The sequence below is a fragment of the Motacilla alba genome, chromosome 1A (genome assembly GCF_015832195.1).
Source record: "Motacilla alba alba isolate MOTALB_02 chromosome 1A, Motacilla_alba_V1.0_pri, whole genome shotgun sequence".
In the NCBI taxonomy this organism is placed as follows: Eukaryota; Metazoa; Chordata; class Aves; order Passeriformes; family Motacillidae; genus Motacilla; species Motacilla alba.
Genome location: NC_052031.1, coordinates 62,580,146 through 62,648,216, shown reverse-complemented (window position 1 = coordinate 62,648,216; position 68,071 = coordinate 62,580,146). Strand labels below are relative to the sequence as shown.

At 42.3% G+C, this 68,071-nt stretch overlaps 2 protein-coding genes across 2 annotated transcripts; both read left to right on the top strand.

The window, feature by feature from the left end:
* The first annotated feature begins 271 nt into the window (after positions 1–271).
* Positions 272–34,884, top strand: PAH (phenylalanine hydroxylase). The gene is made up of 13 exons (XM_038155019.1): positions 272–398; positions 4,485–4,592; positions 14,468–14,651; positions 19,964–20,052; positions 22,347–22,414; positions 24,642–24,838; positions 25,778–25,913; positions 26,899–26,968; positions 28,403–28,459; positions 29,461–29,556; positions 29,873–30,006; positions 32,149–32,264; positions 32,826–34,884. Exons 1-13 carry the CDS (start codon positions 357–359, stop codon positions 32,867–32,869), a joined length of 1,341 nt encoding a protein of 446 aa, XP_038010947.1. The 5' UTR covers positions 272–356; the 3' UTR covers positions 32,870–34,884.
* A 2,445-nt stretch (positions 34,885–37,329) lies between these two features.
* Positions 37,330–67,470, top strand: LOC119708230 (tyrosine 3-monooxygenase-like). Its single transcript, XM_038154369.1, has 12 exons — positions 37,330–37,507; positions 38,394–38,568; positions 40,490–40,578; positions 42,707–42,774; positions 43,915–43,965; positions 47,607–47,752; positions 52,723–52,858; positions 53,503–53,572; positions 55,238–55,294; positions 58,239–58,334; positions 63,510–63,643; positions 65,245–67,470. Exons 1-12 carry the CDS (start codon positions 37,331–37,333, stop codon positions 65,402–65,404), a joined length of 1,359 nt encoding a protein of 452 aa, XP_038010297.1. The 5' UTR covers position 37,330; the 3' UTR covers positions 65,405–67,470.
* Positions 67,471–68,071: the final 601 nt, after the last annotated feature.

Sequence of the window (68,071 nt, the reverse complement as noted above, 5' to 3'; positions counted from 1 at the left end):
AGCTGATGTTGATCAGGAGGAGGAAGGCTGTTAATTCAGAGCATGCTGCTCCTCCACGTTGGGTGCAGACAGAAACAATCTGCTGGAGAGCTGCTCCATGCAGGCGGGGGACTCACAGGGGATGGCTGGCGTGGAGCGGCCGCTTGGTGTGCCAGCGGTGGGTGGGGTGGGCGTGCATGGAGAACGCCCCCTTGGCGTGCTGTCCAGGGGAGGGAGCTGGGGAAGGGAATGGCTTTGCCTTGGCTGCTCCACTTTAAATACCTTTGCACAGATCTCTGGCTGCTGCAGTTAAGTCAGAAAGCTTCACCTGCTGTAGTGGAGGGGCCTCCCTGGGTGGGCATTGCTGCCTTTGCAACATGGACTCACAGCACTGCAAAATGAATGGTGACTCTTTCCAGGTGAGTGATGGGGTCTGTGCCTGCTTTTGCAGAGGTGGAGGGGTGTCCTGCCTCACTCCTGAACTCCTGTGCTTGTCCTCCACTCTCTGAGAGGCAGTGTGACCCAAGAGGAGAAGAATCAAGGTGGCCTGCCGTGATGCTTTGCAGTACCTGAGCAATTTTGGCAGCTCCCGTATTTGTCTGCTGTTAATTGTGCTCGCAAAAACGCAGCGAGAATGCAAACAAACATTGCAACAGTATCCTTGTGTGCATGGTGAAAAGACAAAGAATCAGAAAAGACCAGAAGCTAATTGGAGGTCTTAAATGTGTGTGATGAAAAAAAGCTGTCTTCTTTTGTTAAAGGAAAACAGATGAAATTATGTGCTCTTCTGTGTAAATTTTGTTACACTTGCGGCTCTCTTGTCCTCTTTTTAAATGTTTACTGACTGACTTTGAACTCTTTGCTTTGGGAAATACAGGAAAAGACCTGAAGTTCATACCTTTTAAATACAGGCACTGATGTTACTGCAGGGGCAAGTGATGTAACCTGAGGCCAGCATGGTTAATTATTAGGACAAAATTCTGCACTTATCTGTCCTATGCAATGCTGCTGAAGCCAGAGACAAGCTGCATCAGATGGGCAAAAAAAGGTCTTCTCTTTTTTATAAGAGCAGAGATGCCAAGGAAGCCTCTATTCCTACTTCTTTGTGTGCTGAGGCTGAACTCCCACAGTATTTCTCTAGAGTCTCACCTTGCTGCTTATCCAAGTGTGCAATTGCTTGGTTCCAATGACAGCTGCAATGATGAGCATTTAAATGCCTTAAGAAAACTGCCTTGGAAACTAATTCCATTTTCACAAGTAACTTGGAAATCTTTTAATTTGAAATATTTTTTCCCTTCCCCCCCATTTTGCATATCCAGTAAATTTGAACTTTACAGCCATGAGGTGAAAATTTTATATCCCTGAAATTGCAAGAAAAACCTTCTCTGGCTTTATCAGTGTTGGAATTCACTCTGAAGGGCTTTTAGCTAAATGTCTCAGCAATGGATTAGAAGTCAGGATGGATTAGACAGGATTGTGTTATTGACCCCTAATGCTGCCACCTGTGTCAGAATGGCAATACCAATCTGTGTGCAATGTGGCTAACTAAAAAGGCAGGTTTGTGCTCAGGTAAACCTATCCTTGCCATTTTTTTTTTCTTTTTTTACATAACACTTTGTTTGAGATTGTCTTAGGTCCAGGGATGGTTGTTCATGTTCTTCAACTGGTTCTCATTCTATTTCCTGGAAAAAACAGAACTGGAAGAAAATTAGAGCTGAATTTATGCACACTATAAATCACATATACATATCACAGAGACAATACTTCAATACAATAAAATTGGTTTTTTTGACTCTGAATCATAATCACAACAGTAATAAAACAGTAGAACTACCCCAAAGCTGCAATTCCTCTGTGTATATTGAGGGACGAGAAGTTAAAGTCCAAAATGAGAATGGAAAAACTGATGAACAGTTAAAGCTATGCATAAGTACTACAAAAAGCTCAAAAATGATGTGAGTGCCTCTGTTTTTGCTGCTATCACCTCCAGTGCACGTGTTGAGGTTTATTATCTGCGGTGTGTATTGATGCAGACTGTCTCCATATATCCTGATAAGAACTGGGTACCAGGAAAACTATCATTTTAGTCTTTTCCTCCTTTGCAATTAAAGATCTCACCCCTGTGACAGGCTCAGGCATGGACTGATGCTTGTTAAAAGACCTTCCAGGGAACTGAGTGCATATGCAGATGTGCAAGATGTTAAGCAAGTATGAGGCTGTTTACAGCATTAGTGCCTACTCCCTACTGCAATGTGTCTTTCTCTTAAGCACCAATATAAATCAACTTAAAAAGTGGGAAAATGACTGAGGACAGATTGAAAGCAGCTGATCTCAACAAATCAAAGCTAGTGACCAATGAGTTTGGAAAGGTTTTTTTAAGGCTTTTTTTTGTCTCATCTCATTGTACAAAAAGATCAATTATTATCACCAGGATTACCTTGCAGGACTTCAACTTTGCATCGTATCCCCTGCAAGTATGCAAACTGTGAATTCTTTATTTGTCACACACATTCGAGTCAATCTGTCATATAAGTTGGTTCTCACAGCATGACTTGGCAAGGATATTTCAAATATATAACTGCATGTCTTTTAGAGAAGTTTCATTGCAGACAGTAAAAACCAAAATCTGGATCCATTGGACAGACAATGGTGGAGCCAGTTCTGTCCTTGAGATCAGTTTTGGCTGTGGTGGGTGAAAACAGAAGGAAAAAGCAGTGCATGGACAGAATTTGAGATGACAGTTTTGGTCACGCTACCATAAAGTTTGCAGTACTAGAGACATTTGTTGTGGCTTTTGCCAGACTCCTGTCATCATTTTCCCTTGTGGTTGCTTGAGGTGTAAATGGGGATCATTAGCCAGCTGACACATCATTTCCAGCTGCTTTTCCTCTTGGTCCTCCCCATGTAAGAGCTGGGCTGCCTCCCTGGCTGCATGGGGACTCAGGAGACACAGCGATGCTGCAGGAAGTGTCACAACTGAACAGGTGGCAGTCTTCCTTCTGGTGCAGCATTTCTACTACAGTTCCTACTAGGGGTCCCTTGTAAAGCTGAAAGACATTTGGAAAACCTTTGCAGCCTCTGGAAACAAAGCCAGATAGAAAAATGTGTGGCCAGTCTGTTAGCAACAACCTTGGAGGCAGCCTTGGAGATGGCTTGAGGAATCAGCAATTATTTACTTTACAAAAGAAGGCAGCTCTTCATAGCTCTGCCTCAGGAAATGTAGGGCCACCAAGAGCTTTGTGGCTTCAGGGCAGCTGGCTTTGATTGTTAATTTGTCTTCTACAAAGGCTATCTTTACTGAGGACAATATTTGGGAACTGGGAGTCTTTTTACTCTGATTTATATGTTCAATTGAGCAATAGCCATAATGAGAGCAAGCTCTGCCCAAAAATACAGATCTTTATAAGGAATATTTGAATGGGTACCTTGAATCAAACTTTAGCCCAGGTCTTGTTGCACCAGGACTCCTCTGTGTTGCAGATGTCTGGTGTGATCTTTGAAATAACAACCACAGGCAATTTGTCCAAGGTCAGTAGATGTTAAAAAAATGAAATAAACACACAAATAAGACATTAATGTGGTCTCCAAAAGTTTGTGATGGTTGTACATCCAATTTACTCTGATATCAGAAAAATTAGGTGATGTCAGTAGTACCTGCCATGCCAAGTACCCAGCTTTCAAGATCTGCCTCCACTCCAGGGCTCAGTTTCCTCTTTCTGAAGCGGTGAAATAGCTCTTCCCTTCTTAAGAGGGCTTTTGTGAAAAGAAACACATGTAGAGACATGCAAAGATGTTCTAGTAATGAGAACTGTGAAAATAATGAAAACAAACCTTTGGGAGTACTGGAAATTGAGTTATGAATTTGCAGAGTAGAAAATCAATAAGAGAAAGGGAACAAACATAAATGAAAACATGTCTTGCCCTGAGTCTTTACTCATTATGGGATTTAGGGAAGATCTAAATGTTTGCTCCAACATTTTTCCTTTTTTTTTTTATTTCTTTGATTTTTCTTTGCTTGATGTTGTTATTTTGTTTTAAAATCCATATCCTTCCTGTGAATACTACCTCTCTCCTGGGAATACCTGGAAGGTACAAGCAGAACTGAAGGGAAACACAGATCATGGTCTGCATCTCTGCACAGAGCTCATCTGCATTGTTCTGCTTAACCCTGAGTGCTGATGGAAAGGAAGCCTGAGGGAAGGACTTTGCACTGGAGCTGAAACCCAAGTGCAGTAATGTTTCCAGTCATCCCTGAGGGGTGAGGTGAGGCAAGGATGGTATTAGGTTTATTTGCATGTCCTTTTTGACTACCTTGCTCTCACAAGGGCTCTGGTTTGAGAGAAGGGATTTGTGTCTCACCTGTCATAACTCAGAGCAGCCCCAGAGCTGTTTTATACCTTCTTTACATTGCTGGTGCTGTGCAAAAGGCACATGGAGAAAGGCAAAACTGACTCCTAGGGTGAATGATTGTAACTTCTGTTTGTGTGTTTTTTCTTTCCTTTCAGGAATCTAGCTACATTGAAGACTCCCCCAGTAAAAATGGTGTGATTTCTTTGATTTTCTCTCTGAAAGAAGAAGTTGGGGCATTGGCTAAAGTCCTGCGTACATTTGAGGTAAATATTTTTCTTCAAGTCTTTACAATTTTGTCTTGCAGCCACATTTCTCAGGGTCTTAGAAGTTGTGTTTGTGATTCTATTTCATTGCTATTACAGGGCAAAGCAGCCTCCACTTATTTTCTGTGCTTAAAATCCCCTAAAGTCTCAGGCAGAAGTAGCTTTTTTAATCTAAAACCGTTACCTTTAACTGACATGAGGGTGGGAAAATTGCATTTTTCCCACTTAAGAGGGAAATATTTAATCATAACTGCTGTAGTAAGAGGTTGGGGTGAGTTGGGCTGTGACCTAAGATTGACTTATAAGGCAAATTATTTGGTTATAGCTTGTAAGGCAAATATAACCTGCATGTGAGCCATGTGACTCACAATGCACATTGCACGAGGTGCTTCTGCTGGGGGCGGCTCTTAGCTCTTGTCCACTCAAAAAAATCTGATATAAAAGATTCTACCATCTCCCATCTGCAGTACTTCTACAGAGTGGGTAGAGGGTGCCCACAGAACAGCATTAAAATGACAGCATTTTTTTTTTAACACCAAAGGGACTCAGTAACTTATGCTGAATGATTTGGAAAATTTTTGGGGATACAAGAAGCCATTTACCTTTCAGGACATTCTGTCCCTATTTATTCTTGCAGAAATATTTCCCAGATGTCATGAATGTTGTTTGAAAAGCACGAAATCCTTGTGGTTCAGGATGGTTGTGTTGCAACACACAGCTGTGTACTCTGTGCTCCCAAGCAAATACACTTTTATATTGGTTCTGTGGCTTGCTTTTTTTTTTTTTTTTTATGTCATAGTTGTGCCTGAAAACAGCAATTTCTTTAGAACACTCTAAGAAGTTGTGGCCTGCATATTTTCCGTTCGTAAATTGAATTTACTAGGAAATGAGAGTTTGTATGTTATGGGTACAAAAGAAAAATAATCACGAGTTTTAGGACATATTTGATTCATTAAGATAAAAGGAAATTCGCCAACAACAGAAGAGCAAGTCTAAATCTGTGAATTGACTAGTAAAATCCTGCAAAATGCCCATATGTCAGTAATGTAAATGAATTAATGAGACTGTTGATATTCTCTTATTAAATGCATTGATGTCTACTAACTAAATTGCTGTCAGCTCTAAAGAAAAATTTGTAGAGGAGCTAGTATGGGAAAGAAGAGAGAGAAGTAACCATTTCTTGGATGGGACTTTTCTTGCCACAAAGCAGATACCTAAACTAGACCAACAGAGTCACTTTTTCCCAGTGGCCCTGATTGCTGCTGAGAGGTTGAGACTCAGTTGGTTTTCCACCCAACAAAGCCAATTCTTTCTGTGCTGACTCTTGGCCTCCTCCAGCACCAAGGCTTGACACGAGACCTGGCATAGGTGCTCATATCAGTTTTACATTTGGCATTGTACTGGATGGATGGATGGATGGATGGATGGATGGATGGATGGATGGATGGGATTTAATGGTACAAGGACAGCTCCCCAGGGCTGTTGTTAGTGAATTCCTGGTGTAAACCAGAGCAGCCTTTGGGCTGTTGTAACTCCGTTCCAAGAACTGCACAGAGGTGTAAGTTTTACTTCCATGCACAGCTGGGAAAACCTTTCCCCTTTTCCATCTGGGTCATACCTATGGTACCTCAGGGAAACAGACTGTGTGCTCACTGACATCCACAGCACAGACAGGGAAAGTGGTGATAGGCAGGAAAAGAGTGGAAACAAACAGGAAGAACTTGAGGAAATGTTTTTGTCTTGTACTCCTTCACTGCTTAATAGCATTAGCTGAGAGATGCTACTGGAGTTAGCTCAGACTCTCTGTGGGTGGGCTCCTTGGGCAGGGAGACACCCAGCCTTGTCCCCTGGTTTGTGTCACCAGCTTGTTGCTGGCTTGTGGAAATGTGGTGGATTTGTCTCAGAGGGGCCTCCCAAGAGGAGATATGAGGGTGGCTGCTCCAGCTGTCATTGCCTCATGCAGCCACATGCAGTTGGAAAAGAGAAAACTGACAAGCCACAAATAGGATCAGGATGTTTCCAGGAGCAGATGTGGTGCTGCAATTGTTCACTTCATGGAGGGGGTCCACACCTTGTGCAGCTGCTGGTGCTGCTGGCCATGTGTTCCATGTCTGTAAACCTTCTGCTCCTTGCTGAGGTGGGGGTTGCCCAGACTGCTGGCATCTCTCTGGGCACTCCTGCATGGGAACGCAGGCAGAGAGCACAGCTCAACCCCCTCCTCCCAGCTCGGTTTTGGGAGTAATTAAGGGACAGTGCCTCCAGCACTGGCTTTGAGGATTTTGCCTCTTTTCTAGACAGTCTGTAAAAGTAATCCAGGACATGAAAGGGAGAGGAGGAGGGTTGAATGAGAATGAGCTGTAAATATGAAAGACTTGAAAATTTGCCCTCTCTGCCAGGGAAGGAAGCATGGAAGCAAGATCCAGACTGAGCTATAGGGAATTGAGGGGATACCTAAAGAAAGGAGAAATCTTGAGGAGCCATCAGCACACAGGATGTCTTTCTGTAGAGGAGGTTTCTGTATGGACCTGGGAAGGCCCATCCTCTCCTTGGTTTAAGAACTGGAAAAAATATTTTTACTCTGTGGGAGTAAATACAGCCATACTTGAGTCCCTTCCTGGGATGCACTCCCAGGTTCACACCCTGCCCATGTCCCATTCCTGTGCTGGGTGAAACTGTCCGGACTTTAGCCCCTGTCACAGCTTGTTCTCCATGGGCAGCAAGACAAAAGGACACCTGCCCCTGGATATCATGAGGTCCAAGACTTCTGACTTATCAAGCATCATGACAGGTAGAATCTCTAGTCACCCACAGAGCAAACCACCGAGGAAAGGAATTAGTGTCCAAACACAGCCCAGATGGAAGGGGTAAGCCCCCAGTGTGGGAGCCAGGATGGACTGAAGGTAGGGGAGACTCCTCCAGGGAGGGAAGGCTCAAGGCTAAGGGCTACAGAGTGCTCGTGGCACAGAATTATGTCCTTTGAGACCCCAGGTTTAAGAGAATTTCAATGTGTTTTGTGGAAAAAGTAATGTTTGTCCTACTCAAACATCCCTCAGTACCGCTCATGCGGTTGGCAGAGTACTGCATTTGTTTTTTTGCTCAAAGACTCAAACGCTAGTTTTCTGTTCAGGTCCCAGTTGCACACAAGTATGTGGTTACAGTGACAACTCTTGTTTTTCCTATGTAGCTTGAAGGGTTTTTTCCTGAGCAATATTCTCAATGAACTCAGCTTTTTTTGTCTGCCAGCTTTAGGTCCAAAACATACTTGATTATTTCCACTTTTTTTCTTATCTTTGCTCAGGAAGACCAATCTAAACACCTGACCTCAGCAGGGTTCTAAGCTTTTCTGATCGCTGGCTCTTGTCCCTTCTCTCTGGTTTGCAAAGCCTTGCCTGACTGCATGAATCTGTTCCTCCTGGACTAGCATAGCATAGAGCTATGCCACTGCTGGCAGTACAGCCCCTGCAGCCCCTTCTTCACCTGTCCTGTGGAGAGATGTGTCTGCAGGGCCAGATTCACACTCTGATGTGCTGTGAAGTGTTAGCAGCTCAGTCATGCTCAGCAATAAGCAGATTGCTAAAGCTGAATCCACTTTGCTTCCACACTAGCTGCTCTGTTTGTGTGTTAGGGATGTGGCAGACATTCACTTTTAGCTTGTCAAACCCAATTGTTTTGCACTTGAAAAGCCCCTTTGTCACCTCTCTCCTCATTGCAGGCTTGAGGATGGCTGTAGGGACAGCACAAATCCACCAGCAGGGTCTTTACACCGACTTAATTTTAATGGGATCTGCTGTACGCTGAGGTGCTCTTTGGTGTAGCCCTGTGCTGTTTATTTGTGCTGTAGAAGATGACAGCTAGGCAGCCCAAACTTGAATAAATACCTTCATCTGAAACTGAACAGCACACATGAGTAAGGTATCATGCTTAAAATCAGGAAGACAGAACAGTCATCATGAAATAGTGTTCCTTTTTTGATTCACTGGATACATCCAAAATGTTCAGAGTATAAGTTGAGGCCAAATAAAAGAGAAATCTTCCAGGTTTCTTATCAAAACTGAAAAAGCAAAACTGAGCACTTTGTGTTGACCCCAGTGTTACACTTGGTAGAAATATTTAAATATTTGTTTCTCTGTAGCGATAAAAACCTATTGAAATCGAGGAAGTTTTTTTTTTTTAAAAACAAAGTTCATTCTGAAAAAAAAAAAGTGAAGAAAAACCCACATTGTTTCCCCTCAAAGATTGCCTTTTCTGTAATTAAATTCATCATTAAAAATATCAGAAATAGGAATTTCCATATGCAAAAAGGATTGCCTTCAGTTTCAGTTGCAGATTCTCCACATGAATTTGTGAATACATGAATCTTCTCTGGCAATCTTTTCCTGATGCATTTACAAGCAGTAGATCATCAGCTGTTTTAAGTGGCAAACGTTGGAATACATCACAAGTTTGCTCAACCCACTGTGAGAGAAGAACCTTCTATCTTTTCCTCAGTGATAGGACCATCTCAAATACAGAGCAGGACTGCAGTGCAGGCTTACCCATCAGTGGGTAAGGCTCTAGCTCAAAAGCAAAAAAAAGAAAAAAAAATGATTTGCACCAAGTACTCCTGCTCCCAGAGTAAGTTACTGTCCCATGGGGGTAAGTAGCTGTTCCATAGAAGGATGGGATGCGGGTAACAAGCTGTACTAAATGAGATCTGCCACTTTCAGAGTCAGCAGAGGTAGCTCTGCTCTGTTTCTATTTAGGAACTTCATTCCACAGAAAGTCCTACGTGACTGCTACCTCTTTGTGCCCTGGGAAAGCACTGGCTCCGCAGTGGTTGGGATTGTTTCCAAATCGAGGGAAGAAAACAGTCACTTTGGTCAGGGGGTGTGCTGGAAGTGTCTGCAGTGATAGGTGAACTGGCTTGCCTCTACCACAAGGTCATTTTTTCATTATACTGTACATATGCACAGCAATGATCATTTCATTACACTGCTCCAAATCCACATCCTTGGTCTCATTCCTCCTCTTTCTCTGGCCACAAGAGCTGGACTGCTGGATCTAATTGATCACCGCGGGTTTAAAGAGAGGAGTGCTCTCTTCACAGGTGCTTATGCAATGCCATATGCTGTCACGTTTTTGGTTTGTCCTGCTCCACGTGTTTTGCAGCCAGATTCTGCTGCAAGCCTTGTACCAAATTTCAGGGTTGGAGCAAAGTGATGGACACCAGGGGCTGCTCCAGGGCCAGCTGCCCCCTGGCACTCTTTGTTGGCAGGGACCTGCTCTGAGGTGCTTTTCCTCCATAAGTTTGGAAGGAAAACCCTAGCAGTTGTGAAGGAGCAGATTCTCTCTGTCTCCAGCTGAGAAGCAGGCCCTTGGACAGTAGAGCGGAATCAGATGGCTGCCTTTGCCTTTGCTTTGGGAATCCATGGCTGAAAGCATCTCTGTAACATCTGAAGTCCTCTGATCTATGAAAATTAAGCACTGAACTTGTTCAGGAGACCCTGAACTATACCATGGCAAGGGTTAAAAGAACATCTCATCTCTTTTTTCTTTCTCTCTCTCTTTTTTTTTTTTTGGTTTTTTTTCTTTTTTTTTTTGGTTTTTTTGTTTTGTTACCAGAAAGTGCAAGTAAAATCCTTCTTTTGGGAGATTTTACCCAAATTCTCACTTAGTGTTGATTACTGTGGCACCATGGTGGTGTTGAAACTTCTTCATCTGGTGACAATGTGGGGTGTCCTGATGAAGCCAAACTTCATTAATGACAACAGTCATGAAAACAAGCTGCAGCTGGATTTCACAGCTCTACTTAGTTTTAGAGCCAGATATAGGAGCATTTAGTAATTAGTGAACAGAAGGATGTGTGAGTCTCACGGGAAGTAGTAACCCATAACATTTTCAGAAAGGATCCATCCCTACTGAAAGCTTCCCTGTGTAGCTATGAAGACACAAGTTTCCTTTCCCAGTGACCAGGCCATTAAACAGAGGCTGGGACTAAATTCTCTTGGTAGTGACCTTAGCAAGACTGCTGGTGTAGTGCAACACCAGTCTGGCTTTCTCCTGCTGGTGTGGGGCAGCAGAGGTGGTGCTCATTTAGGATGGAAAACCTGGAATAACCTGGGCAAGGGGCTGGAGCTGCTTCACAGACTCTGAGAGGGAGCCAAGGCTGAGATCCAGCATTGTGAGGTAAGCAGGGAAAGACATGGGCAATCTCCCCCTGCATCCACCATTGTCTCTGTTTTAAAATGATAGTTGTATTGCTACCCCCTTCAAACTCATCAGAACTAATCCCACCTTAATCTTTGAGCTCTGAGAATGTGTCTTGAGACTTCCTTCTCTAATGGGCACTGATAGAGGTACCGTTGACTTGGATATTAAAATAACAAAAGCTGAGTTTTTCCACCCCTCGGAGTGGGGGTTTTAAGAAAGGTTTAAGGAAAAAGAAAAAACAACAAAAACTACAGCAGGCACATGGTTTTATGACAGGATGTGTCTATGGGGGAGGGACTCAACCTCTCCCCTGGTCATAAACTTGAAGAGAAGGAGAAGTACCAACCTGGTCACCAAGTTCCTTGCAGCTGCAGTGGTGGTGGGATGAATTCAGCAAAGACACATCTAATCTCACTCCATGGGCTCATCTGATCCCTACCAGCTCTAAAATAGGAAGGGCAGAAGAGATCCATGTTAATAGCTCAGATGGGAGCCCAGCCACAAGTTGAGATCTTCTAAAGGTGTTACATTAGCAGTTAAGTTCCATCAACAAAAAATAGGTCATAAAACTGGAATACTTTTATTAGCTGACTTTTGAAGGCATACATTGTCAAGATGTCAATCTCTACTAAAATACAGATAGAGATTGAAAACTGCTTAAAATGTACAACTAAACGAAAAAAGAAATGTCCCCATTCTCCTTTCTCAGGCAACTATTTGTCTCCAGAAGTTGTAGCTTTAAAGAAATCATCTATTGGGAGAAATGTGATTAACAGCAAGATTTGGCAACATCAAGGATACAAAAAAATTCCGAACAATGTGAAACTATGAAGATTAAACGCTAGATGGAGTAGTTGTACTAGAATGAAATTGAGATTTATAAAGCAACTCTAGTAACAGAGCCACTGTAAATATTTTGAAATCAAGGGCTTAGTAGCAAGGCACAGCACATGAGAACACACTTCTCCAGGAGTGCCAGTTCAGGGAGTTGGACATATGCTGCTGGATTCTTGCTCTATAAACAGTGGCCAGAAGGGTTCTCCCTTCAGCTTCTCTCTTGTGAGGTCCTGAAATCTCAGCAGAAAAAGGTAACAGGTTGGCTCGGGACGCTGCTGGGTGGCAGATATCCCTCAAATAAACAGCAAAGCAGTTTGACAGTCTGTGGGAAGGTGTTCTGCTTCTCTCAAGTGTAAGAAAGGAGGTAACTCTCTCCATGGGCTCTTTCCTCCATCTTTTTTTTCCCCTCTTTTTCTCACTGTCTTGGGTTGTGATAGTTTGAGGAGTATTGATACTCCTGCTACCTTAAACATGTCTTGTGCCCACCCTGCAGCTTATCTCTTCATTCCCAACCCTTGCATCCTCCTGTTTATTTTTGGGGCACTGCTGTCTGTCCAGCTGCTCACTGAGCCTGACTGGAGAGCTGGTACAGTAGAAGAGTCACCTGATCAAAAAACAAAGGGGTGCAGTTTAAGGAGCCTTCAGGCAAAGAAGAGGTGCCGGGGTGATCTTATTGTGGCCCTCCAGTACTCAGAGGGGTCCTATAAGAAAGAAAGATGGGGACAGAGTTTTTAGCAAGGCTGTTTGTGATGGCACATGGGCTGATAGTTTTTAAGCTAAAAGAGTGTAGATCCAGAGTATGCATAAGGAAGAAAACTTTTAGGATGAGGATGGTGAGACACAGCAAAGGCACAGCAGCTCCCTGTGCCTGCTCTCTGTCAGGAGCTCCCAGTGCCTCACCACATGGACAGGACAATGGGCAGTCTGTTTGGGAAGCAGGGCTTTGGAGGCCCAAAACAAACTGTCCCCAGGGCCAAGGACAGTGCTGGCCATTCTCTCCCTGGGCAGACTGCCCTGTTAGGACAGCATCTCTTGAGAGCAGCAGTTGGTGAATGAGCTTTTGACCTTTTCAACTTATTGTATTGGTATCTAGCCAAACAATTTGAGTTCATCTGTAGTGTGCAATGCTCAGGAAACAGAGCAATGACATACATGTTTCCTACCAAGGAATAAACTGCCTTTTGTGGAGGAATAAATCAGGCCCTTGCTGCTGATGGCCAGATGCCCTCCTGTGCTATGTAAGCACTGAGAGGAGCAAAGAAAACCCTAAAGAGGCTCAGAAAGGGGGATGTAGAGTTAAAAAATCTTCCCTTATTCTTCTTTGTAGGTCAAAAGTAGATCCTAACAGCATTGCTTCATGGATGAAATCCTAACCCCACTGTAGCAGGGGGTTTGACATTGACACCAGCAGGGCCAGCACTTCACCCCGTGCAGTTTGGAGTCTTCAGCTTGAAAGACAAAAATCAAAAGTTTCTCCAGAGATGCTGATCACCACGTGTCAGCCCCTCAGACTCTTCTGAGGGTAATGCTTCTATGATCTTCAGGCCCAGATTTCCTCCAGGGATTTGTGTATTTGTCCCAGAGGACAGAAGCCCAGACCTGGCCATGGCATGCTGTGTCTGCAGCACCAGTGTGAGCCTGACAAGATGGTCAGGGGCAAAGTCAATGTCCATGGGTACCTGTTTAAAAGATTTTCTCAAAAAAAGAAAAAAAAGGAAAGAAAACAGTATTTTCATATTCAAGTTATAGTGCTCAAGAAAACATTTGAGTTCAGGTAACAGGGGTAGATGTTCCTGGACTTTTCTTTTGGACTTTCTGTTTTTTTTTTTTTTCCTAAACATTTTTTGTTTTTCTGGACTTTTTGTTTCCTTTTTGTTGGAAAAATAGGATTTTTAGCTACTTGTTGCTTACACATCAACATGGCAGCATGTCTGAGGTCAGGTTCCCACCTGCTATAGTCGTCAATGCTACAGCTGCCAATGATCTCTTTTTTCAGAGCTAGGAGACACTGCTGATGGTCAGCAAAGATATTTGGTGAGACAGAACTTGAATTTCTGTGCTAAAGAAAATAATCCTTCTCTGTGAGGGTGACTAGACTTGGGAGCTTCCCAGAGAAACTGATGAGTCTCCAAACTTGACTGGACATAGCCCTGGGCAATCTGCTCAGGTGACCTTGCTGATCTCCACAAGTCCTATTCAACCTCACCAACTCCATGATCCTGTGATTTAAAACACCCATCTTTTTATTTGCACAAACCTGGGCTGCCTTTTTTAGTGCAGATCCATGTTTCCCTTTGGATCTTTGCCCAACAGCTGCTCACAGCCCTGGAAACTGTGCAGGTGGCTTTGCAGGTGACTGCACAGAGGTTTGGCAGAAGCTTCTCTCACAGGGTGCCCAGCTGCCTGCTCATCCAATTTTCTCTCAAGATGCTCATCAAGACAGCATTCAGTTTCCCATGAGAGGGTACTCTACAGGTGGAATGTCTTCTTCCTATGTTGATGCTGGAGAAATGTCTCTGTCAACACAGACAGGCTCTCATGATGTGCTTGAGGGACTGGAGTTGCCATTTACAGTACAAAGCCTGTTTACAACTCATATCCTGCTTCCACCTTTCTCTAAGCCTTCAGGAGTGCCTAGTCCTTGTGATGGAGCTCTGTACAAGGGTGAATCCCACATATTTCTCATTCTTCCTTTCTGTTTCTGTTGTGAAAGTCCTCAAGTCCAGTGGCTGCTTTTTAAGTTATTTGGATGGTACAGTAGGGGCTTTTGACTGACATGTATTTATCCAGTCTTTATGTCACATTCCTTCCCCCAAAAATGGTGGGATCAAAATTTCTCTTTCTCATAGGAAAAAGGTATAAACTTGACCCACATTGAGTCCCGACCTTCCCGTCTCAACAAAGATGAGTATGAATTCTTCATTAACTTGGAAGGCAAAAATGTCCCAGCACTGGACAAGATCATCAAATCCTTGAGAAGTGATATTGGAGCAACAGTCCATGAGCTCTCACGAACAAAGAAGAAGGACACTGGTAAGGATATGCTGACAAGGTTAACGTTGACATGCACTATTTATGTCACTTACTGAAATTACTTATTTTTCCTGTAGTAAAGGAGATCCTTTTGGATATTTATGGCTACTTTTTTTTTCCCTCTCTCTCTCTCTCTCTATTTTTCCTGTACTGTAAACTTTTTCATTTGGAGGTTTTCTGTCAGTGTAAATTTTTGCCATGATTCTGACTAGGTCTCCTGGAAAACTAGCGAGGCTCTGCCACCCACTTTGGTGGGAGCAGGACTAACTCTCCATTGCTGTAAGAAATCCCAAGGAGGTCAGTTGCAGTTCTGCCTTTCAGAGTGAAATAAGAAAAGATTTTTTTGAGTTGTTCCTGCTCCTAATTCTCAGAGATTTGTTGGAGTTGGGGCTGCTTGGTGTAGTGGTGGCTGCCTAGCAGATAGTCTGAGACAGACTTAAATGCCTCTTCAGATAACAGATGTGATTTTAATAGGATTTCAGACTTTAAATACGTTAGGCCTGGATCTTCCTCTTCCTTCCTAGGAACAACATGAAAGGACATTAATACCTTCTTGAGATCAGTACTGGTAATCCTTTTACCATTTCCTTTGTGTCCTACCCATGACATTACATTTGGAGATGAAAAAGAAGAAGGCAGATTCTCTTTGGAGTCAGTTTTCTCCATTCATAGACAAAGGGACAAAAGGTTGATTAGGTGATTTATGATCATGTCAGATCGAGGAGGTTCACTTTTGGGGGCTTTTTTATTTCCAGAAGAAAGCTACAGGACCTACCAGGGCTTAACATTCGTTTTTCTAGTTACTACGAAGAAGGTAATAAGAAGTTTATGAAATAATGAAGTTGCCTATAAACATATGCCAGAGTCAGACAGAGATACAGCTCTAAATATCATCCAGGAAAGTCTTGCATGTGAAATTCTGACCTCACAGAAGTCAAAACTCCTGTGGTCAGCTGTAGGATTAGGATTTCACTGCATGTTACTGTGTTGATCAAAGGAGTTTTTGAGCTAGATTATCCTGTCAGTGCTTCAAAAAGGGACTTGATCCTCTTCTGTCTGAGAGGATAACTTGTGTTTGTTAGTTTCGGCAATTCAGAAATATTATAAAATGGGAACAATTTATTGTTGGGGAGAGAGAGGAAGATTGATATTTCTTCTTGCCCTTTCTCTTTTTTTTTTTTTTTTCCAATTTCAACTCCTCTCATGAGCAATAAGGGCCCAGTCAAATTGAAATCCTCCAAGGACTGTATTTTGAAAGGTCAAACGAGCCCTGCTTAGGGGATGAACTGTGGGTGGCAAATCCTGGGCGGAGGCACTGCAAGGGCAGAGTGAGATGGGAACAGCCCGAGCTGTAGGAAGTGTGGTGAGACGCTGTCCTTTATCAGTGATGGCATTAACAATAACAGGCCTTGTGGTGCCTTTTAGTCCAACTTGTCTTTCAAATGTATCCTCCTGGCAAATCTGGTCATAGTCCACAGATGTGCCTGTGTGAAATCTTATTCTCAAAACACAGAACAAGAGCACTGTGCCTCCAGGGAGCAAAATCTCAGACAGATGGTTTATGGGGATGTTGCCACACTTGTCTCAGTGGGCAGGTAAAGGCTGGGAAGGTTTTCTTCCAGAGGCAACCTGTGATCCCATGGGATTGATTCTTTTGCTGCAGCCTAGGATGCTGTCATTTCTTCCCCGCAAAGGATTCGTTTTGCTCCCACTCATGATTTGAAAAAGAAAAACCTTATTTTTCTGTTTCCTGTGGAAAGCACACAGTCCCATTCTTGGGGCTCTCACTGCTTTGATGGCACTCAGAGGAAATTTCTGTATTCAGTCCCTTCTGTATAGCTCAGTGTTAAACACTGTGTGTTTGTGATTTATTGGGCAAGGAATAAGTGAATGGCTTTTTCTTTTTTTTTTTTTTTTTTTTTTTTTTTGGGTCACCTTACTGTTTTTAGTATCTTTTCTTAACTAAATTTTTATTGACACATTCCAATAGTTACAAATATCAGATTTGGATCAACAGTGTAATTTTAGGTGAGAGCAGGCCAGCAAAGTGCTCTAAATCCCAATGTAGCTTTGGAGCTTCAGATGAGAAGGACTGGCAGCTGCTGAGCCAAAGGCTCTTTGTGTATGTGGAAAGATTTGTTGTAAAAACACAGTGCATCTCCTAGTGGCTCTTTTTGGAAACAAGATGGTAGCTGCAGTCTACTTGGAGCCCATGAATAAAAATAATTAAAAATTATTCTGTTGCAGCATTAGGGAAATGCAGACAATTTATTGCATTTCTGAAACAAGCTGGGAGCTGAGGATCTGTAGGGCCCTTGTTTGCTAGACCCTGAGGCTAGCCAGAGCATTTGAGAGTGTTTAAAAAAGGGCTAAACCTGGGCCTTGAACTGCTATAAATTGCATAGACCTGTGTTTGACCCTCCTCACAATGGTCCAAGTGGAGGATTCTGCAGAAGTCCTCACTGCCCCTGCTTTGCTGCCTCTCATATAAATGGCTTATTAGCATTCTGCTCAGCATTTGACCCCACGGTAATTTGGTCACCACTTGGGTGTCCAGCACCATCCCATAAATGCTGCTGTTTCACTTACAGACAAATCAATATTTATTACTGATCAGCCCACGTTTGCTCCTCAGACCCTCACAGAGGCCCAGTGTTGCAAGAGCTGGCCCTGGCAGTTCATTAATGGCTGTGCAGACAGACAGACAGCGAGTCTGGCTGCAGGAGGACGCTACAAACAAAATATGGGATAGATTCAGCCAGGGGGTAATTTGATTTGATCTTTTGAATAGTTTCTGGGAGGGCTGGGGACAGTGCCCTGGCACATCACATCTAGGCAGAAGACCCACCAGTAGCCTTTTTCACCCTGGCCCTCAATGTGAGGGCTGTATGGTCTTAATGCAGTGTTTGCCCCAGAACTGTGCTCAGAATATTTGATTCTTGTTTCCGTGAGAGCTGAGAAAGCTCAGCACTTTCCAGGACCCAACTTAACAACTTATGCTGGTGCAAGCAGCACTAAGTCTCCTTGGGATTTCCCTTTCACAGCCTGCCACGTCCATCCAGCTCTGCAAGCTCAGAGCTGCTCTCATTAACTACTGCTGGTGTTTGGGTAGGCAGGATCGGGACTTTGTGCCAGGATGATAAGTTGCTTCTCCTGTTCAGGGAAAAAGCAAGTCACCCATCTCCACACCCAGGACTGACACCACATCAGCCCAGAGTCAGTTTTTCCTTGAGTCTGTAATGAAGTCTGCACCAAGTACTAATGCAATCTTGAGAATAAGTCTGTATGGAGAGTAAGTCAGCAGTGGTTCAAACCCTGCCCAGCAAAGGCCAGCAAAGCCCTACAGACATCACTGCCAAAATCCAGTGCAGACTTCAGCCCCCACCAATTTTTCTACACAGCTTGGACCCTTCAGGTCATGGTGCACCCCTGAGAAGAGTGGTTTTCTCTCTAACACTGACAAATCCTTTGCTGTTGGGCTGCCAGGCAGCCTTTTTTCCCCAGTGCCTAACACAAAACCATTCACCAGTGTGCCTCACCCCAGGCTGGTAGTGAGGAGTCTGAAAGCACAAAACAGTGGAGCAATTCCCCACCATCACACAAAGCTCAGCGATACAGCCAGGAGAAAAACCTAGATAGAAAATGGGTGTAAGTAGTGATCTCTATAGATCAAACACCTTTTTCTACTCCCCGCTGTGAGTAGTTTAAGTGAAGGGGTTGGGGGTGCAGGAAACTTTCTGACAGGGAGGGGAGAGAGTGCTTCTGGAGCAATTAGGAGAACTAGCGGTACCTCCAGCAGCAAAGAAACCCATCTGGGACCTTCCTGGGTCTGCTGCTGCCATCTAGTGACTTGCTCAGGTCTGGTTTTTAGGGCACGGAGAAGCGTGCGCATCCTGGAGAGGAGCGGACCAAATCCCTCTTGTGCCGGGCGGGGGAAGGGGAGGCACCGCCGGGGGTCCCGCTGAGCGAGTCCCTGCATCCCGGGAATCCCAGGCATCCCGGCATCTTCCTGGCCAGCAGCCGCCAGCTGCAAACAAATGTGAAGGCTCCCAGCACGGAGCCAGGCTGGCGGTGGGACAGCAGTCCGGGGTGTGGGTGCCCTCTCTCTGTCTGCCTGGGGCCCCAAATCGAGCCCTGTAAAGCTGCTGCTGCTGCTCCAGCGCCTCTGTGCAGGTGCCTCGCAGAAACCCAGTGCCTCAAGCGCCCTCCGTGCTGTGAGGCTCGGCACAAGGCACGGCTGAATAGTCCTGGAGACAGAGATCCTCTTATCCTGCAGGTGGTCCATCAGGTCTGGGATGAGCCGCATCACCAAGGCACTGCAGGGAATTCCTTCAGCAGCTGCTGGCCGAGGATCAGGTTCGCTTGGCACAGCCCCCAAAATAAGATGGGGAGGTATGGCCCAGCAGCAGAGCTCCCAGCTGAGCAGAGAGCCACAGAGGGGAATCAGCTGTTTCCCAGGCACTGGCTGAGCAAGCAACACCCATTTGCACAAGAAAGTCTCCTGATGGATTGCAAACTTTTTACTGGTAGAGGCTGTCCCTGTTCAGTCCCCTGTATTGAATTGCCATGAAGATGCTTGACTTACTCTTTTTTTTATCTCAACACATCACATCTGGAAATCCCTGTGATTCTTCGTTGTCCTTCACCTTATGTCCTCCTGTAACAAGAAGGTCACACAGGCATCACACTCAGTGTGGTCAACATGGTCCCTTCTCACATGCTGGCTGTGCCTGGGACAGCGGGTATAGCATATGAGTTACAAAGCAATAGAGAACCAGACCAAGAAAGTTAATCAAGTGAATGCATTATTGTGTAATGACTGCAGTGATACAGTGCTAGTCCGAGGTATTAGAATGCCATTTGTTGTTTTGTTTCAGAATCCTAGCTCAAGTGGGGCCACCAAGTAGGTCTTAGAGTGTTTCAGACAGTCCAAAAATTCTTAATCTTTGTTGTGGAGTTTCTTGTGATTCCTTTGAAGGCATGATTCTGGCTTATTGTGAAAATTTTCTGCGTTTTGATAAGCCAAGATACCAGAAGTAATAAACAGAAAATCATAAACATTACAAACCAGCTCTGCACCAAGCTTCAGATGCTCTTGAAGTTCTGTATTCTTCCAACAGTGTGAAAAAATCACAAATTCAAGACAATTTGCTTGGTTTGTTCTTGTTTCCTCCTACGGGGAAAAAGATTGAGAGAATTTAGCCCCTTGCCTATGCTTATTTATATATGTGATGAAAAGATGAAAATATCAGAAGAAGGCCAAAAATCAAGTAACAAAGGATACCAGTCACTATTTCTTTTCTGTTTTGCAGTACCGTGGTTCCCAAGAAGTATCCAGGAGCTGGACAGGTTTGCCAATCAGATCCTAAGCTATGGAGCAGAATTGGATGCTGATCATCCTGTAAGAATTATTTTTAGCAATTTTTCTAGTTATTGGCACTGATGTTCCTCTCGTTTACATTTGCTCTTTTTTAGTACAGATCTAGTAGACTAAATTTCTCATAGTACAGGACAAGAAGGCTACCACATTTCTAGGGTTATAATCAGCCCAATCCCTGGTTATGGAATAAATCAAACCAAAGGTTGCTATAATTGAGCAAATGCCAGAAGATCTTAAAAGTTGTAGTGGTTTTCAGTGCACAAGGCACTGAAAAGGCAAGGACACATTTAATCTTCCCAGGATGCTCTGATGTAGTGATTTCAAGCTCACTTTGTGTATCACTAACAAGAAAAAGAAGCATAGTCCAGAGAAACAAAGACTTTTTTCATTCTTGATTACATACACATGATTTAGCTCAGTGTATTGTTATGTGGATACTAAATCTGACATGGTACTTTTACGGTGAGACATGACAAAAGAAAATGTTCTTGGTTCAAAAAGTTTATGGTTTAAATGGTAGCATCAGAAAGTTTTGTTCATTGACTTAGCTGTTAAAAAAAAACTGTTTTGCGGTTTTTCAGTTTTGTTCAGATACAAGAATATTTTCTGCCTCTATTCCCTCTCCAAGCAAACAACAACTTACTTTCATTTGTGAAAACACACTGAGCTCCATGCAGTGCACCAGAAATTGCTGCTATTAGTTTAATTGAGATAGGGTGATTACAAATAAATTACATGCAGTGCACCAAAAATTGCTGCTATTAGTTTAATTGAGATAGGGTGATTAGTCATTCACTACCTATTGCTTAATTCAAGACGTGTTATGTACCATGTACAATGATTCATGATGTTCACTGTGGTCATATGAGAGGCAGAATGAAAGGAGGTACACTGAGCCAATGGCCCCCTTGTGTGTCATGTGGGAATAGACCAAGACTGTGTTTGAAAAAAGAACCAAGGAAAAAAAAAAAGAAAAGAAAACTATATAAAAAGGAATGAAGCGTCTCTCCTCCAGCTCCTAGAATTAGTTAGTGAGCACTTGTGCCTTAAAAAAAAAAGCCAGCTGCTGGGGTAAATAGGTGACAGTCCATAGAGTGCAGAAAATGAGAAAATAAAGGAGCCTGTGTTTTTAGTAAAGTGAGGCATGGAATTTAATCACAATGACCTCCATGACAGGTTAACCTTGGACAGTGCGTTTTTTTGGCCATTGGCTATCCCTTTTTGAGTCACACCCGTGAATTTACACTCCACTTCAGCTGCCTCCTGTACTTGGCTGTGTTTTGTGGCCCCTCAGTCCAGTTGTGCCATTGACCACTAAGAGATGCATTTATGGACTGCTGCAGTGCCCAGGGAGCTGTTCCTGTTTACCCTGTAGAAGGGCATCCTAGCTTGGAAGGAGGATGTTTCTGCACTCCAGGTGGTGAAGGCACTCCTGGTCCTGAGGATCTCTTAGTCTAAGAGATGCATTTATGGACTGCTGCAGTGCCCAGGGAGCTGTTCCTGTTTACCCTGTAGAAGGGCATCCTAGCTTGGAAGGAGGATGTTTCTGCACTCCAGGTGGTGAAGGCACTCCTGGTCCTGAGGATCTCTTAGTCTAAACTAGGGTGGGAGAATGGTTATCCCAGAAGAAGATTTAGAGGTTTTATTTCTTATCCTTGGTTTTATTGCTAATTAGCTGCAAAGGTCAAGCTCCCAGCCACAAGGTCTATTCGACATTCTTTGTAGTCATTAATTGCCTTCAAATGGTCAAATTTGTACTACAAATAGAGGTTTTTGGCCTGCAAAGTGGCTACTGATCCTGCAGCAGTTTGAAAATGAGCACTTTTAAGTGTGGTTCATGCTGAAAATCTGCCTAAAAGGTCCGATTGAATTAATGAATGTGTTTCTAATGTGTTTTGATTCTGCTTCTCTAGAGCAGCCCAGCTGTGCCAGGGACAGCAACAAGCTTCAAGGGAAACCAGAAGAGCGTGGTTATCTGAGTACTGATAATTCTGGGCTGCTCTTGCCAGGAGCACCTTGTTGTTTCTGTAAAGGAACAAGTTTTCCTATCTTATAGGAAGTGGAAATGGGAAAAAGAAAGGATTTGGGTGGTGGGGGTGGTGAGAGACTGCAGCTGCTCAGTGGCTCAGCAGCCCAGGGAGGAGCAGTGCCCTGGCTGAGTGGAGCCTGGCAGAACGGAGGCAGATTTCCCACCAGCTTGCTGCACTTCTTGGATGCACCAGCCATGCCTGAGGGTGCTCACCGGGAGGAAGGCTCTTCACCTTTTGCCCTTACTGACCATTTTGCATGGACGGACCATCACTGTTTCTCTTCAGGGGTTCAAAGATCCTGTGTACCGGGCCCGGAGGAAGGAGTTTGCGGATATCGCCTACAACTACAGACAGTGAGTACCCACTGCAAGGGAGCAAAGCAAGCCCTCATCTCCTGCCCTCTCCTAGGGTGCTCACCCTCCTGCCTATCCCTGCTTTTCCACAAGCATCCTCCTGCTGTTGGCTTTTCTCTGCCATGTGTTTAAATCTTCCCATGCATTTATCCCCAAAACGCAGCAAAACAAAGGTAAATTGTTCCAGGCACACGTTCAGAAGAGACATCATCTCACTTCTCTCCCCACAACACCCCTCTTTCCCAGCTTTGTTGTCTAATTGAGCAGCAGACTGTTGCTGCTACAAAGACCTGAGCATTGAATAAATCTGGTATTCCCCATTAAACCAGGGCCAGGGGAGGAGTGTCTATCATTAACATTAAAGCAGGGTCTGCATACACTATTAAAATAATGAATAACATATGGTTTTGATGCTAATCCAGTGTCTGTTACCCTACTTTTATCATGTCTAATCCAGCTGCAATCAGCAATTTAGGCTTTCATTTCTCAAGAAAAATAAATTAATAGAGATGATAAATTCAGTTAGAACAGGCTTATTTGATTGCTTTAAATGCCAGAGACACTCACGTGTATGGATCAGTACTACTGGGCCTGATTCTTGCTGGGACTGGTAAAAACTGTGTTTGCAAAGGAAAAAATAACATGTTGTAAATTTTGGGCTACAATTTGCACAGGATCAAAAGATAGCTCCTGAGCCAAAGAGCTAATCATGTGATCACAAAAGGAGAGACTAAATTGGACTGGTTGATGGAAAGTACAAAATGTCAGGTGAAATAAGTCAAAAACCCAGTTTATAGCTAGAAAATTTGGATAAGATTTTTGTGTCCAGATGTGAACAGATCTACTGTCCATTCTTAGATATCCCACAGAAGTTACAGAGAAGTGGAGAGGAAGGGAGGCACAACCCAAATTACCAGGCTTCACTGTAAAGGAAAGGGTTCTTAAGTTGTGAAGGTGCTACACAGCTGCAACAGTGAGATGGGTCAGTGGTTGCTTGCCTTGTATTCTTCCTAACATTAATTTAATCCTCTTCTGTATCCCTTCTTTTGCATCTGTTCTGTCCTCTTTGTGCTGTTTGCCCCAACTTTGCCTTTGTTTTTTTGCCTCCTTTCATGATAGATTTACCCACTGTTTTTGTTGAATGCTCAATATCCCTGATTTCTCCTTTCTTTGCTTTTAGCTTGCCTCTTCCCTCTGCCTTACTTTGCTTCTGGCCCCATTGATCCCTAGAATTTGTTTTTTTTATTGAAATTGGAAAGGTTTTAAAGCCATAGCTTCCCCCAGTAGCCCTGGAAGGTGGTTGAGGATTATTTAGGAGTGCTATAGGAACAAAAATCCTCATAATTCAACATGATGTTTGAAGCTCCACAGATCAAGGAGAGCTGATACAGAGAGACAGAGGGTGATGGCTCTCCAGAGGAGCTGCCCTGAGGCTCAAGATAAAAAAAGAGAAAGTGGGAGATGGTGGGGTGTCATCAAAAGTTTAACAATGGGTCTCTGGGGTTTGGAAAGCTTCAGCATTGCTCCAGCAGTGTTGTTAAACCTATTAAGTTACTTAAACCCCTTTGATTTTTCACAGCTGCTGGATTCACCTATGGCCTTAACATTATTGCTAAGGAATTGGTTATTCACAGGAGGCCAAACTGCATTGCTTGTGATGCATAACTCCTGTTAGCTTCAACATGAGCTAAGCACGTGGAGGCCTGAGGGTGGGATTTAACTCATTATTGCTCCTTATAATTATAAAAAGTCAAACTGGCTGGAGTCTGCATCTGTTACAGCACAGAGCCCAGATCAGAATTTCTCTGTGCTCACTAGAGCAAGATGTAAAACAGCTCCTTCATATCAAGAAAGAAAAAATAAATTGAAACCAACAGCAAGCAAGTATTTTTGGAAGAACACCTTTAAAAGACAAATAAGCACTGTTGTTTGTTTTTTTTTAACACACTAATAAGGAGCTGTCTAAAGGTCATTATCTTAGCCAAGGTCAGTAGAGTCCTTTCCAGACACTGCCTAGGGACAAGTGAGGCTCCTTTTGCACTTGCATGTCAGCCCAAAAGAATCTCCTCTCCTGCACCAGCAGCTCCTGGCCAGTCCTAGTAAAGCTGCAACATGAAGCAGAATAAGAAAATTGTTTTGAAAATGCAAGTGGGAAAGGACAAAAAGCATGTTGATGGCATAGGACATTTTCTGTAGCTGCTGTTGAGGACATTAATTTTCTTTCTAGTGGCCAACCTATTCCTCGTGTCACCTATACTGAAGAAGAAAAGAAAACTTGGGGCACTGTCTTCAGGGAGCTGAAGAGTCTGTATCCAACTCATGCTTGCTATGAACACAACCACGTGTTCCCACTGCTGGAGAAGTACTGTGGCTACAGAGAGGACAATATTCCCCAGCTTGAAGATATTTCAAATTTCTTGCAGAGTAAGTTTGAAGCCCCTAAAAGAACCAAATGAAATGAAAGGCCTCAGCTATCAGTGGGGATGGTGCTTCCAGAGAAGGAAAAACAATCCCTGATTTATCAAAGGTTCCCTATGGTCTTTGGGCACACCACTTAGCCTTTGTCCCAGGTCTTTCTCTAATCCTTCCAGGGATACAATGGAATAAATGCTCAGATACTGTGCTGGTGGTATTCCTGGGCAGAAAATTGCCTGCAATTAAACTCTATTTAATATAAGGATGTGAGAAACAACTGCTCACTGTGAAAATTTAAGAAGGTTTCTTAAACCTTAACAAAAATACAACAAAAGAACTACATAAGGAAAAATTCACAGTGCTGGGAACTGCCCCTCGTGGATACCAGGTGGCCAGTTCATCTTCAAGATGGATGCTCAGTCTTTTATAGCCCTGGGGTTGCATCAGCCTGCCCTGGCCCCTCCCAAAGTCTGTCAGTCAGCTCTTTGCCATTTATCAGTGGAGACTGCTTTCTTGTGACTTGATTGTAGGTTAGGTGTTGATTGGAGATCAGGTGTTGCCATGCCTCACTCCCTAAGCACCAAGCTTTTCCATTCCCAACTGCCCCAGGTAAGGGACACATGTGCACGACTTCTTTTTACCTGTCCTAGACAACCCCAGCTGTCTGATGGCAACAATACAATGGGGGAAAGGGAACCATGGGGAGCACAGAGGACATCTAAACTGTAATAACATAACTATACATCACCAAAGCTTTTCTTAATATTCACACAATAGTTATCTTTTAATTGCAAGAGCCAATCATCTCATTATCCATCTACAAAAGGGAGATTAAAGAAAAAACCAAAACAACAGCCATCAACAAACTTTTCCCACTCTAAGGAGTCTGGATGAGGATAAATCAAACACACCAGCTGGTTTTAAGATGCTGTCTTTCTGTCCCTTTAGGCTGCACTGGGTTTCGGCTGCGTCCTGTTGCAGGCTTGCTCTCCTCCCGGGATTTCCTGGCGGGGCTGGCGTTCCGGGTGTTCCACTCCACGCAGTACATCCGCCACGCTTCCAAGCCCATGTACACCCCGGAGCCGTGAGTACTCTGCCACATGAAGGCTGTCAAGCTGCTGCACACCCTCAGTGGGGTCAGACAAGCTGGGAATATCTGCCTGGGACTCTGCAGCATGCCTGGGAACAGGGCTAAGGGAGAGCAGCCGAGGGACTGCTCTCTTCTGGAAACCTTTATGGAGCCTCTCTAGTGTGTTTAACAGTCTGCATCCACTTCTGCAAGTTCTCCTGGGGCAGATGAGACAGTTTTGCTACTGAAGGCCTGCTTGTGGGGTGGCTGAGATGCAAGAGAGCAGTGTGCAAGGGCACTTAGCTAAGCTATTAGCACCAAGTAGTGCAGCAAGGACTTTCCCTGCTGCAAGCAAGCTTCTGGCAGTAAGACAGGAAAAGCTCAGACTTCTCAGAAGCCCAGAACCCATCTCTTTTTTGTTTTGGAGTGCTGCTCTCGTCCCTGTCCATTGTTCTTATTCTGCTTCATATTGTTGCAATTCTTCCTTGGTTTCTCTTTGGGTTTTTTTGCTCCCTACTTTCCACTAACTCTTTTTCCTTTCTTTTTTTTTTTTTTTTTTTTTTTTTTTTTTTGATTATTCTGATTTTCTTTCCTGCCTTTTTTTTTTTTTTTTTTTTTTTTTTACCCCATTGTCATCATGCCAGGCTGAAATATCTTTTTTTTTCCTTTTTTTTTTTCTTCAAAAAAGGTCTGCTAGGTCTTTTTTGGACATCTTATCCCCTTCACCTTTCCATCTCACCAAATCACTTTTCTGTATTTGAAAAATCTAACAGTCCTTGCTGCTGAGGGATGTATGATGCAAAAACACAGAAAACTCTGGGGTTTGCAAGCATTTCCACCACAAGAATAATTTCAGAGCAAAATGTTTTCCTGTGGACAATATCTGCTGATAGGAGCAAATGCACTGTGCTCTTGACTGTGTGCTGGCTCTAAGGCATTCTTCCAGCATTGCTGGACTTTTCCTGAATCACAGTTATTCAGTTGTCATGTTTTCCTGCAGTGATATTTGTCATGAGCTGCTAGGACACGTGCCTCTTTTTGCTGATCCCAGTTTTGCTCAGTTTTCCCAGGTAAGTTATTTAGTGGTTATATTACGTATATAATTAAACACACAGTAATTCAGAGGATGATCCAAGAGCTGTGGAGGATGTTGCAGATTCACCTTTAAGCATACTGTGTAAGAGTGGCTGAGGTGGTTATTTATTGCTTGAAATCTGGACACAATTCACGTAGGAGAAAACATAAAGTCCAACTCCAAACATGGTCTTGTGTGAGTTGCTTTTGACTGACCCTGTGAAGCCATCATTTTAAAACCTTGCTTCAGATGTTGATCCTTCTGAGTGAAGTCACATAGCTCATGAGTCAGATGGATTATTACCTCATGATGATATTCAAATGTTAGGGAAAATGGAGGTTTTGTTTTGTTTTCTGTTGAAGTGACATTGGAGGCTGCGTAAAGTGAGGAACTGTCTCAACTGTAAGCATGGGAAAATGCTGGAAAAGGAGATTTCTTTTTGGTAGTGTTAATGTCTCTGGAAAAGAAGCTAAACCCTGGTGAGGCAGTAAACTTTTGGCTGTGTCCTACCAGAAAACATGGAAATACACAAAGAGAGAAAGGCATAAAGACAGAAAGACTTATAGACTGAAAGAGGGAAGGAAGGAAGGGAGGAAGAGAGGATGAAAGGGAAGGAGGGAGGATGAAAGGGAGGGAGGGAGGCTTGATGTAACATCTCAAAAGATGAAAGTCAGTTTGATCTCATTAGTAAGTTTTCAGTATTGCCTTTAGGTTTTACCCTTTCCTAGAACTGCTGTTTCCTTCTTGATGAGCCCTACTGTACCTTGGCTTACTAGGATTTGACATGGTGATAGGCTGCTCTAATGCCTTTGCTGTGTGTGGGGAGAGCCCTCTGATTTTTGCACTATGCAGTCCTCACTAGAGCAAATCCAGAAAGGATCCTGGCTATATGTAGTCTCCTGTTCTGTCTTTTGAATCTAACCATTGCATGCCTCCTGGAAAAAATCTCCATTAGCTCCCAAGGTATCAATAAGCTCTTTCAAATCGTGCCCTGTCATTCAGAAAAAATAGTTCATTCAAGGCTCCAGGAAAACTCCTTTAATCAGGACCCATCAAAACAAAGAGAAATATATCAGGTGTGTAGGTGGGATTGATTTGCCTCCTTTTGTCCCTGTCATTCTCTCAGATGTTCATTGTAGACTTGATCAAAAGCCTGACAAAGTAAGAGGAAAATTTTATTTGACCTCAATGGGCTTTGTACCAGGCACAAAGGATCATGCCTTGTAAATGACATTTGGACAAGACCCTTTGTTCATTTTTGGAGAGATTTCTGGTTTAAAATTGATCTTGCATGATAGGAACATGTCCTGTAAACATTTGTGTGTGGTAGTAAGCAATGGTAACATTTAAAATGTGAGCAATTACATAAGAGGGGGCAGGAAGAATGTTTGCAATAAACAGCTTGAAGAATAATGGTTTATTGTTACAGGAAATTGGACTGGCATCTCTGGGAGCTCCAGATGATTTCATCGAGAAACTTGCTACGGTAATTTAATAAATGAGGGCTCAATTTTCCAAAGCGCCCTGTGTTGTCTTAATTCTGTTGCCACTGAAGTCACTGATAGAACTCCCATAGAGCTGAATGGGATCAGAGTGAAGACCATGACTGGAAAACCCTACCCTGAAACAGTTGCACTAAAGGAAAATAGCTTTGGCACCCCTTATTCAAAGTGACAGTTGTGATTAAACACAGAAGCCCAAACGAGATTTCCTCCAGCACAAACATATTGGGCAAGAAAAGATTATATGTTGCTACATCCCCACAGGAAATTTCAAGAGGCAGCTTCTGTAGTTATTTCACCTTCAAGCATCTCTTCCACTTTGCCCGGCAGGCACTATCCTCGGTAGTCAACATAGATCACCTGGATAGCTACTCTGAGACTACTGAGACCCAGAGCTGCAAACTTTGAATAAAACTGGGGGTATTGCTCTGAGATTAGTGCCCCCAGTACCAAATGGGGGCCACCTGGGCAAAGAATTCCACCAGCTTTGACACTTCTGATAGATAGGGTAGTTTTTTTCTGAGCCAGGGCAGATATCCCCTCAAAAGGATGGATCCAGGAGTCAAATTAGGCCACTCACCATCTTCCTTCCCTATTGCACCAACAGCCTGATCACACCGCTGCTGCAGTCAGATGCCCTGTGTGAAGCAGGACTCAAACTTTTCTAAAATAAGGTTCAAACTTCCACTGGGCTGGCCAGCCAAAATAAAGCCTTATTGCTGTAATTTCATTGCTCCTGCTGACAAAGATAAGCACAGTAAAACACAACTTTGTTTGTCATGGAACTGAACTGATTCTCAGGCTCAGAAAGTCTAGTTCTGTGCTTCTCCTAGGAGAAGAATTTCAGTCTGAAATATTTATTGCATTTATACACTTGAATTTGATACACAACATCATCTTACATAGAAATGAAAACTCTAAATGTATTCAAATAAATGGTGTACTTTTTATCTAGTAATTAGTTTCTGTCTCATTTTTTCTCCAGGTTTATTGGTTTACAGTTGAGTTTGGACTTTGTAAGGAAGGAGATTCCCTCAAGGCATATGGTGCAGGGCTGCTGTCTTCATTTGGGGAACTGCAGGTGTGTTCTAGAAAATATTTCAAATATGTTTACAACTGTTCAAATTCCTTTTCTGAATGTCTTCAGGTCTTTGGTTTTGCTTCATACTTTGTGCATAGAAGTAGGATGAAATGTAGTACTTCACTGTAGAGCTCTGATAAATGTGTAGGTGTATGGATACACAGGGAACTCGCACCTCCTTCTTTCCCAGTGACATTATCACTCTATACCACAGGAGAAACTCTTCCCTGTCTGAAATATAGTTGCTCTTGACTTCTTTCACAGCATGTTCGAACACTCTTCCACTGAAATGAATTTCTTAATTTTTTGTTCATAGTATTGTTTGTCAAGTAAGCCTGAGATTCGGCCTCTTGTCCTGGAGAAGACCTCCGTGCAGAAGTACTGTGTTACTGAGTTCCAGCCTATCTACTATGTTGCTGAAAGTTTTAAAGATGCAAAAGAAAAGCTAAGGTACCCCAGTCATTCCAGAGAAGAACTCATTCTTGTCTGCTGCAAATACAGTGGATCTCATTGCCATAACGGGTCTTGGGTTGACAATCATCTTTTGAGAGGCATTAGAAAAATCTGTGCAATGCTTAAACATAATAAACATTTTATATCTTCAGAATCTTGGGAAAAAATGAGTAGTAACAGAAATATACCTTATGCATAAAACCAAGAATTTGTGCTTAGTGTAACTAAGAGCTTCATTTGTCTAACCAAAATGCACCAAAAAAAAATATTTGTTCCATTGCAGTGATACTAACATTTAAAGTCAAAGCTGGCTAATTAATGCAAACCAAGTAGCTTTACCCTTACTAGAATTAACAGTTCATGTAAAAAAATCTCATACTATCTACTCCTTTTCCTCTGAAGTTATGTCCAGGTTCAGTTCTGATTCTTGGAACAGGAATGGCTCAGCCTGTGTTGGGGTTTGGCTTTGTTTTCACCTTGACAATATTTCTATTCCTGTTAATATACCAACGTGCTGCCATATTTCTGGGTGTTAGTCAAGCCACTGGAGGCTAGCCTTGGTTCACACTCAACTTATTTCTCACTTGAAAATGCCACACACAGGCTTGTGCCAGACCTGCAGTCCCTTATCTTTCTACCATTCAAAGATAAATTGTTCTACATCCCAAGATACTCTGCTGCCTCAGGCTCCCCAGCTCTGAGGTCTTCCTGGCTCTCTCCCCTGCTGCTTCCTTAGTCGTCATAAGTCTGCAGCTTTTCCTTGTGCCCTTTTCTCTGGGGAAATACCTGGGAAAGATGGTCTTCTCTTCTGGGTTGTGCTATTATTTTCCTAGACACAGCTTCTGTCTTCTCTGTGTGTATCCCTGAGTAGTAAGCTCCTTGAGGAACAGGAAAATGCTGCCTCACTTAGCTGGATATCTTGGAGCTTTTTTTATTTGTCTCAGTGACCAAATTGAAAAAAGAAGTTAAATTGAAATAGAAGTTCTGGGGTTTGGTCCAGTGCCTGTGTTAGAGGCTTGCATCTGGACATATGTGTTTGTGGGCAACAGAATACCTTTCTGAAAAATTATTCTGAGACTGACCTAAACTATCTCAGCTTAAGGCATTCATCTTCTAATTGGGATCTTACCTTCAGCTGAGATTTAGGAAAGCCATCTGCTAATGTGATCTCTCCTCTTAGAAAAAACTAGACCAATGCTGCTAAATTCATCATAACCAATGTAATATTTTGTCACTATCACACCTTGTGGCCTGTTCATACTGAGTTCTGTTTGAGACAATGTCCTTAATAAGGTTAATAATAAGGTTTAAACTGAAGAAGCTTTGTGGGGGTGGCATCCAGCATATTCCACTGTTCTGGACGTATGGGATTTTCCCTGCTGAGTCACAGTCTGTGTAGTGGGGCTCCATAATCAACTCCTGCGTGCTTCCCTTCCTCTTTCAGCAATAACTTCAGTAATACAAAGCAGATATATAAGCCAGTATCCTGCTGGGGTCTACAAGGAGCCTGGAACAATAGCTCTGACCATCTCATCCCATTCAGAGCCCTTCTTTCTGCAGTTCTGTGGTTATGCAAATTAATATTTTCCCAAGACACCAAAATCTTAATGCTTTTGACATTGGAATTAACTATTTTGCAGAAGAGAATGCTGCTTCACTCAATTAACTATCATCTAGCTCTTAAATTACCTGCAAACTACCAGGTAATTTAAGAGCTAGACCATGCCAGAAGTAGGTGCCTGCTTGCTCCTTGGCATACCAGGATGACGTAGATCCTTGACCTTAATTCCCCAGCAACTAAAACTTGGATTAGAATTCCTACCTTTTGCACTAATGAAAGGAAAATGAGGTTTTCAAGCTTGGCAGATCCCAGTTGCTACATAGTTGGCCTATACCACGAGCAGTGTTGCCATGCCAATAGCTTAGTTCTGTTCAGAAAAAAACAAAACCCAGAGGTGATAAGGACAAATGCAGTTTCAAATGTGTTGCAGAACATTGTAGGTCTCAGATCAGTAGGAATTTCAGTTATTTCCTCCCATAGATTTTCTTATCCTCACAATCAACAAATGCACACACCAAGAAAAGAATTAGTGGGAAAAAAAATTAAACTGTACATTTGTTTATGTTTTTTTCCCTCAGGAAATTTGCTCAAACAATCCCTCGTCCTTTCTCTGTTCGGTACAATCCCTACACACAGAGGATTGAAGTCTTGGACAATGCAAAGCAGCTGAAGAACTTAGCTGACACGATCAATAGTAAGGAATTGCACATTTGTTACCTTGAATTCCTCAAAACTTGGGTCAGAAATAGGAACCACAAGGCAGATTCCATCTGGTTGCATTTTATGCTCTGAGCCTATCCAAGATAAGGCAGCACATATCTCCTTTCTCATGAAAAAATTACTTCCCAATTCTAGCCAAGCTTCAAGAAGCATTTGCACTTGACTGTAACTTGCTAAATCTGAAAAACTCAAGTTTTAGGGGAGATGCTAGGAAGTGGCAGATGGCCTTGAGGTGGATCCTAGCTGTTTTCAGTAAGGAAGAGAAGCATGGCTTTGATCACATTTTCCCCCTCACATTGGCTAGCCTGCTGAGAGCTAGCTCCTCTGATCCTGTGAGCCAGCCTGTATGGCTAACGAAGGCAAAGGGATGACTCTGCAGACCTAGCTCCAGGAAGGCCCTAATAAAGGTGTCCAGTTCAGCACTTCTGTGCTCACCTTATTCTTTAAGAGAATGGATATAAAGGGCAAAAAACATACAGGAGTGTTAGAAATGGGTTAGTTCTGGAATTAACTGCTCTGATTATTTCCTTTGCAGGTGAGATGGGGATCCTTTGCAATGCCCTCCAGAAGATCAAATGAAGATTTGCTGTCACTTGCTAGTGTCTAGAAGCTATCATGTGCAAATGCCAGTCTTGATCTAGCCTCAGTCTATTATCTTCCAGTGAACTGCATCAATAATTATGTTATATATCTTAATTATTAGAGATTAGCAGAAAAACAGACATCTATACACCTATACTCACCTGTATGGCTCTACACCTTCAACTCTTCTGGCCTTCAGACACTAATCCATTTTTTTCTCATTAATGTATAAAAATTACCTTATTCCTGGGAACCTGGGGGAAGTCTGTATCTGTTTTGTGCCGAAGGTTAGCAGAAGGAGATCTTCACCATGCAGAGCATAATCTGCTGCACCTGTGAGGTCTGGGACCAGAGATGGGATGTCAATGATGAACAGTGATCCACCTTGCCTTCTCTCACAGTCACTCTCCACTCAGTGCCTCCCAGTTGTCCAAGGTTCCCATGGAGTCTGGAACTCGACACCTTTCAGGGTATACAGGGAGATCTTTCAGGGTACAAGGGGAGATTTCTCTTAACAGGCATTCTCAGCTGCTCTGCTCACAGTAGATGGCTGATGTGTGAAGACTACATTTTCTCTGTGTGTGTCCTTCCCTGAGAGGTGCCTCTTAACTTTCTGGTCTCACAGCCTAGAAGGTGGATACCAGCACCTTGGAAATGGAGAGGAAGTGCTTGTTACCATGCAGCTGAAGACTCAGGGCCTTCCAACTCCTAATTCACTGTGTCTGTGGCTAGAGTCCCCACCAAAGCCATGGAAGGCCTGGGTCAGCTGTGCCCCAGTCTAACTGCATTCAAACCCAAACATGTTATCTTTTAACACAGGTCCTAAGTAATGACACCTTTTTGTATCTCCACTGCCCATCTGAGCTTTAATCTCTCTCTTTTTTTTTTTTTTTTTTTTTTTTTTTTTTTGGTGAAAGCAGTTTTATTTTTCCTGGAGTATATCTCAGCTGCGTCAGCAAGTGGAACCAAAGGTGGCTCCAGCTTAACTCAACAGCTGAGCATGGAGAGAGAAGAGTTTTGCTGTTCAGGAAACTCCTTCTGTATTTACCCAATAAATTTCACTCAATCAGCTAAGTGCCCTCTTGGACTGGTGCACATTGTATAATGCCTCCTTGTAGCTCCCTGGTTGAAGGAGGGAACTCAGCATTGGAGCAGAAGGAGCAAAGCAAAGCTGAACTGCATTTCCAGCTTGAAGCAATTGTGCATCATGGCACTAACATGGCTCAGGGGTCACATTTCTGTTAGAAGATTAAAAGATGGAGAGGGATTTGAAAGCCCACGAGTCTCATATCTGTGATAGTACTAATTTTATATTTATAGTTTAAAAATCAATATGGCTTTAATGTTAGCATCATCCTTTAGGAAGATAGAAAGTACAGTTCTTTTCATTATATAGATGGTAGGTAATAACATTAATTTAAGGATACCAGCTGGAATCCTTTTCAATAGACATATATTTATGCAAAATGGTATCATTTTGGTGCTTTGAAGTAACCTTTTTTATCTCAGTATCTTTTTATTCTTTTTTTTCTCATCACAATGTCTCTCTAGATCTTTCAATCCCACTTGACATGTATTTTCAGTGTGAAAGTAGCCTATATTTTTCTCTCTTAATATAATAGGACTCATGAGGTAACTGTATACTACAAAAAGGCAATTTCATCCCAAGGGTAAAGTCTTTCAAACTAATCCTCAGACAGCTTTCCAAGCTCCTCTGCTTCTGGCTTGAATGACAGCAGCAGTAGTTCTATAGTGATATTGAGAGCTCAGGAATAGTTAGAGAATATTGATGCCACATGTCTGATTCTCTGTCCCTTAATGCAGGTTTAAATGAGCAATAGCTCCAGCCAAAGCAGCATAGCATGGCTGCTCAGCAAGACAGACGAGAAAAAAATTAAATGTTCAGCACTTCAAAAGCAGAGGAAATGTATGGAAAGTAGATTTTCTTGCAGAACAAATAATCTTGTACTAAGTACTTTAAATACTACAAATAAATCACATTTTAAATAGTACTCCTTAATGGGTGACTTCTTATTTCCATGCCTAAAGAAAGTTCCAGCTGTGTAAGAAAATGCTTTTTGCATTATTGGACCGGTGTAAATCCCCCTTGTATGGTAAGCATCCAAGTCAACCAGAATTAAATACTCAGGTAGGAGGTAATGCCCATCTGAGGTGCTCCCCAGAACAGAAAAAGGCTCTCTTGGGCTGGTTGACTGTCACCCATCCAGCCAAGATTATGAGACGTCCTGATGTGTGCCATCACTTAGAAATGCACAACCAAGCCCAGCTTCCTCTACATTTGCAGGCTCCAGAAGCCTTTGGGTACGACTCTGACTAACCTACCCCAAGCTAATCTTTTAGCTAACCTTCCTCACTTCTATCCAACTATGATCACATTTCTTGGTGTCCTCATCTCCAGCTCAGCTTCAGGTGATCCAAGAAGCTTTTTGTGAGGCCATTTCCTTTACAGTGATGTTGGCCCAGGTCAATGACTGTGATGCAGGGACACCAGTCCACACTGGTGGGCTCCTCTGGGTGTCTTAGAGATGCCTACATCTGACAGCAGCCTTGGGGAAGGGACATGTTAGCCCCCAAAGAAAGCAGAAATTGTTGAAAAAGGGATTAAGCACAGGAGCAGTCCACAGGAATGCTTTCTTTTTAAAACTACCTCTGCTGCTTCAGACCATGCTGTCAGAGAAGACATTTTGATGTTCAGATGTAACCATCTAAATTAACCTAAATAAACTAAAAATATTAATGCTGCATCCATCTCAAATAAGTGTCCCTCTGCTCATACAGGAAAAAGATACCTGAAATGGTACCAGATAAAAAAAGAGCAGGTTGTTTATGGTGATCAGACGTGGCCTTCTTCTCCTGTGCCAAACCTTGCCACCACTGCTGGGGGAACGTGGGAGTGGGAAGAGCTTTTTTTTTGTCTTAAAGCCCATTTCTCCACCCAACTAATTCAGTTGCAGCTGCCACTCAACCACCTCTGAGGTGCCCCCTTGCCCTCCTGGAGTCACCTGGGACACAGGCCAGGCCTGGAGGGTGCCACAGTGTGCACGAGGGATGGGTTCTGCATCAGGGGTGGCTTTGCATGGCAGACAGTGGCCTGCCCCATGGCCCCTGGGTCCAGGCTGGGCACGGCTGGGACACCCCTCTTCCCAGGCTGGCACTCACCACGCCCTGCAAAGCCCACTGTGCTGAGGTCTGGAGGAGCCAACATTCCCCAGGATGCTGAGACCTCCCTCCTGGGCGCAGTGCTGCGAAGTTCCCCTTGGGTTTGTCTGCCAACAGGGAAAGAGATGAGGAAATCAAGACCTTCCCAGTGCTCTGTCTTGACCCAAGGGAAGACGTGGTGCTGTCATGATCCCTAGAGAACAAAATTTTGGTTATCTTCCTCTGCCAGGGAAGAGGTAAGAGCACGATAACAGGGGTGTGGCTGAGCCAGGACAAGCTAAAGGGCACATAAAAAATGGCTCCATCTGCAAAGGGAGGCCAGAGGGGTGGTCTTATCTCTGGACCTGCAAGATGACCTTCACAGGGGCTCTGGCACACTTTAACTTGAGGTATGAAGATATGGGTGCTCATATCCAGAAATAATTATTTTGGTGTCAAGTGTAAGGGAAGGGAAGATGCGCCTGACCTGTCAGGAGCAGAGCTAAATTCCCTGGAACTTATCCTGTCACCCACAAGAAAGATGTGACCCTGGTTTTTTTGAGAGCCTATTTCGCTGGAGATAAAATGGTGGCAGAAACAAGTTCCAACAGAGGAATGTAGCCTGGGGGCAGCACTCCACTCTTGGAGCAGTAGGAGAAAACAGGTTCAGATCCTGTGGGTAGGAAAAGCTCAGAAACAGGCAATGGACTCTGACTCTGGCTGAGGTCTCTCTGGCACTCCTAGAATTGTGTCTGTAGAGGAGACAGCATGGGGAATGGGCTATGATTTGGGAGAAGAGCCCATTGGTTCACTGGGAATGTGGACAATTCAGAGTCCCAGTGAGGTGAGACAGTGGGGATGAAGGACAGTCTCAGACACCGTGCAGGTCAGTCCAGACTGGGAGATGTAAATGGAGCTCAGGGTAATTAATTGCCTCTCACAAAAGAACCCCTATCCAGGGCTGAACAGCTCGCAGACACCTTCAAACAGAGCAGGAGGACTGTACTTTGAAGTTCCCCAGGGGAGGAGGGCCATCTTGGGCTCTTGCGCACATCCTACGCAGGCGGCTTCCCTTGATGTGTCCGGCACGGCCAACATAAATGTCCCTACACCCTACACACAGCAGCCAGTTTGTGTCCCTGCTCCTGGCAGCTCTGAGCTCACCACACACAGACACACTGCATCTCCAGTCCCACCAATTCCCCTGGCATTGCTCCCATGCCCTCAGGCAGTTTCCACTCAATATCTGACTGTTGCATTCCACTCCCCTATCTCCCAATGAAGACTGATTTGGTGGGGATGTCAGGCCCAAAAGAAGAGGCCAACAAGGAGAAGGAGATATGTGGCATACAATCATTGAACAGCCAAGGCAGCCTGGACTCCAACAGGGAGGATGACAGAGCATCTCTCATCCTGACCCTCATGCTCTACAATGTGAGGAAGATTGAGCTCTCTAAGGCAGCCAAAGTCTTTGAGGTACAGACCTCAATATCCCCTTCCTTTGCTGTGCCCTCTCTTCTGTCTCTACTGCCTTCATGTCTCAGAGACTGCATCTCTCCCTCTCTCACCCTGCTCCTGCTCCTGCCTGACTTACACCTCATGCTGCCTCCCCCCTTTCCCAATGTCCTGGTTTTGCTCCAGCTGCTCAGAGAGGTGGGCTGGTCTCATGGTGAACAGGGAGAGTGCCCTGGATGGGGGGAGCATCTGGGCACAGTCTTTTAGAAGAATCACCATTTCATGCAAGAGCTGTTTAGAGCCAATACCAATCAGTTGTTTCTTTCTAGCAGTTGTGGTGGCTGGCATTTCAAGCACTCAGACTGTGGAGATAGTAGAAGCCAGTGAATTTTCTCTGCATATTTGGCAGGAGATACAAAGACTATAAGAGCTGTGAACCACACAGGCATTATGAAATCTGGACACTTGAAGTACCCCTACCAGGTGCTCACTCTTATCTGGGAAAATTAATAACTCTAAAGAAAGTATTGTGCTTGTTACTTATTTCTCACCATTATTTAATGATTACGGTGCTATTATCCATCAATAGATCTGCTTTCATTCTGGCAGGGTTTTAAGTTACCCAGCCACTCATTTGCTATTTCTACACAGATGAAATTCTACAGACAACAGTATCTCATCTTTCATCTCCTTCTTTCTGTCCCCAGTGCTGTAGTGTTTAATCTTTAGCTCTGTCTGTATTTTAGCTCTTTGTAAACCAGATGTTATTGGACTTCATTGCTTATCATGTACTTCTAGTTAATACCTCTTTTAGTCACCTTTTAAAGGCATTGTAGAAATGTATCTAACTTACCTGGATTTTCAGTCCTTGGAGAAGCTTCATCATGTGAACACTTGGCTCTTGCAGATGTTTGAAACTCAAATCTATCACTTTGAAACCCGTCGAGCCAAAAAGCCCAAGAACTCTGTGGATGATCTTGACATTTTTGTTGAATGTGAAGTTCACAGTGCTGATGTTGGTATCCTTATCACCTCCTTAAAGAGAGTAGCAAAGGATGTGAAAACCAGCAGAGAAGACAAAGGTAAGAAATGTATGCATCTTTTAGTGCAGTTCTTTTGGAGTAACTTTTTTAATTTTAGCTTCAGCTTCATAATAGTAATTCAATTTGTCTGGAAAGCCAGTGAGTGTGCATTCATTATTTGTCTCTGCATGGCTGCTTTCCATTGCCATTGGTGCAGAAAGAGAGGCACTTCATCATAGCCCATAAACTGAGGTGAGAAATGTTCCAGCAAAGAGGGAGAGAGATGGGAAGGATAGCACAGCAGAACAAAAAGCTGAGGAGAAACTAGAAACTCCTCAATGACAGGAAGATTTCGTGCTGAAAGCTGTGCAGAGAACTGATTGCTTCAACACAAACACAGAGGCAGATAGGTATTTTTCCTGTTTGCAGGCAGGAATGGGTGAATACAGCTATTAGAGACCTTTGATACAATCCTGAGGATGACAGATGAGAAGGCTGAGGGTCCAGCTCACAGACTGAGTTCTCTGAGTACAGAATTGCCATGGGGTTCCCCTCTCTTGACAAGGCCAGACCGATATTCTCAGAGCACCTTTAACTTCCACAGTCCCGTTTGGGCACCTTTGGGTGTTGTTTGAAATTCTCTGTCAGGCTAACATGAGAGGCAGCCCTCGTCAAGCTGTTCTCAGGATCTGTGGGCATATGAAAAGGGCAACACTGTTATCAGGGAAACTGGAAAGCCAAAGAGGGTTTTGGAACTGGAGAATTTCTTTAGGATTTCCTTGGGATTTGAGAGGTTTCAGATGTGCCAGGACTTAAAACTACAATAAAATCTAGGGACTGTTAAAAGAGGGTGTGTTTATGTTTGGTTTTTTTCTGTAGGGAACAGGCAAGATGTGTATGGGAACACACTGGGGCAGCTGTGATCAGGTGCAGGTTTTGAGGGGATATGGCAATAGATGGCAGGAAAGGTACCTTGCATGCAGAACCACTGGTACAGCCAGAGACAGAGGCTCAGAAAAAAAGTTCTGGGTGCACATAAGGCATTTGTCTGACTGGTATTTCTTCCTACTTATCACAGAATTGGTTGTAATGCATAAAAATTGCATAATTTCCCCAACATTCCTGGGTATTTTTAGATTTGTGCTTCTCTAAACTTGATGTGCTTGGATCTAGATAATACAGCAAAAGTTAAATTTACCATTCAGTAGAGAGATGTTTGATGTCTTGTCCAGTATGAGATAAGGGTGACCCCAAATGGACCTTTCTGAGTTGTAACAGAGAAAGTCTAATTACAGCATCAGTCTGACCTGATGGAAAGCAATATCAACTTTGTGTTTTTCCAGCAATTCTTTTTTTAAATTAGTTCTCAAAATGCTGGCATTTAAAATAAAATGATCACATTTTATTTTCATTTTAGTCACGGGGAAACCTTCCCACTTCATGAGAAGGAAGCTGTTTGGAAATATAGCTAAAGAATAATGTTGCTGGAAAAAAATAATGAGCCAGAGGAAAAAACTTGAAGATTCTTCATCACCTCTTTGCTTTCTAGAAATTTTATAAATATCATGTTTTCTTTTTAAAATATTGTCTAACTTTTAAAGGTATGAAAATGTAAGACTGCTTTTTAGACAAGATCAAAATATATTCTTAAATCCAGATGTAGAAATAAATTTGTCATCCTGTGTCAAACAAAAAACACATTTGATCTAAAAAATATTTTTGTCTTTAAAAATTGTTTTTACTAATTAAAACTGAGAGATTATCACAGCAAGTTAATTTCAGATAATTTTTCATCCAATCTGCCAGTTTGGTCAGGAAGTAAGTAAACTACTAAGATGTTTGACAATTATGGTAACATGTAGATATGAAAATTCTTAGATATTGATGAAAAGAATGTTTGTAATCTTCAGCACAGCTTTTTATTTTTGCTCTAAAATTTATTTGATTCTTTCTCATTTAATTCCTTCTGCTTTCTCTCCAGTGCCCTGGTTCCCCAGAAAAATCCAAGATCTGGACAAGTGTCACCATCTGATAACTAAATATGACCCCAGTTTGGACCACGGTCACCCTGTAAGTTTAACATTACTGTTATTTCATCTTTAAAAGAGAAACTCTCAGTAGGGAGATTGTTGTAAGGGAAACTTCAGGAGTAAAGAAATACTCATAAAAGAAGAGAAAAAAAAAAAAAAAAAAACAGGGGCAGATAAAAGCCAAAATGGACATAATCCCAGTGGCATTAGGGACTGCATGTGTCTATCCCTGCAGGGATGGACCACAAAAAGGGTCTTACTGTAACAGCTTTATGTGTGCCCTCTTAGACACACTCTAAACACAAACTCTAGGAGAAAGAAAGAAAAATGCACTCTAGAGTCCTGCTATAGTGATGATAGAAAAGCAAAGTACTGAGAACAAACAATCAATATAACACTTATTTCTCATCAAAGCTTCCCAGCTTTAGTTGGGAATGAGATGAGATGTGAGTTAGGCACAGACTCAAAAGGGACCCCAAAAGGCCGTTTGTCACTTGACAAGTCAGGTCACAGAAGCATATTATTCTTTCAAGCATCACACAGAAGCAAGCCATGGAAAGGACAAAAAGAAGAGGTACTTTGCACTGAGAAATGTAGTGAAGATGTAGATGTGTGTCAACAGAATCTACAAGGAAGTTTTTTGTCATTCCCTTCTCTACATGTCTGAATTCTATTTAGTCCCTTCCATTAACCTTCACCAGGTTTTATTGTGAGCTATGTACAGTCCTGTGTAATAAGAAATGGACCTTTCCAAGTCTAAAAGTCTATCTTCTATTTCTGAGAATCACTTATTCAACTATAAGGCTCTAAGAGAGCTTCATATCCTCCTTAACCAAGACATCTTTCATTCTTCCTTATTTCTTTCTGGTACAAATAGTTGAAGTGTTTGTAATTTTCCTAAGCTAATTCTTAGGCTGTTTCTCATTAGATAGATGAACACACATAGGGAATGCTTTGAACTGGACTAAGCTCCCCTCATCCTTTGCCAAATAGAAGGTGTGAGCTCTGAAGAGGTTGAGAGAAAGCAGCAGTGGTGCTGAGTTACTGAAGTACTGAGTGGGGATAAATCTAAATAGCAGAATGTCGTGCAGTTCAGAAATACCTAACAGGCTGAAAACAAGTTACCTCAGGCATTGAACATTGCTTGTCTGTGAGAGAGAGCACAGTGCAGGAGAGAGCACAGTGTGAGCTGATTTACCAGGCTTCTGAGCAGGGCTCAGAAATGGAGAGGCTGGAGGAAAGCACAAAGGAAACTGTACAGGGAGCTCAGCAAAGATTTTGCATATATATTCCCTACCAAATAGACAGTCTAGGTCGTTTCTCTCCACACCTTCAGTTTGTTCTTTACTGGCCAAAACAATCAAACTGACATCACTGTGACACCAATTTCTGGGCTATCCTGTCACTGGCTGAAGGTCCCCCAGGGAGGCTCCTGCTGCCCAGAGGGTGGGTACAGGGACACAGGGACAAAGCTGGGATGTCACAGCATCTGTGTGAGTCTGGCCCAACAGCTTTCCGTGTGTTTTGCATGGACCTGTTACAGCCACTGACAAGCACTTGATGAACATATTATCCACAGCACATGACAAAGTGAACGTGCTCTCAGGATCCAGCCCTTTCCTCAGATTCATGCATACAGCACTCATTAACTGCAGGGTTGCTGGTATTATTGCTACACTAAAAATTATGTCAATAAACCTAAGGGACAAATTTGGCTTGCAGTACACAAAGTGGTTCCAGTAAATGCTGAATATTTTAGAATAATAAATATTTGTACAGTGATGCTGATCAACGCTGTTTTATGAGTTATATTACCACACAGTTCCAGATTTAAGTTTTAATTCCTAGTATGAATGATGTAAAATTAAAAGGAATGTGATTCCATGTCTGCACGCATATTCAATATCTGGCAAAGACTGCTTGAAGTTTTAATTCTAGTAAAAACAGAAGGAGCAGAAAGAAAATGCTGATATTCAGTAGGTAAACTTCCCCTTTAAACAGATACCACTGAGTCTGTCTTTATCACAACATAGTAATAAATGGGCAGTGAGAATTGGGTGGGGAGCCTGCTCTTCCCACAGATCCAGTGGTGGTTCTGATGATTTCTACTTATGCCCACAGATCTCCCATAATGTAAAACTTTTTTCCCTAATTATTTTCTATCCCAGGGATACTCTGACCTGGAGTACAACAAGCGGAGGGCATTCTTTGCCGACCTGGCCTTCAATTACAGAGCGTAAGTACAAGGCTGCTGAGGGAAAGTGCAGTGGTCCACATTGCCAGACTTCATGTCCAAGACATGTCAGAGATGTCATATTTTGTCCATGTATCACAATGGTAACAACAAAATTCAGCCACAAAAACTTTCACTCCATACAAAATAGACTTTCGTGATGACACAGCAAATACATTTGGAGACAAAAATCTTAAGATTGCATTCTCATATCCCAATCCAGTGCTGGATTTTGCTTTAGCAGAAGTGATTGAAATATGACCATTTATTCCAATTTTTAAGTTCCTTTTAGGACTCGGTCCTGAGCTGAGGCTAATGTTTTTCAGGGAAATTTCAGGAACAATATTTGCAAACATATTTTTGATGGTGGAAAGTGATTTAATATTTTTGTTGTTTGCTTTTTTAAATGTCTCTGCCTATGCACACTAATAACACGAAAAACTCTCAGTTCTCATGTAAGTGATGGAAAATATTTCTATCTTTATGTGTAAAGCTTCACCAGAACTACACTGCTTTCTGAAAGGGTTAATCAAAGGTATAGCTACAACCGGTCGTGGATTATCAGCCTCATGGTGTCCAAGAACTGGTGAAGTCTGTGAAGTCTTGTGAAATTCTGAATACGTTTTTTTCTCTTCCATCAAATATCAGAGTCAGCACAGATCAGAACAGCCCAAAAGCAGAACTGAACTGGCTCAGAGCTACAGAAGAAGCAACAGTGAGGAAGAGGAGAAAAGACCACCCACCAGAGAATCAATGCTAACCACACAGCAAGTGCCTGGGCAGCTTTCTGCTCATGGGTTCCTGACAGCTTCTCTGTGATGGTGCTGAGCTGATCACATCCTCCAGGGAGGGCCCCTCCAGGCACACACTGGGTTTTGCTTGCTAGATTGCCCTCAGCAGAAGTGATGGCAAGCCTGGAAGTCTCTAATTCCATTTCTCACATATCCCTCTGTTTCCTCCCCACATGGTAATGGAAGAGAGAACATCCACATTAGAGCTGACCAAGACAAATAGATGGTTCATTATTTACTATTTCGCTCTTTCTGTTTTCATTACGGCACAAAATTCATGGTGCAGACAAAAAATGCTTGGAAACTGTCCTTGAAATCTTAAGATGTGTCATATTTCTTCTCTTCATTACAGAGGAGACCCTTTACCTCACATTGAGTACACAGCCCAGGAAACAGCAACTTGGTGAGTTTGATACTTATGCTGCAACTGCTGGGCCATTCCCTGGCAGTCCCAGAAAGACTGGCCATGTGACACAGCTATAACTGTTCATCCATGTGATGAACATTTTAAAATATTGTTCATCCACCCCACATTTTACTCTTTGGTTAAATGTCATCTTTTGGTCATTTGTTTTGCAGAAAGCCATTCTCGGGGCTGGTCTTAACTATTCACTTTCTAGAGCAAAAGGCATTTTCCTATCTCCCTGCCTGCAGATCCCACCAGGATATCAGAAGCCAGAAAACATCTCGGCGCTATCAAATAACTTCTTTAATTAGACCTCTAATTCACCATAGCTATGGTGCTGGCAGAAATGTCAGATTTTCAAACTTGTTATCAGGAGAAAATGCCCACTCACAGGACAGAAATTCACTCAGTGGACATGGCTAATTCAATATTCACAGGACAGAGGAGCCTTACTTGTTCTCCTTCAAGTATTCATTGCTTTTGACATGAATATATATCTTTTTCCAAACTGAAGGTAGAAGAAAATTTTGAAATACATTTCTAATATACTTTATTTATATTTATACTTAATTATAAGTATAAATTAAGTATATACTTATACTTAATATACTTATTTGTTTATATTTATACTTTCTAATATACTTTTAAAAGGCCTTAGATAACATATTGATATCATATGAAATTATAGTAAGTTACTATTACAAGGGTGCAGCATTTCTTCACTGGGGCTTTGTTGCTCCTGAAGATCTGCCACTCAAAAAAAAAAAAAAGCCCAAAACACAATGAATTAAACAACATTAATTCAATTCAAAGCATTTTTTAAACATTATGTGAAATATGTGGCAGATTTGAAAGGGAGCAGAGCTCTTATTTCAAATCCCTCTATTTCCACTTTCTGCCACTAACTTTAAGCTATATCAGTAAGAAGCAGTAATTCCACATTTTTGTGATACTACAAAGCATTAATATATCCAAAAGTCTCAAGTAAGAGCAGAGTCCTGGGATTGTGCAAGCTGCCACATGTGCACATAAGAGAGTCTTTGTTCAGAAATTTAAATGGAAAGAGGGCCTAAAGGTGGGGGAAAGGAAGAACGAAGACCACATTTTCTAACTGTGCAACTGAAAACCCTAGAACTTAAGTAATTTGCCCTAAATCACATGCAAAGTTTATTCCATGCCAAGACTTAAATCCATAGAACAAGATGTCTCATGCCAAAACCTCTCTGGCATCCCATCTCTTTCAATATTTTATTTTAAGTACAATCTACTTTGCCACAGAAAGCCACAACCACATAAAAAATCTTGCATCCAGCTCATCCAGGAGGACATGCTTTTATTAAGCTCAAATAGGTTTTTATAGCATCTTTCAATAGTCAAAGATTGATGGTCAGTGTCATGCTCATGATTACTACCACCAGCCAACAATCTTGGCATGGGATGGCATATGGGAATGTCATATTTAAGAAAATTTAATTTTGTGTTCTTTCCTGTTTTTATCTTTCATTGCCAACCTTCGTCATTCCAGCTCTTCTCCACCTCGAATTAAACCCATTGTGGCAACAGAATAAACTTTTAAAGGAGTATCTGCCCATTTCCTTAAACAGCCAACCCCAGCAACCCAGGTTGTCTTGTTATGTAAAGCTGTTTCCAAAATTAGCCTTCCCAATTGTTATCACAGCCCCCTGAGGCTGTGTCCTGAGGTCAGCTGCATTACAGCACAGCTTAATTGAGCTGTGCAATTGCAGGGGAAATTTGTAGCACAAACTAAATTCCCTTGGTATCACTCTGAGGAGTTGCTGGATGCCTTCAGTTTGTAGCAACGTGGTTATAAAAATGAAAACCAGGCCAGCGAAGAAATACGACTTTCAGAAAACAGAGGGTACAGATGATCTGTGCTTTTCTTTTCAAAGCAACTTCTTGGAAGGCCCTGAAACTAAGCAGTCAGAGATGCCATATGGGTAAAAGCTGTGTAAGAAAAATGGAGAATTCAGAAGAAAATTATGGGGATGCACCTGTCATATCTTCATAATAAAGCTGAGTAGTGCCACTTTTTTTTTTCCCTGAAAAATAAGGAAGTTTATGTAAAATTAGGTTATTATCTTTAGCCTTTCAAGCATCTGGCTCCATCTTTTGTTAGGATGCTCCTTTCTAGAGTGTTTCATAAAGCTTGCTTCCAGCAGTTCTTTCATACCTGCTCGTCTCTTGACTTTGGAGAGTTTACTTAGATGATTGTCTTAGAGGAGCACTTTTAGCTTTGGGTAATTCATCACTGGTCCCTGGGACTGCCTGCATTTCTGTGGTAGCCAATGTTTGGACACACAGCAGAATGACACTTTGATAAAAGAGACCATATGTGCACAAGTGTAAACAAGCCTGCTCTCTCTAGGCTGCAGTCTGGGCATGAACCCTGCTCTGATTCAAATCCCACACAACCCCACTGAAGTCAGTAGGATTCTATGAGGAAATAAGCCAGGGCAACACTTGAACTCTAGTCCTCCTCATTTTTTCCTAATTCCTCCATGGAAATGGCCCAGTCTCCTGTGGCTTTTGCAATAGTGACAGCAGCCACTGTTTCCCTCTATTCTTTTAACTTTTTTTCCTCCTAAGGTTTTCCTTCCCTGTCTCATTCTGGTTCATTATTACTCCCACACTGCGTAAGACATTTGTACAAATAAAGAGCCATTACCAGGGACTGGCTATCACCTCCATAGCAACAATAGCATCACAAAAAGGAGAATAATAATAATAATAACAATGGTAAAAAAAAATTACAAAACCAATGAAAGGTCATTTCCTGTACCCAGCATTTCCAAGAATGATCTCAATTTTCATAAAACAATGTTTATAAAGTTGTTGAGACCCTAGGGCCATGTCTGAACAAAAATAACCATTTCTATAAGGTTCTTTGCCATCCTATTACTACTTGCTTATTTTGCAACAGCTAAATATGTTCCAAACCACAACTCTAAATCCAAGTACCACCAAGTTTGTGAGAAGCTTAAAGCTTGTGCCCAAATCAGGTTACATATATAATTTTCAGCTGGTCTCTCTTTGTATAGTGGGATAAATGCTTCAAGAAGCTGGCACGTCTTTCAAATACATAGCCCATGCCAGGCACTTTGAACTGCAAAAATACAAACCTCCTCACCTGTGCAGATATTACCCTTCAGTATCAGAAAAGGTTATCCCAGGGTTTTTTAAGAGGCAAATCTAGGCTAGGCTTCAGGATGGAAAAGGAGGGACCAGCACTTCAAGTTGTACCCAAACACACAAAGGAGGGGAATACCTGATTCATTTCTTTCCTAAACTGAACAACAGAGTATCCCAGATTCAGCTCTCTTCCTGGGATTTCCCTGGTGCCTCCAACACACTTAGCAAGAAGGTGCCTAATCAAGAAACACTTCTGTATCAGAATTAAAGTTCTGTATTATTAAAGGACACCTTCTGTAGGAAAAGTGGAACAAAAAGCCCTTATGGTTTGCTACATCCAGCCAGGACCAGCTTTCAACAACCAGGTGTCCCAAGCTCAGATTTTTAGACCATGACCTCCATGCTGGGGCTTTACATCTCTCTGTGGATGGTACAGGTAAGTACTGCTTTATTGAGGTGTCTCACTCTATCCAGTTTTTGATTTTCAGGAGAGAAGTCTACAGGAATCTGAGGAGCCTTTACCCTACTCATGCCTGTACCCAGTACCTGGATGCTTTCCAGCAGCTCGAGAAGCACTGCGGCTACAGAGAGGATAACATCCCTCAGCTTCAGGATGTCTCCAGATTTTTAAAAGGTCAGTCATTATAAACCATTCTAGGGTTGCCTGCACATATTTTTGCACCACAAACCATTTCCTAGGAAACAAGCTGGTGAGCAGAGCTGATGAGCTCTAGCACAGGGCATTCGTTCCAGGCACACGGAGGGACCCAGCTGGAAGTTTGTGTGTGTTCTGTGAGTGGCAGCAGCTGGAGTGGCACTAACCAGCTAATCCCTGTACTAGCAGCACTACAGTCACAGCAGACACTGCTCAGTACGACTTCCACGCTGCCTTTTTGTGGGTTTGGCTCTGTTTTATGCTTCTGTAGCCATGCTGATAGTAAGACATAAACACAAGCACAGGTACATACCTCTCAAGTATGCTTTTTTCCTGATCCACCAGGCAGGATGGGGATGTGTGTTAGAGAAGATGATTTCCAGGAGATCCTGCTAGTCAATCAGCAGCTGCCTTGAAACAACTCTGCTTCCTTCTGCCTCTGTAGCACCACTTGTCACACTAAAGTTTTTTGGTGCCTGCCATGTGGCTGACAGGAGAGCAAAAAGTCTGTGGTGCTAGTCTATAAAGGCATGAAGAGGTCGCCTTAGAAAAAGGACACACAGGCTTGCCAGGCTGACCTGTTAGCTAGGGGCTGACTAGCAAGGAGCAGGAGAGCAAGGGGGCCTGCATTATGAGGCCACAGGGAATCCATGCAGGACTCCCAAGGCCAGGTGCTTTGTGTAAACCTCCTGATTATCAAGAATTACTAAAGAAAGGTGAACTTTAAAGCCTCCTCCTCAGTGAAAAGATGTGACAGAGAAAGGACAGCTTATCACCATGATGAAACACGCAATAAAAAATATGGCTTAACTTTAAATAAATTGTACTTAAATACAATACCCAGGAAATCAAGCGATCTGCTCCGTATAAGAGTAGGGGATACTAGTTAGCTTGAATAAGCTTTTTGTGTCTGAAGAATTTTCTATGACTTTGGCATTTCTCATGAAGATTAAGCTGTTTGATGACAAGGGTTTTATTTCATGTTTAGTGTAAGGGAAGGGAGGGTTGCCATGTGAAAAGCATCTTCCATGAACACCCTTGCGTCCAGCTGTAGGAATTTTTCTGCATAAGCATTATATATTTTCTCATGTATTCTCACTTCTATTCAACTACCCATCTTACTTCCCTCTTATAATAACTGGGCTGATAAATATTTTTTCTCTTGAAGTAGGTGATCCCATTTAATTTACACAATAGCTGACAGCTGGGAGCTCCAGGAATCATGATTCTGACTTGATTATCACAGATATTCATACCATTCAAGGGTATCAAGTGATTTCAAAGTGGGAGAATTTAGGATAGTCTAAGACTATGCTGCCATAATCCTATTTGCATAGCTCATGTTAGTTGACAGGATTTGATTGCCTGGAGTCTGCTTGCTTCCTTTACAGACTCTGGTTCTAAATATTCTCTGTGTCACAAACAAAACAAAACAAACTGAACAGCAACTCTGAAAAACCTGCCAATAATGTTTGGAAATATGTTCTCAGTGAATTTCAACTTATTTATCATAAACAAAGGTGCCCACTATAAGCTAATTGTCTGAACTAGCTGGGAATGAGTACAAGCATTTCAGGGGCATTTTATTCCATTCTGAAATGGACAGCTAAGGAAAATGCAGAACTACTCATAGTTCTTGAGACCACTGGTCTCACCCTCATTAACTGTAGTTTAAAATTTGATTACTTTAGCCTACAGGTTATGCATAAATGAAACAAGTTTTTTTTCAGAAGAGCTGTGTGAACAGCTAGACACAATTAAGAGTGAGGAAATTATTTTAGTCCCGTTATGGGAGGCTTTGAAGGGATGTCTTGGCTCACTTTCCTCTAACAAAGTCATTTCACTATGCAGAATACTTTTTACAATAGCATGAAGATTGACATTATTGCAAGGCCCAAACTCAGTCTGAGTCAGAAGCATCTGCAAGGTCTAAAATCTGACCAAAAGTTAAAGCATATTGTTAAGGGCATTGACCAAACTCCTCTTAAATGCTGTCAGGCTTGGGGCATTGACCAGTTCTCTAGGGAGCTTATTCCAGTGTTTGACCACCCTCTCAGAAAAGAAATGCTTCTGAATTCTGAACCTCCCCTTGTACAGCTTTGAAAATAATAAACCATGGGAGGCATAGAGAGAGAGAGAGAGGGGGTGATAACCTGGAAAGAAAGTCATCATGTTAAAACCAGTCCACACAGCCAGATAAGCTTCCATCTTCTCTTTAACTTAGCAATATCTGTGAACATAAGAAAGCAATTCCTTTTGATTTGGTATGAGATCTGTCTGTTTTTACCTATTAGTGAGGCTGGCTTGGAGAGAAAGGAACTGTACTTCATAAATATTTCACAATTATTTAAAGGGAATGAAGTAGTTAACAGTGTGATCGCTTACACGTGGTAAGTCTTTTCCTAAAGGGTTAACTAGATGAACCTAGGCACATCTTTCTTTCTAGGAAAGATGTTTGGATTTAGGCAGTCATTGTGCTCCACAGCTGGAAGAAATTACAGCCAGTGAACTCAAGCAAGCTCACACTACAATGCACAGGCTGCCTGTATGCACCAGTTTTAGGCCAAGAATTAAGCCTTGCAGATCACTTTAGGTCAACTGCTCTGCTCTGCAAGACCTTCTCTGCAATGCACTTTGATTTCCCAGATCTTTGGGCAGCAGGTCCAACCAGCCACACCCCCAATTCTCTACTGATTGCTGGTTTTATTGTGCAGTCATGAACTAGGAGTTCAGGTTTTGCAGATATTACCTTCAGCAAATAACTTTTTCCTAGGACTTTTCAAGGCAACTGGCCAAGTCTGTTCCATCAGCAGACTGTCTGATTCTCTGGCCTCTATTTGAAAGGACATCTCAGGGAATACAAGCTGTAATTTTCATTTTCTCTCCTTCTCCTCCAACATGGATGCTAAAACTATATAAATTTCCCTAGACTCTTTCACAGTCTTTCCAAAATTGAGTTACTAAGGTATTGGTTTTCATATAATATATTTCTCAACTAATGTAATTTTCACTCAGAATTCAGCCCAAAGATTACCAGATTCTGAAATTTTCACATTCCTCTGGATTGGACCAGTAAATAGACAAAGGTAGATACATAATCTGCACAGGGCTTTTTTTTTTTTTTAAATTGTTCATTTTTGAGGCAGTTCTGTACTAATTACCTTTGAATTGAGTGAAGCAATAGAAGATATCTGTGGCAAATGCCCACCATCTAGTCCATCACAATGGCAGGAAGAAACATTTCTTGCTGTCTGCTCATTCCTCTATTTCTTCATGTATTTTGTCACTTCTTTGAATTTTTTTTTCCTTTTTTTCTTTCTCTGGGTGTTTTGTTTTGTAATGGGAGAAGTACTAATAGCCTGACAGAGTAAGATGAGAAATTCTGGAAGAAACATGAAAAAACAAACCAAAACAAATCTCGTAAATGGCTTGGTTTCTGGGTGGGATTTTTTTTTTGTTTGTTTTAAAAAGGAAAAAAAAGGTTATAGGCTTCATGACACAATAGAATATGGATGAAGAATTGAGAATAAAGCCATTTCTGATTTTTTTTAAATGCAGTTGTATGCTTTAAAGAAGATGAGATGTCATTTACGGGGGCTGAGAATGAAACACAGATTTTGAATATAGGACTTCAAAAAGATTATCATTGGCTCCCTTTGAAAGCGGTGATTTTCAATTTTCTTAGCTCTGTAGACCACCAGCATGTTTCCCATGGAAATGCAGAGTGTGTGTTCTACTGACCACCAGACTGGTTGTTTTTTTGTTATCTCTCACAGTTCTTTCATGGTAATGCAGGGTGCTCTGGGGTAGCACTGGATGTACAAGCTGAAATCACAGCGCAAAAATGTTGCATTCTTCTGTGTCCTGTTCTGTGGACATGTGCAAAGCAAAACATCTATGGCCACATCACTGGGAGGCTGTGCAGTGGGTTCTAGACAAACAAAACAGTAAAAAAAAAAAAAAAAGAAAAAAAAAGAAAAAACATCAGTGTTGGAATTTCAGGCACTTTCTTGTTCCAAGGTCAGGGCAAATAATACTCAGGAAATGTTGTTTTTGAAGTCTCACTCTGAAGTTTTTTATCCTTATCTATTACAAACTCACAAGGTGTGAGTTCTCCCTAACAAGTCAAGAAAGTGCCCTAAAATGGTGTCTGTTCAAGGCTTTTTAAGTCCTAATTACCCAATAAACAGTTGACATCTATATTATTTATGCTTCTGCTTCTAACCTAATCATGATCACCCAAAACTCACAATGCAGACATCTTTCATCTAATTAGATAAAATTACACAGATCCAGGAAGAAGAAGGAAGAAGGTGAAGAAGAACAAGTTGCCTCCATCCTAAAACCTCCATCTTGCTTAATATTTATTTCTATATTCTAAAACCCTAAACTCTAAGTTTTCCACCCTGTGATGTTGCACACTTCTAACCAACTACACACCCGTAATCCCAGTGCTATTAACCAATTTTGGAAGTCTTCTCCACAGCCTCAGGTCTAATGCATTGTTCTCTTGTGGCTCTGTGCCTTTCAGCACAGAAAGTTTAAAATTCTCAGCATCCAGGGTTCCAACTCACCAGGTGCAGGTTCTGTTCCCTGCTTGATGTAAGGACCATGTGTGACCTCAGACACACCACTGTCGTGTGGAACACAGAGAATTGTGCGTATATGTGCAAAAATGTGCACCGCAGTGGGCAGTACTCCCACACCCCGTGACACTGCTGTGTGGATGCACACAGCATGGGTGGATAGGTGATCCCATGTTGCAGGAACTGGTCCCATACCAGCACAGGGGCACATCAATCATGATAAGCCAAGGTGTGCCTGGTATGCTTGGTGGAGGGAACTATTCCAACAGAGCAGGAAGCATCCCTGAAACTATTTAGCTAAAGTAAACATGCTGTGTAGTTAACCCTAGAAACAGCTGAATTTGGTGTCCTTTCCCTTTGCAGAGAGAACTGGTTTCCAGCTGAGACCAGCTGCAGGACAGCTGTCTGCTCGTGACTTCCTTGCCAGCCTGGCATTTCGTGTCTTTCAGTGCACACAGTATACAAGGCATTTCTCTTCTCCTATGCATTCCCCAGAACCGTAAGTTTGATGCCCTGACATAAATCCATCCTTCTGAGTGTGTTGGGGATCATTCTCTTGGGATTGGCTCTGGGGTTCCATCCAGTAGTCTACAGAATAAAACAATTTGAGAAACTGGTAGCTGGAGAGCTAGTAGGGGAAGTCATGCATGAGAGGGTGTGGTTCTCTGTCTCTTTTGCAAAGTTGTCTGGGGAAGGAAAAGACTAAAGAATATCTGGTTTAATCTTTTCATCCCGCCTTCAGTTACCATCTGCTGGGGTTTGGTTTCCTGCTGTGAAACTCTCCCAGTAAGTGCTGGCCAGACAACAGCAATTACATTTCATGAGAAATTACAAGTTCACACAGATGCTTTTGTTGTATGCTGGGACAAAACAAGGACCTTTCAAAGATGTTGTGACATAGAAGGTTAGTGCCCATGCCATCCCAAGGAGACAATAGACAAGGTGGCAGGGGGCAGCTGGCTGCCTGTGGCAGGAGGGAATGCTCTGATCCTTGCAGAGCCAGGCCAGGTATGGAGGCAGGCACTGTGGAGCAGTGCTCGCACCAGCTCCCTTTGGGGTCTGTTGGGTAAAGTCCTTCACAGGAAGTTCATGAAGGGCAGGGAAGGAAGCCTTTAATAAACAAGAAGGTCACTTATTTTTCAGAGACTGCTGCCATGAGTTGTTGGGTCATGTTCCCATGCTGGCTGACAAGGAGTTTGCCCAGTTCTCACAGGTAAGAACATTTTCTGCTGACCCTTTAACCAACTGCTCTGGATAGCAGGACAGAGTGCCTTAAATACATGCAGCTCACCATGCAACGCAATTCTAAGACTGGATTGTGCCTGAGTCACGACCTCCAGGCTGGCTGGGCCAGCAGCAACTTGGGAGATGTTTCCTGCAAGGGAGTGGTAGCATTGCTCCCTACAGACACTGTGTGAAAGGAAGGGCAGGCAGAGCTTGTGGGACTTCTCTGTGGGAGGGCTGTGTCAGTCTGGAGAAGGATGTCTTTGTGGGGCTGGAGTCTGAGCTCTGCTGACCAAGCTGCTCCCCTGGCTTCTTGTCCTCCACCACATGAACCTACACAGCTGAGCCTCCAAGCTGGTTCTGTCTCTGGATGTACATTCTTGTCTTGCAAGAGACTTTTATTGTGTCCATCATCAGAGTTGTTTTTCCCTTTACAACTCACCAGATTCTCACAGCATTGCTCATGCTGGTGAGGAGGCTCCAAAAAGCAAACAGAGCTTCTTTGTACAATAAGGGGCTATTTAGTATGAGCAGCCAGTGTCAGACCCAACTGAACTCAATGACCTCTCATAATTAAAGACTTTAGAACTTTGAGTGTTCCTCAAAATCATAGCAAAGGGAAGAAGACATCTCATTGTCCAGGCTTATCAATCAGTGGCCAGTGTGGAAATGAGATAAGATCAGAGGGGTAATATGATGTAGGTCCCAACATGACCTCGGTCCCTGAAGAAATATCTTCAAAAGAAAATCAGTTCACTTCATATGATGTGGTTTCCAGTTGTATCAACTTAAATACATGCCAGTTACCATTTTGATCATAAATATTGGTTATTAACAGAATCAGAAGAGAACCTTAAGCATCCTAGTCCTCAATAATTTATTCTGGAAGAAACCTATTCCGATCAGTTCAATACTGGAACTTAAGACACATTAAAAATAAAAGACTTCAGTAATTTTCTTCTTTTCTTATCACTAGCACAGACTATACAACATGAGATCAAATTCAGTGAATTTTCACATTTCACTTTTTTGTCCCCACAAAGTATTTTCGCAGCTGAAATTCACCCCATGAAAATTCTTTTTTGCCCCATTCAATATGAGACGATGAATGGTGAAAATGCCCTAATGTTTTTTTGTTTGTTGCATGATATGGCTCCTGGGATAGCAAAAACAAAAAGAGACATCTACAGTTTCCTATTGTGAGAATAACATTTAACAGGGAGCACAGATGAAAGCAAACAGAATCATCCCTGCACAGATCTGGCCTGCTCATAAGGGCTGTCAGAAAAAGTGATGCACAGAAAGGTAATGGCAAAAATAAAACCCACCTTTGCTGTCCTTCCTTCTCATGCCTCCCTGTAAATTTTTGCCTGGTGTAGATAGTCCAGCATTACGACAAGAGATGGTTAATTTTACACAGAGAACGCTGAGGATTAATCACTCATCTAATGTGGCTCCCAGTGGTATGTAGCTGGGGGCCAGGGAGAGGTAGGCATCCTGGAAGCCATGGAAGGTCATTTTGGGTGACAAAAACAATGAATAGTTCATGCTATTCATGCTAGAAATGATGTGGCCCTCCCCCTTCCCCTCTTTCTCTCCCTTGGGCTGAATAATCACACTAGTGTAACACTGTCTGCTTGCTTACTTGCTTTAGGATATTGGACTGGCTTCTCTTGGATCATCTGAAGAGGAGATTGAGAAACTGGCCACAGTAAGTACAGATGGCAGTTTAATATTAGAGGCAAACCCCAAACGATTCACTGCATATCCCTTGCTGTGCAGGGAAGGCTCTTTTTGTGCCTCAGATTGACTTCAGAAATGGGAGCATCAGCTGGATTGTCTCCTCTCCTCCACAGGTTAGGAAGGTGCTGGAGCAGGGACTGGAATCCCTCTGGGGGAGCCCAGAATGGTGTGATTCCACCCGAGGAAATGCTTACACTTCTTGATTTTGTAAGAATAAATTTCTTAAGCTAAGTTTTTCCCATTTAAGACACAGGATGGTCCCAACTCACATTCCAGACTCACCTAAAACATTGGATACCCAGTGTGATACCTGTATTTTCTCCTACACGAGGTGCAGACAACCATCACAATTTGGTTCACCCCACATTCATTAACCTCACCAAATAGGTGAGCACTTAAAAGCAATTTGGGAGCAGGTGTGCTGCCATTAAGTTCTGAGTCAGTAAGCTCTCTACAACCATCAAAACTATCTGTACAGCCCCTTACTGCCATCTTAACTTGTTCTGAAAGTTGTCTGGAGCCCAGGTAATTTTTTTTTTCTGATAATGGCACCCATTTACCAGTCTTGTTGATTTTTTCAGAGGAGGAGAGGAGCCTTACCCCACCAAGCTGTGTGAGACTCATGTAGTACAGGTAGTGAATGACACTCCTGAAGTGCCTTACCCAGTCCACAGTCCCACTCAGGAAGGAGGTTGTGGCTCACCTAAAATCCATCTGCACATATCCATCCTTGGGTTAGGACTAAGTAAAAACACCTTTATTTTTGAAGATTGCAACAAGTGCTGAATCCTTTGTGACTTCATCCAGGTCCTGGACTTGTGGTGTGAGGAGACAGTCCATATTTCCTCTTACACTACCTGGGTCTAGAGAGACTAGAGTGAGATTAAGACTTTGCTAGGGTTAAAAATTCCAAGTCCCAGAGAGCCATTTTGTGTCATTCCCCAGGACTTGGTGAGATTGGGTTAAGGCCTGTGGTTTATAAAGCATATCTCTGCAAGCACCTTGTCCTGATCCTGAACTGAATAGGCCTAGACAAGAGATAAGGTTAAGATCAGAAGAATAAAGGGTCTCATGGCTGAAACTTTATTAGCATCATCTAGGGTTTGGGAGGTAGAATAAGGGCACCTTTTTAAAGGGCTCCCTGCAGCTCAGGCTCTGTGAGAATACAGTCTTGTATGTGCCATTCAAGTATTCTGAACAGTAAACCTATTCTGGATTAACATCCCAAAAGTCAAATGTTTAAAATTTATTTACCTAATCTAGGCTTACTGTTTGAGTTCCTTTTCTAAAAAGTGAGGATAGAGGAGAACCTGAAGTGTATTCATTATCCTGACATGAAAGTCTAACACAAATTCTAAGATTATCTCTCAAAATACCTGTCATTCCCTGTTCTTCATAAAGAGAATTTTGGTAACTAGCTGAGATGTTTCTTTAAAGAATCTCAGAATTATTGCAATGGTCTAAAATATTTGTAAGACAAATTTTGAAATGCCGCTATTTTGTTCAGCCCTGACTTCTCTAAGCAGGTGGATCCATGCACCAGAGATGAGAAACTGCCAGTGTCCTTGTCATCCAGAGTGCCACTAATTAATTTTTTAACTCTCTTAAAACAGTGAGAGCTTGAAAGAACCTCACTATCCAAAATCCAAATACATTATATCTAAAGAAACACTAAAAAGAATTATTCCTCCTCCTATGTCTCATTTTGCATTCAAAAAAGCCTCCTGCAAAATAAAAGAGATGCTAAAAAGATTTTTCATTGTGAAATAATAAGAATCAAGATTATTAACAGAATATAAGCACATAATTATTTGCTGAACTGTAAAGAAAGCAACTCAGGATCCTGCAAAAGCAAAGATCCTGGCATGTTTTTTCTTCAGTGATAAATATGAAGGCTAAAACCAGCTCATCAAAATGAAAAGGTGTGTGAGGGATGGTGAGAGAAAGAGAGACAATGTATGAAAAAGGCAAAATAGACAGAATAATATAGAGTTTTACATAGTTTTACAAATTGTCAGTGGTTCTTTAAGCAGGGTCCTGGAAATGCCATACCTATGAAGCCAAGGTCTATCCCTGTGTATGAGACAGCAAAGTGCTCTGTGTCTCTAAAGGAACCTTGAAGAGTTGTGAGGCAAAGCCATATTCTTGAAAAGCCTCATTTCCCATGTTTTCCCTTTGCACGATGCCTATCCAGCTCCTCAGGGCATCAGGCTGTGCGCAGGACTTTGTCCCCCACTGTCATTTTCCTCAGATTTTATAATAAGGGAAGCACTAAAAATTTGGCAGAGCCAAGAGTTGCTTTCATCCCACTGTTGTCCAGCAGGTAAGGGAAGTCTGGTCCTGAGGATGCTTTTGTCACAAGTCCAGAGAAATGTATCTTTGTTTTCTGCTGGAGCATGACTAAGATATAATTGACACAACACAGAAAAAGGCATTCTTCAATTCTTCTGAATGAGATCACACAGACAAAGAAGGAGAGAGACACTCCTTTCAAGTACCTTAGCAAAGGTGTTGAACCCTCTGTGAGGATCTTCCTGTCCTTTTGGGAACTGTGGGTGGAAATCTGACAGCTTCCACTGACTGCAGTGAGGCTCTGGGCTAAGAGGTTGCAGGGTAATTAGTAACATCTTCCAAAGAAGGAAAAGAATATAATTTTATTTACCCTTGTATTATCATTCAAAATTTAATTTTTTTTTCTAAGTGGGACAACAAGTTTTGAAAAATTACATGTTACATTTAGTGTGTGTTATATGCTGAGGGAAAAAAAAGTATTTTCTTAAAATATGCAACTATAACATTTGAAGACACAATGGTATTAAGAAATGAGGATCAAAGAAAATTAAAGGAAAGATGAGAAGCTTTAAAATTCCTGCCTTTTAAGATTGTTTTTCACAAGTTGTTCATATTCCCAGCTTTACTGGTTCACTGTGGAGTTTGGCCTCTGCAAGCAAAATGGATTGATCAAAGCTTATGGGGCAGGACTGCTTTCATCTTATGGGGAGCTGATGGTATGTGTCAAATGTTGAAAATATTGAAAGATTTCTATAATCCACTTTCCTGAACTCTGGTAAAAGCAAACTATGTTTTTTCCACAAAAATAAGTATGATTTAAAATTCAGATTTTTCTTTTGCAAAGAAAGAATTCTCCCTTCACAGAAGCTACTGCGTAGGGGAAAAGCTACTGTGCTATTGTACCTGTCTTTCATCTAAAGAGACAAAATGCAATGAAAGCAACCCATAAAATATTAGATTTGTTTCTTCCTGCTTCTGCCAGTAGTGATGCAGCTGACTTTGACACAAAGCTCACGTTCCTTTCTGAATTACTCACTAGAGGGCAATATTATGCCTGTTATGAGCTTGGCTTTTTTTTCCATGCCATTGACATTCACACACCTATGAACCAGGAAGCCACCGACTGAATGGACCAAATGAAGTGCAAAGAAACAGGAAATAGCATGCACACTGATAAAAAGAAATTGCTTTAGTATTTTTCGTTCCTAGCTACATTTCAAAACTAATGTCAGCTCTAGTTCTACATAGATCAAAATCTGCGAGCACAGGTTTCACGCTGCCTTGCTTAGGTAGATTAACTGTAGAAAGAGGGCTTGTACACTTTTACAGAAAGTGGGTTTCCCCTCCTTTGACCCAACAGCTGATAGGAGAGATATTAATTTCTCCTTAATTTTGAAGAGCACTGATGCAGGTGATCACTTTTTAATTGCAGAAGCCCTAAACTGGTATAAATAGGGCTCAAATGCTTCAAGCTGTGCAGATATTAGATGATATTTTTTTAAATTGGTAAGAGCCAAAGGAAAATAAATACCACTCTTTTCGAGCATTTTTCTAAACCAGAAACCTTTTTTCTTTTTCATGGGAGATATATTTTAAGTTTAACACATAAACTCAGCATCCTAACAGCCAGATGTATGATACATTCACATGGAATTGTGGCTGAATTAGCATAGCTTGGACTCCCTGAACTGGAGATGGTTGGGTTGTCATGACAATAAACATTTTACAAAACTCTCCCAATAGTGTACAGGTCAGCCCACTTCCCAGTCAACTGACAGGAGGGAAAAACAACATTTTGATGTATCTCAAGGCATTTCAAGTAGGAGTCCCCACAGAAGGGCAGCTGAAATAAACACAGGGAAAGGGGAACCTTCCCAGACGTCAACCTTCACTTTTACCACTTGCTGAGTTTAGCACTGTTTTTCCTCACAACACTTGTAATTTGGAGATGTTTGTGAGGTAACTCTGTGGAGAGCTTTCTCTCTTGATAAGCTGAAAGGTCTGCATGTTCATTAGTCCTCTAGAGGAATAAACATGATTTCCTCTCTACATAGCAACCTGATCTTGGCCTGATTGCTCATCAACTTCACACTATGCACTGCTGAAGCTACTGTTTATCTGAGAATCCTCCAGTACTTCTTATATTCACTGACAACAAACAGGAAACATAAACTTGCTTTCATTTACCTGGTAAAACCAGAAATGTCCAATCAAAGCACAATTGAAGGCCACATTTATTCTACTCTGCCTGGCTTAATACTTTATGGTTCTCAATCAAGTTCATTTACATGTTAAACAAGATACTAAAGGGCAGAGGTTATCATATTGCTGATATTTATGTAGCTTTCATAGCAATATGCATGACAAAATCCTTCTGATGTGGTCACTTCCTTTTTCTGTTTAAGCTTTACTCAAATGAAGGTAAAAATCTTATCAGAAAGGCTCACTTTTGGTGTCTGGAGTCAAGCTCATCAGACTTGTACTCTTTCTTCTCTATTTCCACCCTTTTCCTCCTCAGACACCAACAAGCTCTTCTGCTTTTGGTTAAAACCATAGGCAAGGACTGCTTGTGCACAAAACTATGTTATCTATATAGTACAAAAAATACAGTCTCAAACTCTCTACCTGTGAGGCTGAGAGGGAAGTCCTAACTGTTCCTGAGCTGATAAATGGCAGTTTTTTGTAACTACTTTTATCACTGGTAATAGTTGGGTAAAGCTACTGGATAAACTTTTGATAAAGCTGGGTCTGCCTGTGGGTTCATCCATCATAATAGTGAAAATACATGCAGGAGTGGTGAGCATTCATACTCAACAGGTAATGAATGGGATTATCCCCCTTGCAGCATGTTCATCTTGTATATAACACTTAAAGTCAGAAGATGGGCAAGCAGTTAACCATCAGTTCTGCTGTGCACCCTGCAGAATCCCTTTGTGAGCTCTGCAAGCTCCTCACTGGGCATCTTTTGGGACAACGGCTCAGTGGTTCTGTGCAAGTCACCTTGAGCTCCTGAAAATTGTTGTACACAAATTAATTATATCCATGAACTCAAGTGCTGAAGTTTCCTTCTTTAGCTGACTGATTTAGTCTCGTTGATTTTTATTTAGAACAAAACCAAAATGCAGAAATATTTCTATTTATTCATTCTAGTCTGCCTGTGCATCTGATTCTAACTTCAGTGTAGGCACTGGCAGTGTGGGTAAGGTGGTGAGGTCCAATGCCTGAGCACCTGTTAGCAAATTGCAAACCTGTACCAGCTGCTTCTTTTACAGCTGAAGAGAGAAAATGTGATGTGCAGTGCCTGTTTCATAGAAAGGATTTTTTTTAGAAATAAAGCAGCGTCTAGACACATCTGTCAGAGAAGATGAAGATTGGGAGATAGTGAGGCTCATGATAGACTTGAGTTTATTGCTCTAGATAAGTTTTGTTGCTGCTCGGCAGAAAGCCATTATCCAACCCAATAATTATCTGCCATTCTTCTCAGTGGGACCAGACACAGACTTCTGCATGGAGGTCCCAGACTTGATTCCCTATCATTCAGCTGATCAACATATCTGGCACAGGCAGTGAAGTTTTGGCACTTTGTTGGCTGTGAACATAGCAAATCCTGTAGGAATCTCACTGCAGGTTGTGTGTTGAAGGAGGCACACTGCAGCAGCCTGGGCAAGGGAGGGGTTTCCTTGGACCTGAAGACTTTCAGGCCAGGAGCAGCAGAGTCATTCAGTCACCAAGGAGGGAATAAGAGCATGAGTTACTAAGGTTAGATGGCTGGCTACAAGAAGATAACAACTAACCAGTAAGAGAGGGCAAGCAGCAGTCTTCCAGTGTTATATGAGAACTTAGCATCAGCAAGAAGCCTGGGAACATCCCGGAGCTGCAGCCTGGACTGACTGTCTGTGGGTGTGTGACTGTAACCAAGGGAACCACATCCTGACTATGAAATCTCTAAAACATTTCCCTTTTCTCCACAGCACCCACTCCTACCAGTTTGAAGTCAGCTTCAGGTAGATATTTTCTGAGCATGAGTTATCCTGCCCAAACACAGGGCATAATCTGGGGGCAAAGGAGAGGATGAGAGGAAGAGCTAGGCACACTCTGCATGAGTCCTGCCCTTGAATCCCTGTTATCTAACAAAGCATTTAGTAACAGCAGCTAGGTATCAGAAGAATAACCATCCCTGAGCCTAAACTGAGCAGTTGTAATGCATCTGACTGCTGGCCAAACTTGCCTCCTCTGAACTGTAAGAATTCCTCCCCAAAAGCTCTCAGTATTGCACTGTTTATTTCACTATATTCTGTCAGCTGTTCTACATTATCCCAAATGCTTCTTCTGTTAACACTCAGCTGGACTCTGTCCTACATACTGTAAAATCTTATGGCTCATACCACAATTCTGGCAACACTCAGTGCTACATATGCTTTTCTTGCAGCACACCCAGTACTTAACTTGTAGAGGCCTTTAAGGCCATCCGGTTTCAAGCTGAACTTCCACTGAAATCAATGGGATTTCAGTTCTGCTGCAACACTGACAGTATAGTGGGACCCCTGTCAGGTTTTGAGTTACTGAAATCTTTTCCCATTTGCTCCCCAGAGCTTCTAAGATTCTAAGAGCAGCCTCATGTTTGTGTATACCAACCATCTTAGATTGTATGAGTGCTATCCAAGGTTTACTCTTCAATTACACACTGCAAATGAAGAGCAAGAAAAACACCATCTTTTATATATTCCTGGGAGTTTTTGGGGTTTGGTTTTTTGGTCTTTTTTTTTTGTTTTGTTTTTAAAGCCTGGTATTTATTTCTGCACAAGTTCACTGAAATGTCTAAATGTGTGCTTAGGAGTACTGTATGAATTTTTCCAGCTAGCAGATTGAACTAAAAGTCTCGAGCAGCATCACCCACTCTTACCAGTTATTTACAAGTAGCACCCTGAGAGTTGACATTTGGGTTATAAAATGGTGAAGGGAGTCTCCTGAAGAGAGAAAGGGAAAGAGACAGATCTCAGAGAAGAGTGGGTACTAAAAGAATGTTCCTAGGTGAATGAGGCCCACTGTCCAGTCTGAAGGTGGGGAAAAAGGTCTCAACATTGATGGGACGAGCTCCTTTCTCCTTTTGGTTTGTACCCAGGACATTTCACCAACCTGGCCAGCACCAGTGGCTGGTTTAAAAGGCATTTCCAGTACATGTAAACAAACTATGGAGATGTACCTTTGACTGCAGTGTGGACAGAAGTGGCTTCTAAAAGCCTCGTTTTTTGCCTGGGGTGTGTGTGTGTGGGGGGGGGGGGGGGGGGCAATGTAAGAGAACTGAAGAAAAACATATAGAAGGACCTCTATGGGTTCCAAAATACAAATGTGCACATGCAGGATAGTGTTTATTTACATATTGCATTTCAGGGAAGATTTAAGGTTGCTATGCTGGCCTGGGAGCTGTGTGTAAAATACCAGAAGCATTCTGGCTTCTGATCTTCATTGCAGCAGGAAGCATGAAATTTGTGACAAGGGCTAGGGGACTCTAAAGTAATGCTAGACAGGACTGTGAAACTTCTGTGATACTATTTGAAAAAAAGCAGCATGATTTTTTTTTTTTTCTTCTGGATATTTATATTTTGGGGGCTGGCATAGACTTTGCCCTCCCTGTCTGAGGACATGGCTGTGCTATCCAGTTGTACATCACTGTAATACAGGAAATATATATTTCTTTTTTTCATCTTAAAAAAAAATCTTTATTATTTGTTTTATTCACTGCTAATTATGAAAATCATCTCTGACATATGAAAGAACAGGACTTTGTATTACCCCTAACTATTCCCCAAAGAGAATTTTACCGCCCAGCAGGGACTAATTCTTTCTCTGTTCATTCACCTGCTCTAACTGGTGTTGTTCCTGCTACAAAGTATGCTTTGTCAAACAAGCCAGAGTACAAGCCTTTTGATCCAGAAGTGACTGCAGTTCACCCCTACCAGGATCAAGCCTTCCAGCCTGTCTATTTCATAGCAGAAAACCTGGAAGATGCCAAGGTCAAGCTTCAGTAAGTAAAGTGTTTGTGGGTATTTTCATTGAGGGGCACAAACTGGGTCGATTCTTCATCTCAAATACATCTATTTACAAACTATTGCAACAAGCATGCCAGGCTATCTCGCTGCAGCTGCATAGTGGCTTTTGTACCCCAAAGTTAAGCATAAGCTTGCTTATCTCAGAAAAGGTTCTCAGAAAACCAGAATTCATTTTTGCTATGCCCTGTCCCCTGCTTCATCTTAATAATTCTTCATTTTAGCACCTTCTGAAGTAAGTTCTGTAACTGAACTGTGAGAGTCCAATCCCACCCTATGTGCTAGTTCATAGAAACAAGAGGTTGTGAAGAACTGATTTACCCAAGGTCACATGGAAATTTCATAGTAGTCTCTGGAATTAAAAAGGATCAGCAGGGGGCTTAAAAACAAGATTGCCTTTCTCCTCTGATTATATCTGCACAAGAATCCAGAATCAGCATTCATAGGCAATCTAATTTCTACAAAGTAGCTGTCTGCAAGGTAAATAACATTATTTCAAGTTAGCTTGAGGTGCTTCTAAACACATTTACTTAACTGTGTGGTGTTGTGCAGTAAGGATTTTTTTTTTCTTTTTCTTTTTCTTTTTTTTTTTTTTTTAAAGTAAGCAGGGTTTAAATTCTGGCCTTCATCTCCAACAGTTAGAACAACATGACCAATTCTGGCTGGAGGCAGGATGTTGGTTGTGGAGCTACTGGGGAGCATGCAGGAGCTGAAATGAGGAATTTATTAGAGGAAGAGAGCCTGAGCCAGACTTCTTCCCTACTCTCCTCGTCTCTTCCCCAGAAGCACTGTCTGCTGGGGCTATAGCCATGGCTAATTAGGCTCGTCATCTTAAATCTAAAAGCTCACATTAAATTTTTAATACGTGTAAAAACGTGGGTGAGAACTCACTGGCAGAAGAGAGAGGACTTGCAAAGCATTTGACTCAGGCAAACCTGCAAAGAACGTACGAGGACAAGGAATACACCACTCTCAGGCTAGAAAGTTTTTCATACATTTTTTCAAGACAGTTGCACAGCCAAGGCTGCTCAAAATAACTGAAAGCACAAGAATCTGTCAGCACGGAAAACATAAGGCAACATCAGTACAGGGGGTTCCTACCAGCGTGCACTTAATGGAAATATTGTAGAAAATGGCAAGCAATCATGTTTTTTCTTTTAATAGAGACAGAAAAATAGCCCAGGATGCCTACTATCAACAGGTTTTAGAATATTACACAGAAAGAGCTGCTCCAGGTTATTTCTTGGAAGTGAAGGCGGCAGACATGCTGTGCTCCTGCATTCCTCAGCTTGTGGTTGTAATAACTCTGAATTGTGTGAACGCAGAGCTGTGAGAGCACAGACGGGACCCAGCCAGGCAGGCTGAGACCAGGCACTGCAGATCTTTGGGGCTGCAAGTGGCTCAGCCGTGGGCAGGATGTGCTGCACCAGGCACAGCTCAGGAGAAGCAGTGAGGAGGTGTCACAGCAGCCTCTGCTCCCCAGTAAGGCCATGACTGCACCCTGAGAAATGAGGTCCTGCGGGTTTTGCACTTAAGGAAATGCCTTTTGAACCAGAAGCTCTGTCCTGTCTCCCCACAGGAGCTATGCCATGAAGATCAAGAAGCCTTTTGCTCTGCACTATGACCCCTTCACCAGCAGCATAGAGGTTTTGAACACACCACAGAAAGTCAAGAGGGCACTCCACCAGATAAAAGAGGAACTGGAACACTTCTGCTTGGCCCTTGAAAACCTCTCTTAAAACCACGGCAGTACATCTCACCTGTCACTGAGATACTTGTAGGTGGTGCTAGCACTTGGAGGCTTAGTGATGAAGTTGTACTTGCAGGCAGAAATCTTAAATGCACAAACTAGCTCAGTTCAGGTAATCTTTTCACTGTAATTTAGGCTGCTGGCTTAGATGAAATAATGAGCTCCTGCTTAGAATGTTTCAATCACAAACAAGCCTTACTCCAGGTTTTGGTAGGTGATATGAGCATACTTATGTGTTATGGGACTCTTACAGGTTTTTTCCTTCCTTTGCCACCTTTTCAAGTGATCTGTCACAAAACAGCATAATGGCTTTTCATCCACACAGCGTTGTACTTGCTGCCTTAATGATAGGATCACAACCTCTTAGGCTGGCTAGCTGCCCACAGTCAGCAGTCCTTGCAGCTAACTCCTTGCTGCTAGCAATTAGCATCACCAATTGCCCACAGAAAACGATTGGTCCCCTAAAAATATGCGAATACAAGAGTTTGTTAGAGGAGCACTTCTTCTCACTATTTATTTTTAGGTACTCATTCAGTAGCCTTGAAATATGACAAGATAATTTCTTGTCACATTTAATATCACAGAATATTTGTACCTTCATTAAAAGAAAAGGAAGAAAATAAAAGCTCCAAGGTACTCTGGCTCTTTCACATACAAGGATGCTTAATTTGAATGGGAAATCTAACTTCTAAGAAGGAAATTCTTGTGTAAGGAAAGATTTGTAAAAAGCCCTTTAGCAAATAGGCTTCCATTGTTTTTTTCATGGGATTCAGATTCCCCTGCTTACCACTAGAAATCTTTGCCTCTTGTTGATGTTGTGATGATTGTAGTAATGATCAAAAGGTCAAATCTATGGAACACCTGGTGGAAAACCTAAGATCAACCACTAGCAGTCATATAGCCTTGCTATAGAAAAAATATCTGGTATGTTCTGCAACTCATCTCGTCTCCCTCTCCAGCTTTTGAGATGTGCCTGAAATTTATTTATGTTCCACAGGTCACATTTCCCAGAATCAGTCTAATTATTGCCTATTCCAGACTTTCATGCTGTTTGAGTCCCCCTCCTTCCTCTACAATGCACAAATAGAGGGTAGCTCAGGAAAAGAAGATGATGCTCTAGACCAGAAGGGCTCCCTCTCCTCTTAGCAGCAGTGCAAGCAGATGGGGTCGACGCAGGTTGCAGGCATGGCATAAGGGAAAATGTGGATCTCATGGCTCAAGCTGGATGATAGCTATCTACAAATGTAAAGGCAGATTTATCCCGTGCCACTTAGAAGCTCTACTTAATTCAAAGTTATATTTAGCACGTGGCTGCCTCGTCCATTGCTACCCACCAGCTGCCCAGTACTCAGTGTACAGGGTCTGAGCTCTGAGGAAAATGGAAGGTGGCTTGGCTCTTGATAGGAAAGGAGTTATCAGAAAATGAGTTACCATCTCTGCCTGAGCTGCTCGCTGTGGGATAGGAGCACGTACACCGACAGTTTCCACAGAGCAATCCACGGGCTGTTATTTCACACAGACCTTATCTCACTGTCATTTTTCCACTTGTCAGGCTCTATAGAAACTGTCTTATTGAAAGTTAATAGTTAATGCTGGTTCTTAAAGCTCCATGTCTACAGCACTTCCAAAAATTTTCCCATGAGCAGCAATATTCAGGGTCTGTGGATCTGCTGCAACTGCTCCATTTTATTAAAATGTGGTGATGCCTGAAAAATTTTGAAGTATCTTGGCAAAAATGGCTATGAGATCCCCTTCCTCTTAACAGCAGGAACATCCCAATCTCCTTTTTTATTTTTTTAAATTTGTTTAAAAATTCTGCTCCAGGAGAACACTTGCATATCATAAACCCTGTTTTGCTAGAAATTCAGCCAGGGACAGAGCTGAAGTGAGTTCCTTTGCTTCCAGTATATTTCTGCTGTGATGGAAGATGATCTCTCAGCATGCTTTTATGGGTTTAATTCTACTTATCCCGCTCATAAACACACACACACAAATACCATTCCTCCTCAGAGCAATTTGTTTTCTTACATATTGTAATAATTTATCTGTCTGCTTCCTGCCAATTGGTGCATAGGCAAAAATATTTGATAGCTCACAACAGATTGTTTTCAGAAGTATTATTTTCATCAATCAGTCCTTTTACAGTGAAAATTAAATAATGTGCTCCAGTTCTGTGTGTTTTCCTTTTCTTTCTTTTTAAGTGGAAGATAATGCCAGAGCGGAAGAGCTATCAAAATATTTTCTATAGACGGACTCTCTGGGCCATAGGGTCTTTTTCATGTATTCCCTCTGAAACGGCTGAATGTGGAATTTAGACTTGAGTTTGGCTATTACTCAGAACAGACCTATATTTGGAAGAAATGAGAGACCTGATGGATTTGTTTTGCCCAAGGCCTCACACTTTCTTTGGAGGGACTCCAGGCCCGCCCACACATCCTTGTCTTTTCCAGGTCCTGTAGCAAGGAGAGAAAAAGAAATCATTTTGGAGCCAGATTCTCCCACCCTTACACATGCTGAGTAGTACCCAGCCTCTCAAGCAATCCCAGCGACAGCACTGAGCCTGTTTAAGGTGCTGCACACAGGCAATTTTATCAGCAAGATTATCAAGACCACTGTGGGTGTCCTTGCTTTTTCCTTGCCTTAGTGATGGTCAGCT

Bases quoted from the DNA above. Each gene is read 5' to 3' on its own strand.
- PAH (XM_038155019.1), top strand. From the start codon at position 357: ATGGACTCACAGCACTGCAAAATGAATGGTGACTCTTTCCAG. The intron at 22,415-24,641 runs GTGAGTACCCAC...TTTTCTTTCTAG, and splicing joins ATCGCCTACAACTACAGACA to TGGCCAACCTATTCCTCGTG. The intron at 24,839-25,777 runs GTAAGTTTGAAG...CTGTCCCTTTAG, and splicing joins TATTTCAAATTTCTTGCAGA to GCTGCACTGGGTTTCGGCTG.
- LOC119708230 (XM_038154369.1), top strand. From the start codon at position 37,331: ATGTCAGGCCCAAAAGAAGAGGCCAACAAGGAGAAGGAGATATGTGGC. The intron at 43,966-47,606 runs GTGAGTTTGATA...TTTGATTTTCAG, and splicing joins GCCCAGGAAACAGCAACTTG to GAGAGAAGTCTACAGGAATC. The intron at 58,335-63,509 runs GTATGTGTCAAA...CCTGCTACAAAG, and splicing joins CATCTTATGGGGAGCTGATG to TATGCTTTGTCAAACAAGCC.